This window comes from Ricinus communis, chromosome 2, assembly GCF_019578655.1.
Source record: "Ricinus communis isolate WT05 ecotype wild-type chromosome 2, ASM1957865v1, whole genome shotgun sequence".
Classification (NCBI taxonomy): Eukaryota; Viridiplantae; Streptophyta; class Magnoliopsida; order Malpighiales; family Euphorbiaceae; genus Ricinus; species Ricinus communis.
The window spans coordinates 22785562-22857650 of NC_063257.1; the positions used below are offsets into that span (position 1 = coordinate 22785562).

General features: G+C 34.7%; 1 protein-coding gene, 1 long non-coding RNA gene and 1 other non-coding gene across 14 annotated transcripts; 1 reads left to right on the forward strand and 2 right to left on the reverse strand.

The window, feature by feature from the left end:
- Nucleotides 1-5783: 5783 nt before the first annotated feature.
- On the reverse strand, nucleotides 5784-5890 carry LOC112535670. The gene has a single exon (XR_003079756.1). It is a non-coding gene; the product is annotated as a small nucleolar RNA R71 (small nucleolar RNA).
- A 2556-nt stretch (nucleotides 5891-8446) lies between these two features.
- Nucleotides 8447-19406, forward strand: LOC8289783. Of its 12 annotated transcripts, XR_007214794.1 has the most exons (7): nucleotides 8447-9034; nucleotides 9395-9444; nucleotides 9647-9734; nucleotides 10922-11038; nucleotides 14498-14821; nucleotides 14903-14991; nucleotides 15059-15819. XR_007214794.1 is itself a non-coding variant. In XM_015722645.3 (6 exons), the coding sequence occupies exons 1-5, from the start codon at nucleotides 8498-8500 to the stop codon at nucleotides 18715-18717; spliced, it is 852 nt and encodes a 283-aa protein (XP_015578131.1). In that variant the 5' UTR covers nucleotides 8447-8497; the 3' UTR covers nucleotides 18718-18737; nucleotides 19199-19406. The 12 variants fall into 12 exon arrangements, 5 of the variants coding, with proteins under 5 accessions (XP_015578131.1, XP_015578132.1, XP_015578130.2 ...); XR_001535592.3 differs by lacking the exons at nucleotides 14498-14821; nucleotides 14903-14991; nucleotides 15059-15819 and adding exons at nucleotides 18658-18790; nucleotides 19199-19406; XR_001535593.3 differs by lacking the exons at nucleotides 14498-14821; nucleotides 14903-14991; nucleotides 15059-15819 and adding exons at nucleotides 18658-18790; nucleotides 19222-19406.
- Nucleotides 19407-51138: 31732 nt separating this feature from the next.
- LOC125369134 lies at nucleotides 51139-52385 on the reverse strand. Its single transcript, XR_007214642.1, has 2 exons — nucleotides 52011-52385; nucleotides 51139-51590 (listed from the first exon to the last, which is right to left on the reverse strand). It is a non-coding gene; the product is annotated as an uncharacterized LOC125369134 (long non-coding RNA).
- Between the last annotated feature and the right edge of the window lie 19704 nt (nucleotides 52386-72089).

The window sequence follows — 72089 nt, forward strand, 5'->3', positions numbered from 1 at the left end:
CACTAGGGTTTCAACGACTACATCAGCAATCGTAACAATCTGTTCTTCCACCTCAGTCTCCTCAGACTCAAGAGAAAAAGCTTAACTTAGAGGAGCTGATGATGAAGTTGCGTCCACTTTAGAGACCAGATTCCAACAAACAGACGCAGCTGTTAGAAATCAACAGGCCTCTATTCAGAACTTGGACAATCAAATAGGCTAGATTTCTTAAATGATGGCTGAGAGGCAGCCAGGGACTTTGCCTAGCAATACAGAGTCCAACCCTAGAGAGCATGTGAACGCAATCACTTTACGGTCAGGTAAGTATATTCCTGGTTCTTCTCCTGTTTCTAATAATGATATTGATGCGCATGGAGATTCAAGCAGAAAGGTTACAGATAACAAGATGAAGGAACCAGAGAAAGAAGAGGCAAAGAAGATTCTACTGAGGGAATACCAGCCCAAAATTTCGTACCCTGCTAGGTTGAAGAAGCAGGCACAAGTCGAGCAACAGTTTGGTAAATTTCTTGATATATTTAAACAACTGCACATAAACTTATCTTTTGTTGAAGCTATTTTGCAGATGCCTAGGTATGCGAAGTTCTTAAAAGAGATCCTTAGCAACAAAAGAAATTTTGAGGACTTGGCATTCGTGATGCTAAACGAGGGATGTTCAACGATTTTTTAAAACAAGTTACCGGAAAAGAAACATGATCCAGGGAGTTTTACTATCCTTTGTATTATAGGTGACTTAACTATTAGTGATGCTTTAGCTGAATTAGGAGCTAGAATTAATGTAATGTTGTACAACTTATTTGCTAAGTTAGGGCTGGCACAGAAAGAACCTACTAGGATGAGTATACAATTAGCTGATAGGCCAGTTAAGTATCCTAGGGGTATTGTAGAGAATATACTTGTTAAGGTAATAAATTCATATTTTCTGTTGACTTTGTGATCTTAGATATGGATGGTGAGACTAGTGTACCTTTAATTCTAGGTAGACCTTTCTTTGCAACATCTAGGGCAATTATAGATGGTTGCGATGGAAAGCTTGAACTTAGGATATGGGATGAGACTGTCACATTTGACTTGAATAATTTTATGAAACAGTCTTTAGATCATGATGATGTTGTGTATTCTATTAATGTACTTGATGATGTTGTTCAGATATAGTTGCAGAAAATGTTGGTTGAAGACCCTCTACAAGTTACTTTGCCAATGGAAGATAAGCATGAGCTGTTAAATGATAAAGTTTTGGAGTAGCTTGAATTTTTATTAGCAAATGAGCCAAGCGAAGAGGACAATAAGTTTGTTGTAATTGACAAGGTAGGTGTGCAGAAGTTGAGGCCATCAATTGAGGAACCACCAGTTCTTAAGTTAAAAGAGATCCCAAAGCATATTGACTATGCATATTTAGATAAAGACAACAGTTTGCCTGGTATTTCAGCAGCAGACTTGACACCTGAGGTGAGGGAGATGGCATTGCCTCTCTAAGGAAGTACCAAAAGGCGTTTGCTTGGAAGAATGCTGACATTTCAGGGGTTAGCCACAGTTGTTGCTCATTTAAGATTCTTATGGACGATATCTATAACTTGGCAGTTCAACCGTAACGCAAGTTAAACCTGCACATGAAAGGAGTGGTCAATGAGTCCAACTAAATGACTCGGGGAAAAAGAATTATATTTTTGACATTTTGATCATTGGCTTTGGAATATTTTCATAGTTTTAGTCTTTATTTTCATTTAATTTTTGAGTTTTATATGCCATTTGAATGTTTTGTTCATATTTTTTCTTTTTTCTTTTCTGCCTTTGAATTACCTTATTGCTGCTTTTTGTATGTTTGAACTTGCTGGTTTGGTGAATTAGTCATTATGCTGCTGAATTGGAAATTGACTAGTAAGCCGATGATGCACCTCCTCCAGTACAACCACCACCACCAGCCCAGCAGGATGAGTGGGGCAGTATTTTTTCATATTTTTCTCTTTTCCTTTTTGTACTTATTATGTTGCTTCCCAACTCTTTTGTACACTGCGGACAATGTGTCCTTCAAGTGTGGGGTGGGTAAGTTGTTGTTTTGGCTTTTCTTTTTTTATGTTTTTCGATTATTATTTATTATATTACTGATGTATATATTTAGGATACTTAGGATGTTTATTAGCCTTTTATTTATCTTCGAAAGATTGATAGTTGTGATTATGAGCAGAAGATTTTTCCTCAACTTGTTCTTTGTTGTTTGTGGAATATTATTGAGCAATTTTTAGTTTATCATAGTGGCTGGGTTAAACTAGTGTAGTTGACCATTCTTTAAGTTAGTTAATCTGAATTCGATTAATTGTTATGTTTTACGTATGAATTGATTAAATGATGATTTGATTGATGGTATTTGGACACCTTATGCAAATGTACACACTTAAATTGTGAGTTTTTGAACCTAATTGAGCGTACATCATAAATGCTTTTTTTTTCTTGTTTGAGTGTGCATTGTATTCTTCTTATTTTTAGAACTTGCTCGGTAATGCTTGTGGAGGTCACATGAACATTCAAATATTATGAAATGATAAGGGCACTTAGGATTCACCATTTTAGCCAACAAGCAACCTGTGAATATTTTTCATTAGTTAGCCAAGTTTGAACCTATCCACTTTTTTCATTTTTACCATTTTGCTTTATTATATTATGAAATGATAAGGGCACTTAGGATTCACCATTTTAGCCAACAACCAACCTGTGAATATTTTTCAATAGTTAGCCAAGTTTGAACCTATCCACTTCTTTCATTTTTACCATTTTGCTTTATTATTACACTTTGTTAAGCCTTCGTTTGTTGATCCTTACCCTATTTTTGGAGTTCCTTGAGTTGTTGGATAAAATGCCGGTTTTATTTGTAATTTGAATTCATTAAGTCTTTTAAAAATTTGGTTGAGATGCTCCCTTCAATCCAAAGTAATTCTATTCTATTGTTTCTTCTTCAAAAAAAAAAAAAAAATAAACAGTTCTTTATTGAGTATTCATTCATTTTTTTTCCCACTTTTTGAGCATCTTGCTTTAGAGACTTGGGAGCTATAGTGAATTTAATTATCTTTATTTGGCATTTAGTCCTTTTTGAGCTAAATTTTGGGTAAAGCATTGCAAAAGTCTAGAAATTATTTACACCTCACTTCCAAATTTCCATACCTAAACCTAAGCCCCATTACAACCCTTGTGAAGACCCTTTGATTGTGATATTTGATTGTTTGCAGTAGCAAAAATGGGATTTATGAGCAAGCCTATGGTAAGTAAGTTGAATACAATTGCTTTGAGGGATTGATGACTATCTTTTAAACACTGAGTGCGTAGAGTGATCCCTTATGAGGCATATGGTTTCTTGAATATTTAATGTTGAATGTATTATTTAATTTTTTTCATACACTGACATGATAATTACTCTTGTTTAGATTGCTAGTTTAGTTTTTGGTTGAGTTTAATTTAGGATAGATTGAATGTTGCTTAGTTGTAACTCAATGCATGAATTTTAAGAAGGGTTGATTATATGTTTATGATCTAAACTTTTGATTGCTTGAGGATAAGCAAAATTTTAAATGTGGGGTGATTTGATATTCTTGATATTACACATGTTTGCATGCTTGATTTTGAGTTATTTTTAGGGCAAATTATGTGTGTTTATATTAGAACCACCCTGTTTTAGTTTTCTTTGTGTCTTAGGTGTTTTTCTAGGTACATAATCAAAGTTAGAGAAAAATCAGAGCAAATTCTGGAAGAAATGGATGAATCAGGCGCATTAAGCTATTCAACACGCTCGGCCAACATGCCTGTGCTGAGGAGCACGGTTAGGGTCACAAGGCGTGCTGAAATGCCTTATCTATGGCGAGAAGAAGCGATTTGCAATACGGTTTTCGAGAGTGACACAACCTAGGAGTATGCCCGTGCTGAGGAGCATGACCCAAATCCAAGTTGTGCTGAAGAAGGCCAGATGTGCAATTTTAGATCAACACGGCATGGATCTAGGCTGTGCTGGTCAGCACGGGCGAAATCCAAGCTGTGTTGGATCCCAAAACCTAATTTAAAAGAAAAGAAAAAGAAAGGTATTCAAAAAGGCTAAGGATTCTAGACAGATAATTTTGGGGTATTCAAGACAGACTTTGAGAGCAACCTTCCAAACGATCAAGAAGAGGAAAACGGAAATGAATTCCACTTCAAAAATCATCCAGATAGCTGTTCTTGAGGATTGGATTGAAGATCCAAAGGAAAGAAGAAGGAGATCTTGAGCTGTAGAGATTGGATCCAGAGTTATTCAAGAAGGGATATCATTTCCACCATTTGAGAAAAGGGTGTTCATGTTCTTTTCGATTCTTGTTTACTTTGTATTTGATTCTTATATTAGTTTAATCATGAACATGTGTAACTAATCTTATTAAACCCATTTGGGAGTGATCTTTAGCCATACTAGGCTTGATTTATGCTTCACTAATTGGATTGATGATTTAAGATTGTAGTTTTCATTCAAGTATAATAAAATCTATTATTTCTTCTTCATTGTTGAATCAATTTGAGAACTCCTTTGTAATTGAGAAATTCAATTGAGTTTGAACAACTGCTTGTGTGATTAAGTGATTTGCATCTTAGAGATAAGTGTAATAACTTATTGGAATAAGAACTAGACATTCTTATTAGCAGTAATTTAGAGATTAATGCTATTCTATTATCAATTGTTAGGAAGAGATTCTAACTTTAGATCTTTAGGATTAGGAATTGGTTAACTCGAGGCAAAGGCCAATTCATCTAAGAAATTATCCACAGATCATAATTCTTAATCAATCAATTCATAATTTATTATTTTTAAGTCGGCTAGCTAAAAGGATCACCGATTGGGTTAACTCATCTCATTATCTTTTTCAAACTTTCATTCTCTTTGTTAAAATTTAGTTTTTATTTGCATTCTCAATCATTTTTAGTTAATAATCTTCACCACTTTTTGATCGATTAGATAATAGGAATAGCATAGTAGTAGTAGCTTCTCAGTTTCCATGGGATACGACATTGACACTTGTCGTAGCTAGATTACATTCGATAGGTGTACTTGCCTATAGATTGCTAGTCGTATTTAGTGAAGCATCAAGTTTTTGGCACCGTTACTAGGGACCTTATATTAAAAAATATTGTGAATTATGTGTTCTTGTTAATTTAGCAATTTATTCTTTGTTCTTTATTTATTTTTGTTTGATTTTACTCTTTTATTCATTTGTGTTGTTGGTTATTTGTTGTTTTAGGTAGTACATGACCAGGAGATCCAATCCTGATCTAGTAGACCCTTTGCCGGAACCAGAGCGATCCCTCAGGCAGTTGAGAAAACGATTGAACGTAGATGAGGAAGAGATTCAGGTTGGGAAAGCCGTAGATGAGAGTGAATCAGAAGACACTACAGTAGAGATGGCAAACGCTAACGACAACAATGAGAATAACCAGACGATGTATGATTTGCGAGACCATCGCTAGAGAGGACGCGAACATGCATTACGAGATCAGTTGTCGCTACTAATAATGTGATTCAAATGGTGCAACAAACAGTTCAGTTTAGAGGCTTGCCAAATGAGGATCCTAACGCGCATATAACAAGTTCCTTGGAGATTTGTGATACCTTCAAGATTAATAGGAAAACAGACGATGAAATTCGTCTCCACTTGTTTCCATTTTTTGAGGGATAGAGCAAAGCGGTGGCTACAGTCGCTACCTCCAAACACTATAACTACTAGGATTTTTTGGCAGAGAAATTTCTGTTTAAGTACTTTCTTCCTTCTAAAACTGCTAAACTTAGAAATGACATATCTTCTTTTGTGCAGTTTGACGATGAGTCGATGTACGACACTTGGGAGAGGTACAAGGACCTATTTAGATGCTACCCACACCATGGACTACCAATATGGTTACAGGTACAAAATTTTTATAATGGTTTGAATTTGGCTATTAAGCAGATGGTAGATGCAACTGCAGGTGGTTCTTTAGGCAGCAAGACACTAGAGGAAGCCCAAAGCTTGATAGATGAGATGGCCATAAACAATTACCAGTGGCACACTACTAGAAACAAGACGAGACGTCAAGGGAGGTACACCAGTTGGATGCCACTGCAGCTTTAGCGCTCAAGTGGAGTTATTATCCAAGAAACTTGATCAACTCTAGATACCTGTCCAAGCAGCTCAAGCAAGTTGTGAGTTTTATGGTGGCCCGCATTTTAGTAGTAACTGTATGTCGGAAGGTCTGTTTGCTTCTTTTTCATCTAACCATGAACAGGTGGACTATATAGGGAGCCAGTCTAGGCAGCAGAACAACTCGTATAGCAAGACTTATAATTCGGGATGGAGAAATCATCCGAACTTTAGATGGAGGAACAACAACAACTAAGGGCCACTAGGATTTCATCGACTACATCAGCAGCCGTAACAATCTGTTCTTCCACCTCAGTCTCCTCAGGCTCAAGAGAAAAAGCCTAACTTAGAGGAGCTGATGATAAAGTTGTATCCACTTTAGAGACCAGATTCCGGCAGACAGACGCAGCTCTTAGAAATCAATAGGCCTCCTTTCAAAACTTGGAGAATTAGATAGGCTATATTTCTAAGATAATGGCTAAGAGGCAGCCAGGGACTTTGCCTAGCAATACAGAGTCCAACTCTAGAGAGTATGTGAACGTAATCACTTTACAGTCAGGTAAGTATATTCCTAGTTCTTTTCTTGTTTCTAATAATGAATGTAGAGGAGGAAGAGATTCAGGTTGGGAAAGCATAGATGAGAGTGAACCGGAAGACCCTACAATAGAGATGGCAGACACTACAGTATCTTGCCAAGTAAATGATACATGCAAACTATTTAGAAGTTCAACTTAAAATAGATATTAGAATTATTAAACAATGGGGCGTGGAAAAAGCAAAGAGTAATATAGAGGAGATTAGCGAGGCAGTTGGGGAAATGCTCTTACATGGTGGGGACTACATAAAAAGTATGGATAAATCTTTAAAATTTTGGCCAAATTATAATTAAACAGAACTTTAAATTTTAAAAAATAAAATAATTTTATCCTTCAAGCTAATCTCTTTTTTATTATTAGATTTTTCTCCATTAAAGTATAAATAATTATTTTTTTATAATTTTTATCCATTAAAATGCAGATTTAATACTTTATATGTAAAAAATATGAGTTGGAAGTGATTTCTAAAACTAATAGACTCTTGTTCTATACAGTGAAATAAATAAAATTAACTTTGAGAATATATTTTATTATTCTGGTCACTTTAAGAAGCACATAAATATAGAGTAATTTCAAAATTGAGACAATTGAATGGAAAAAGAAATTAAATATCAAAACAACAAAAATTAAAAGATTGAGATACAATTTTTTTTTACTTTTACCATGTCAAAATGGGAGAGTTTAATTGTTGCAAAATATAAAAAAATGCAAGGACCCAAGTATGCCAAGGTGAAGTTGAAGACAAAATTTTAAAAAAGAATAATAACAAAAATAATGTGTAAACTTGTTAAGATTTGACATTCAAGTGTTTAAACTTTTAAAAGTTACAATTTAATGTGAAACCATTAACATTTAAGTGTATAAAACCAGTAGCATATATAAAAGAAGCTGGATAATTACAAAAAATAATATGTGAACTTATTAAAATTTGACAATCAAGTATTTAAACTCTTAAAAGCTATAATTTTGTATGTGAACTTAATAAATATTTACAATTGAGTGTATTTAGCAAGTTAACAGCTGTTACAAACTCGTAACCTTAAAATACATATTATCAGTTTAAGTAGATTAAAAAGAATAATATAACGAGAAATTTTTTAAAAAGTATCTGTTCTTATTAGATTAATACACCAATCTTATTATCACTATCATTACATTATTATATTTTTATTAATTTTTTTAAAGAAATCTTTATCTAATTTTGAGTAATACATTATCTTTTTCAATACATCACTATAAACATCTAAAATAAAATTGATTATTATTAAAAACAATAATATTGACTATAATATTAACTATTAATATATCTTCTTATAAAAGATATAATATTTATTTATATATTTTTATCTATTTTTATAATTTATATTGTTTACATTAAAATTTTTTTCCTTTAAATAAATTATTATTTTTTATTATAAAAATATAATAATTTAATTTGTCTATTTTTAATTTTTCTTTATATATAATAACTAGTTTTACATATTTCAATGTTAATAGTCTTTAACTTTACACATTAAATTATTACTTTTAACATTTTAAATACTTAATTATTAAATTTTAATAAATTGGCATGCTATTTTATAAAAATTTGATATAAATAATCTGTTGACAGCTATTGACCTACTACACATTCAATTATAAATATCTATTAAATTTATATATTAATTTATAACTTTAAAAAATGTAAATATTTAATGGTTAAATATTAACAACCAAAAACACTATTTTTGTCACTGTCCCTTCCAAAAATAATGAAAAGTTTCGGGCTCGAAGACGGGGCTTATGCCAGTACTACTACTCACTTTCCCGTTCTGCTCTGAAATAAAAAAGGATAGGAAGAAAGAGAAACACATGGTGATGAGCAATTCTGTTCATTATGCGGTTTGGTTTCCATTATCATCATCTAGAAACAACAAGAAGATCAAGAGAAAAGGCAATCCTCGTTTTCCTACTGTATCAAAAATGGACGATGAGATCAGAGTATGCACAAATCGGACATGCAGAAGGCAAGGTTCAATGCAGACACTTGAAATTATGAGAGATCTTTCCCCTCCGAATGTCTCTGTCAATTCATGTGGCTGCTTAGGGCGATGCGGTGCTGGCCCTAACCTCGCCTTTCTTCCTCAAGGCGTTATAATCGGCCATTGCGCCACCGCTACTTCTGCCGCTAGCGTTATTGCTCGGCATTATAATAATGGTGCTGCCGTTAATGATGATTCTTCAATACGCAGCGTTTTAATTGCTCTTGCTCTTAGAAAGCGAGCTGAAGCTGAAATTGATCAGGCTAATTTCTCTCAGGCTGACCTCCTTCTTTCACAGGTTATTTATTTATTTTTATTAGTACATGACTAGATGTTAGTACTAAAGGTAAGACATACTTCAGGTGTAGGGATTTTTTTGCCTAAACCATGGTCCAGTGATCGATCACAAGACACCGTTCATTGGGTTCCATCATATATTTTGGTGTAAATAGTGGTCATTGGACCTTAATCTAATTGGTCATTGGACCTTAGTCTAAGGCAAGAAATTTCCGTAGTCTATACACTGTGCATGATACATATTCTTATTTAATATTTAATACCAATAAAATATGCCAGTCTTTAGGTAGGGACGTACCTCTGGAGTAGCTAAATATTGTTCTAGTATTAATTGGTGATGCAATGTTTCTTAATGCTGCAGGCTATACAGCTTAAACCATTTGGCGGCCTCCATATTATTTATAAATTGAGGTATTTGTTTATTTTTCATATAACTTATGTAAATTTATAGTTGGGATTAAATTGTTTATCATAAAGTTTGTTCAGTTCTTTATATTATATATTATTTTAGTTTGGATACAATTTAAAGTAGCTTACTTAATTTAGTCATATCCACAAAATACTAGAACACACTACTCTGCCTTTAACTAGGTTCTACTTAGTGTAAATTCAGGTCTCGGGTAAGATTGGCAATGGGAAATTATTTAGGGGCTCTCGAAGATGCTCGAGAAACTCTGAATCTAGCTCCTCAATATCCTGAGGTGAGCTCAATTATTTTATAGAATCTCAGATGTTATGGTTTTTTTAACAAAGATCCTAATATCTCAAGGACTTAATTTATGGGCCTCATTTCTGCTGTTAAAATAAAGATATTTTAAATTCCGTATTTTTAACAACTTTCGCCAATTCTTTTAATTTTGTCAATTAGATTTAGGGGCTTAAACGTATTTGTTGGTAACAATTATGGATTACTGACAATGTTATCATTATGTCCAAATCACAGTTAGATCAATGATGTGGGAGTGACGTTACAACTTTAAAGACAATGTCCCAAGTTCTATCATGCCTCCTTGTTGCCTGAGGCACTCCTCTCACACCTCCTCAAAGTTGCATCTAGTGCAATGTTGGTAGGCATTGAGGAGGCATGATGAGAGATAAAGGGGAGCATGAGACATTGATGAGGCATAATGGAGCTTGGAACATTGTTGATGGTGCCGAAATGTCACAACATTGATCTACTGTAATTTGTAAGAAATGATATGGGGGTTCATGTTATCCAAAATAAAAAAAAAAGTAAGTCTAGACACCTAATTGATATCTTAAAAAATGGGCCAAAATTGGTAGAAGTGTACAAGTACATGTTATTTTTCAACATTCAGCCATTATTTTTTTTCATAAGAAATTTGATATCATTAAGGTATAGCACAAGAATTACAATTTAAAGGATAAGTATCCTCCTAAGCTATGCAACATAAAAAAGGACAAATGATTGATGCTTTTCAATCATACTGGAGTATACCCCATAAATTTGCTTTCTGGAAATAACTGCAGAAGAAATTATTGTCCACAAAATGTTTAATTTTGTCTTGCACGCTATAATTCAGGTTATTAAATGGATAATTGGTTTCATTTTACAGTCTTTGATGGAGTATACGTTCCTCATTTAATTTTAGTCAAATGTATATGCTACAATTTTTCTCTTTATGTTGCATGTAGGAAGAGCTCTCTCTGTCTTTGTTACTATTTGTACATGTGTGTGTATGACGCGCGCGCATGTGTGTGTGTGTGAGAGAGAGAGAGAGAGATCAAACACACACTTATGGCTCCATGGATGTCAGAATAAGAATATGAGTAGTTCTTAAGAGTAGAAATGTTGTTAATGTGTACGTCAATTATTGGTATGATATTTTAGTTATGAAGATATGCTCAAGGATTCCTATTTTAGCAGGCATATATGTGTGAAGGTGATGTTTTCATGGAAATGGAACAATATGATGCAGCTGAGAAGTCATATTCAATGTGTTTACAGATAAATCCAACCATTTGTCGTTCCAAACCATTCAAGGTAACATCCATTCCCTATTTTATCTCTTATTAAAAAGAAATAAAATTGCTTTTCCTATTGCAATGGAAATAAAAATACATACGGAAATAAGTTTTTAGTTTCCCTTTCATATGGTGTTCCTTTTCATTTTTTCCATTTATTTATATTAGTTTGGCTTGTCTTTGGGTAGTGGACTAAAATTTAATAGCTCTAGGTTAGGTTGTGACCATAGTTGTTAAAGACGAAAAGCGCACAAAGGCGATAAAAGGCTCTTGGTGGTGCCTGAGGCGAGGTGTGCACCTGACTGAAGTGAGACATAAAAAATAAAATAAAATAAAATACAATAAACACAACAAATGCATAAGGTAAAAAATTTAACACAACCAAAGAAAAGAAATGAAAAAATCATGAGAATAATGTTCAAGAGGCATTTAACAAACAATAAATGGATATGTTCAAAAGAGATAATAAAAATAAAAGATAGTCTTATAAATAACTAGAATCCTAAAGCATCTTCCATTACTAAATTACTATAAGTCTATAATTATGGTCTTAGTCCTACTCCTACATGCCCAATCAAAATTTTAGTATTATAATAACACTATTTTAGCATAGATGAAACTTGAAAGAGAGTAGGAGGAAAAGAAGATGAGAAGAAGGAAAGAAAAGAAAAGGAAAAAGCAAATTCCATCGGTACAATACAACCTACATGTACAACAAAAAGAGAAGAGGAGAGAAGAAGAAAGGAAAAAATAAGTTGAGATAAACAATCCTTAATTCAAGATGAAGCCGAGTTGTAGATCCTAGCCTCTTGGAAACTAATTTCTTGAAGGGATAGAGCTGTTAAGGTGGCTGTTAAAGAAGTTGTGCAACAAGTCTTCTCTTCTTTTTCTTGATCAATTTTTTGCCCTAATCTTCTTTCCTTTTTTTTATAATTTTTTTAGAGATAATCGGGTGTGGGTAAGCCTACATAACTTACATTAAGCTTATGATGAAGAGCTGAGATTATTTCGTGTTTTAGAAGAAAAAATAATTAAAGTCAAAATATTACAAAGGCGTGCCTCGCCTGTGCCTTGCCTCAAGTCTAAGGCGCACCAAAGCGTGCGCCTTAGTGAAGTTTTCTGCCTTTCTTGGCTTGAGGCCCTAAGGCTTGTGCTTCTCGCCTCAGTATCAACGACAAAGATTGTGGACTATCAATTGGTAAGATTATGGCAGAAATTATGGATGATATTACAATATCTAATTGACTACAATCTGTGTATTAGCTGTATACTAATCTAAGTATTAGCTATATATAGATATTCTTTCCCAGAGTAGATTAGCAGTAATTAGTGTAATAGCTGTATATATATTCTTGCCTAAAATAGGTTGTACAACAACTCTTATTTAATGGAAAGATCCTTAAAGAGCCATTTTACTCAAACTTTGTTATGGTATCAGAGCCTGCCTCTGGAATTCGTAGTTGAATCTTTGAATTTCTGTCAGTTTTCTTTTGCTTCTGCCTTTCAAAGTTTCTAGGTTGATTAATTTCTAATCAATAATTTTGGCTTTGGGATTTTTTCATCCTGGAAGAATGTCTATGGAGAATTCTTTTAGAAGGGTGTCTATAGAGACTTTGGCCATCAAATTTACAAGAAAGAATTATGTAGCATGGGAGTTTCAATTCCGAATGTTTATGAAAGATACGACACTTAGTTAATGGGAGGCAAAAGATGCTTGAATTATATTTTGGATTTTGGGTTCGATTGAAGCACATATGGCGAACAATTTACGCCCCTTTAGTATAACTAAGGAGATGTAAAATTATCTGTAGCGCATATACCATCAAGATAATACCACGAGACAATTTCAATTGGAACTTGAGATTGGTAACTTTAGTCAAGGTAATCTCTCCATCGAGCAGTATTATTCTGGATTTATTAATCTATAGATCGAATATTCTGGTATTATCTATTCGAAGGTACCTAAAGAGGCCTTAGCCAGCTTTCAGCCTGTTCATGAAGATAGTAGGTGTGATCAGTTTTTGATGAAATTGAGACCAAAATTTGAAGTTGTTCGGGCTGGATTACTGAATAGAAATCCTGTTCCTTCTTTGGATATATGTCTTGGTGAATTGTTGCGTGAAGAACAAAGAATGACTACACAAACTGTTCTAGGTTTGTCCAAGGAGGCATCTGAGGTTGTTAATGTTGCTTATGCTGCTCAAGGGAAGAACTGAGGAAAAGGATAAATGTAGTGCTATAGTTGCAAGGAGTTTGGGCATATTGCTTGCAATTGGTAAGAAATTCTCAATTACTGTAAACAAAATGGACACATTATCAAGGACTGTCCTACACTCCTATAAAACCTGCGAGCCCAAACTTTTCAAGCTGCTATCTCAGACCCTACTATTATTAGTCCTACAACCACAACTGCTGGAACCAATCAGTCTATTATTACTCCAGAAATGGTCCAACAGATGATTATCACAACATTCTCTACCCTTAGACTTCATGATCAAGGTAAGACTGTTCCTTCTTGGTTTCTTGATTCTGGAGCATCAAATCATATGACTTTTCGAAAGTATACTGGTAAATAAAACATTCAGATTGCTAATGGAAGTAATCTTCCTATTACAAACATTGGTGATATTGGACCTTTTTGTCATGTATTTGTCTCTCCTAGGTTGTCTCTAGTATAATTTCTGTTGGTTAGTAGGTGGATAATAATTGTGATGTCCATTTCTCTCGTGGTGGTTGTCTTGTGCAACATCAGGTGTCGTGAAAGGTGATTATTTCCATTGCAATTTACTATTCCTAGAACTTTGTCTATGGCTTCTACTGTTGTTCAAAATAAGGCTGACGTTTGGCATAGACGATTGGGCCAACAATGAAGCATGGTTTTCTTGGAAACAAAGATCAATGTTCTCCTAATTTTGTCTCTTGATTGCTCTACTTGTAAACTAGGAAAAAGTAAAACTTTTATCTTTTCTTACTTATGGTGGTCATGCTAATACATGTTTTGAGATTATACATAGTGATGTTTGGGGTATTGCTCCTATAACTTCAGATGCACAATATAAATATTTTTGTGATGGTCATTGATGACTATAGTCGTTTCACATGGATATATTTTATGCGTACCAAAGCTGAGGTGTTCACTGTTTTCAGAAGTTATGTGGCTTATATTGAGACTCAATTTTCGACTTGCATTAAGGTTTTACGGTCTGATAATGTTGGCGAGTTCACATGACTTCCAAGCCTTTTTACAACAGAAAGGTATTGTATCTCAACAATCATGTCCTTATACACCTCAACAGGATGGGGTGGCTGAACGTAAAAACCGTCACTTGTTGGATATGGCTCACACTTTACTCTTGGAGGCTTTAGTTTTCCTAGATTTTGGGTGGAAGCCCTGTCCAGTGTAGTCTATCAAATTAATCGTCTACCTTCTCAACAATTGCATTTTGATTCTCCTTATTTTCGTCTTTTTGGTATGCAGCCTGATTATCTTATGCTACACATTTGGATGTGTTTGTTTTGTTCACTTGTCTTCTTATGAACGTCACAAGCTTACAGCTCAATCAGTACGGTGTGATTTTATAGGATATAACACTACTTACAAAGGGTTTTTGTGTTATGATGGTGCAACTGATCGACTGCATATTTCTAGAAATGTGGCTTTCTTTGAACACGAGTACTATTTTCAGCAGCATGTTTCCCTTTTGAATGGTGTTCTTCTTCCTAGCTTTGATGAATGGTGTTCTCCATCCATTGCGCGTTTAAAACTTGGTTTTTTCTATCAGCGATGACAACCCCTATCAGCGTAAATCCTTCCCGCCCTTGATCCAATACCCGCTTTAGTGGCTCTTTAGACATCTAATTGTATTAGTCATCCTCCTGACAGGTATGGTTTCTCTGCCATTTTTGCTATGCAAGAAGAACTTCAAGCTCTTCAACAGAATCATACTTGGGATATTGTTCCCTGTCCTACTGGTATTAAAGCCATTGGTTGTAAATAGGTATATTCCATTATGCTGCGGTCTGATGGCTCACTTGACAGATATAAAGCAAGGTTGGTGGCACTCAGTAATCGACAAGAGTATGGAGTTGGTTATGAGGAGACATTTGCATCTATAACAAAGATGACAACAATGCGACTTGTCTTAGCTATTGTTGCTTCTAAAGGTTGGTCATTGTGACAGATGGATGTTAAGAATGCATTTTTGCATGGGGATCTTAAGGAAGAGATTTATATGACTGCACCACCAGGGTTATTTTCTACACCTTCTTTCGATGTTTGTAAGCTAAAACGATCACTCTATGGTTTGAAACAGGCCCCGCGTGCTTGTTTTGATAAGTTCCGATCCACACTTATTCGCTTCTCTTTTGTCTAGAGTCAGTATGATTCCTCTTTGTTTCTTTGCAAGACTGCTAAGGGAATTGTTTTGCTTCTCTTATATGTTCATGATATTATTATTACAGGGAGTGACTCTGAATTGATTTCTCCGCTTCAACAGCACCTTCAAAGTTCTTTTCATATGAAGGACCTAGGTCCTTTATACTATTTTTTAGGCCTTGAAGTAGACTCTACCTCTGCTGGTATTTTTTTACATAACCACATTTAGGAGATCATTACTCTGGCTGGTCTTCAAGATGGTTGTTCTGTTGATACTCCCTTAGAAGTGAATGTTAAATTATCGTCCTGATGAGGGTAATCTCTTGCATGATCCCTCCTTATATAGACATTTAGTGGGGAGCTTGAATTATCTAACTATTACTCGACCTGACATTTTCTTTGCTGTCCAATAAGTTAGTCAATTTATGCAGGCACCTCGGCACCTCCACTTGACTGCGGTTCGACGCATTATTTGCTATTTGAAAGGCACTTCTACCCGAGGTCTTCTCTTTCATGTGGATTCTCCTATTAACTTTGTTGCCTATAGTAATGCTGATTGGGTTGGTTGTTCTGATACTTGACGTTCAATTACTGGTTGGTGCATGTTCATTGGCACCTCTCTCATCTCTTGGAAAAGCAAGAAGCAAGATTGGGTGTCTAAGTCCTCCACTGAGTCTGAGTATCGCGCTATGTCCTCTGCATGTTTTGAGATTGTTTGGCTTCAAGGACTGTTGGGTGAGCTTGGGTTTCCCCAAATTGAGCCTACTTCGCTTCATGCGGATAACATTAGTGCTATCCAAATTACTGCTAACCCAGTATTTCATGAACGCACCAAGCATATAGAAGTAGATTGTCACTCTAAGCATATGATGCCCACGCCCATTTCTCTGCCTCACATCACCACCGATCTACAAACTGCTGATGTATTTACTAAGGCTCTTTCACGGCAATGACACCACTTATTACCAAATTGATGCTTTTTGATCATCCAACATCAATTTGAAGGGGGATATCAGTGGCAAAGATTGTAGACTATCAATTACAAAGATTATGGCAGAAGTTATGGACGAGATTACAGGATCTAATTGACCACAATCTGTGTATTAGCTGTATATATATATATACATATGAGTATTAGATATATACATATTCTTGCCTAAAATAGGTGGTACAATAACTCTTATTTAATTAGAAGATCCTCAAAGAGAGGGGTATTCAGCCATTTACTCGAACTTTGTTACTCAGGCGCGCCTTTGACAGCTATGGCTGTGACTCATGCTACTAGACCTTTATGCATGGCATCAAGGAGATATCCAGTCTTTTCATATGTTTATAAGAATTTGTATAGGTCCATTACAAATATAGGGGGGATCCGCATAGCAAAATCAAAGTGCGAAGAAAAAACTGAAGTTCAGAAAATGAGAAAATTTGGTGGCCATTAGAATACTCTTAGCAGTAATTTGGATAACTGTAGCAGGCAGTGTTTGAACGAGAAAGTAGACAGATGACAAGAAAATTCTTAATAAACACCAAGTGCACATCAATCAACTTTTTCAAATTGACGACAATTAACAAGTTCCTAATGAAATAAGTTACGTAATTCTGTTTAAGTGACCTGTGGGAAATATCAAGATGCTCTCTTTGTTTGAATTAATTTTGCAAAAACTTGTGCATGTAGAAACAATTTGTAATACCGGTTTTGGTTTTCTATTTCATCAAATGTTTTACGTGGAAATTTCCACCTTTTGAAAACAGCAGTGCAAGTTTTATTCTTTAAACCTTAGTCTGATCCCTCTCGGACTAGTAGTCTCAAATTCAGCTCAAGATTGAACAAGCTCTAGTCTCTTGCTCCAGCCATAGTTGAGTGAGAACTTGATTAGGTGACAAAACAAGCAACAACAGATAAAATAAACTAAAATTAAAAGATTTAGTGCTTCTACCAGGCAGACCCTGCATTAAGGCCAAAGATGCCTTTTTTCTTTTTTCTGTTTTTTCCTCTTTTAGTTAAATACTGCAAGAGGACTAATGCTGTCATTAGTTCATCAGTTGCATAGTGTTTCTCTATCTACTTATTTCTAGTTGTGTTGATTTACGTCCTCTAATTGTAAGATCTTGCAATCATATATTTAAATGGCAGTTCTAGATCTAATCACAGTCATATGCAGAAACAGACCTGCTGTGGCCTTAATGCAACAGAAATGAACAATTGCTAATCATATTTTTTGAAAACATTGCAAAATTCATTATTAGTAGATATAAAAGGTTTCACCAAAATTAAGAAATGCAACTAACTAATAAATTTAAATACATAAAATAAGGACATTAAATTTATGAGTTACAGTCATTATTATTCAACTCAAGGAACGAACACTAAAGATAGTAAAGGTCTAGAGGATTATACATCTAATCTTATAGTTATGCTATACTTAAGAAATAGTTATCCAAAAATTACATGAAGTAGTTATGCTATTGTAAAGAAACTTTATGAAAGAGCTCCTTGAATTTCTTTTGTAAATCACATATATGTTTAAAATCTCACAGTAAATTTTATCTTTATCATGGATTAGAAGTTGTATTTGATTATTGTTTTATACTAGTTGCTTTAATTGATTAATAATGATGACTTTAAAGTTGTACTTCTTAATTCTACTGAACCACTTTGTTATCTATTACTCTATTTTGCAATTTTCTTTTCCCAAAGGACCTGCAAAGAAATAGTTTGTTACCTTATGTTACTATCCTCATAGTTCCATTTAGTTGACACACAACTTTGACCATAATGGCGTTCGCACCATTGTTTGTATCTATGTTAAGACCTGATAAACAAGAAGAAATGGTATATAGAGGATCATGTTTATGAACATAAATGCCTCATCTCTCTCTTTTTCATTTTTCAGTTCATCTTTTCTTAAATAAGCTTGAAAGTTGTGTTTAGAAAGGTTCTTCATCTCAACAAAACATTACAAATGATCTTCTCGTGAGCTGTGCATGGCTGTTTCCTGAGAATATTAGTTTAGTTTAGCCTATATGAGAGTCTATCCAATACTCATCTTGCTCTAACAGTATGTCCAATACTAGCTCAAATGAATTTGTTGAGTAACAAAGTCACGAAAAAAGAAACCTCTAAATCTATCTTTCACGTACTTTTAATTTAGTTAATTTAGGCTGGAAAGTTCCTTATGCATCTGAATTGCCTAAACTGTGTGTTTTCTTTTTGCTTTCTTCTCTCCCTTTTGTTCTAATTTGACCCTACCTGTATGCAGACTCGTGTTGCAAAACTTCAGGAGAAACTAATTGCTGCAGATATGCCTCACAACCAATAATAACAACGAAATTGCCAAATGTATGTATATCTATAAATATCGCAAAGGTTAAACCTTAACATCTCTTTTCCAGGTTTGACTTTCTAATCCAAGTATTTGTCATTTAATAAGAATTTCTTATGCATCAAAGATTTTATAGGTTAATTCACATTGATTAATTTTGAGGTATCCGTGGGCTTTATAAGGAATTACACAGAAAATGGAGAATGAAAAAATTGCATTAATATCTTATTTAGTTGATGTTGTTCACCAGTGCATGATGTGAATTCCTGTCCAGGTCAACCGTTGTTCCCTAGTCTAGTATTCTATGATACGCCATTTGCAGTTTTTGTCTACAGACTTGGAGTATACTAATCTCTGTTTCTTAGATCAGTTAATTACTTTATTAGTGCAAGCTGCATATTTTTTTGGCAAGTCTGTTTGCAAGTCTAGATACTGGGTTTTACTTTTGCTGATAAATTTCATCCTTCAATTCACACAGTTTTTGGGAAAATTATTCCCCAGGTCATAGTCCACGGGTGGGCCATGGACCAAGCTGGTAGGTGATTGCAACATTGAAAGCTCTTTAGCTTATAACTTTGAGGAATTATACTAGTTGTCTTTTTCTGAAAAAATATTTCTTTTATACCCCCGATTGTATCACTCTTACATTTTATGCTCATGTCTTTCATTTATGTTTTTAACTCCTACTTTCTCTCCATTTTCTTTTCTCTTCCGTTTATTGTAGATTTTGTCTCTTTTTCTCCATTTTTTCCTATTTTTCAGTTGAGTACCTGTACTTTTTCAATTTTTAATGGTTTCTACTCGTAGCTCTATGCCTCCAAAACTTGGGCATAATTCTCAAATTCTTAGAAAATTGAAGAAATCTGCTCATAAGGATGTTCATAAATTATTGAAAACAAAGGGATCTGTTACTGCGATTTGGTAAAATTTAGGGATGTTAAGATTCCTCTATTTATATGGGTATAGTTCCTCTATTTATAAGGGTATAATTGGTATTCTGGATATAAATAATGGCGGACTAATGGAAAAATTTGATGGAAGTAATAGTTAATTTCATCAAATGAGAAAGACATTATAATCAATTATTAAAAACAGAGGGATCTACTAGTATAATATGACAAAACTCAGGGACATTAAAATAATTAACCCTATTTTTTATGCAATTGAATGATTTTTTGTTATAATTTTGTCATATTAACTTTGTATATATTTTTATATAATTTTGTTTTTTTTTTTATGTTTTTTTTACTGATGTGTTAATTTTCTATTACTTTAGCTTAAGTTTATGTTTTTGTTTGAAATTTTGTCTTATGTTTTATTTAGAGATAATTATAAAAATAATATTTAAACTTGTTAAGATTTAACAATTAAGTGTTTAAACTTTTAAAAGTTACAATTTGGTGTATGAACCTAGTAAATATTTACGATTGAGTGTATATAACAGGTTAACAATAAGTTACAATTTCTCTATTTACAGAGGTTTTAAATCTTCAACTTGAATAATTTGTTTTTTGGATGCTTTTGATAATGGGGTAGGAGATTTTTTTCTTTTTTTGAGATGGAGCAGAAGTTGTCTACCATGCTTTAAAATAATGGAGTTCTTTTCTTTTTCACTCTTATCTTGAGATGGAGCAGAAGTTGTCTGCCATGCTTTAAAATAATAGAGTTCTTTTCTTTTTCACTCTTATCTTGCACCATTATTTCAAAGAAGAAAAAGAAAAAGACTCTATTATTTTAAAGTATGGTAGACAACTTCTGCTCTATCTCAGAAAAAGAAAGAAGCCTCCTGCCCCATTATCAAAAGCATCCAAAAAATGAATTATTGAAGCTGAAGGCTCAAGACCTCTGTAAATAGAGAAGGTTTCAAAGAAGAAAAAGAAAATGACTCTATTATTTCAAAGCATGACAAACAACTTCTGCTCCATCTCAGAAAAAGAAAGAAGCTTTCTGTCCCATTATCAAAAGTATCCAAAGAACGAATTATTGAAGCTGAAGGCTCAAGATCTTTGTAAATAGAGAATGTTTCAAAGAAGAAAACAAAAAGGAAAAATAGAAGAAAATATTGTATGTTTCAAGTTCTCTGCAATTAGTAGAAATATAGAAAGATAAGAGTGTTGAGAGTAAGAGAGATCACTTTCCTTTTGTATTTTACAACTCTACTTTTATGAGTTATATGTCTTTCAAAAGCTTTTATTTAAAGACTGTATATTTGTTTAATAAATAAATACTCGCTTTCTTTTCTTTACTCTTTGTGCATAATTAAATAACAAGTGTATGCTCTGTGCTTGCCTCATTTGAGGATCCTGCACATTAGAAACTTTGTTATTTATCTGTTTTCTTCATTATTGTTATATATATAGATAATCTAATATACTCTATTATATTTTCATAGTGAAAAATAATATCTAATATGAAAGAGGATAAATTTTTTATGTAAACAATAAAAATTACAAATATAGATAAAAATATATAAATAAATACTATACATGTCCACAATGAAGTGTATTAGTAATTATTACTATAGTTAAAATCATCATCCTCAATAATGATCGATTTTATTTTAGATATTTGTACTGATAGCTTGAAGAAGAAAATATGTTGTTCAAAATTAAATAGAGGTTTTTTTTTTTAAAAATTGATGAAAATATAATGAGAACAATGTAATGATGGTGGTAGTAAGAGCGGTGTATTAATCTATTAAAGTAAATACATTTTAAAAATTTTCTCGTCATTTTATTCCTCTTAATCTATTAACCTGATAATATGTGTTTTAAGGTTATAAGTTCATAATTGCTATTGACCCCTATATATATTCAATTGTAAGTATTTACTAAATTCACACATCAAATTATAATTTTTAAAAGTTTAAATACTTGATTTTTAAATTTTAATAAATCCACATATAATATTTTTGTAATTGTAAAAGTAGAAAATAAATTTGAAATTGTTGTGTTGTCTATTGAACATGGAAGTATATATATATATATACAATTGGAGAAGTTTTTATTCTAGAATATTCTAATCTCTAGAATTATCTCTAATTAATTATACTCTATCTTCTATTAATTACTCCATATTCTATAATATTCTAGATTATTCTACAACACTCCCCCTCAAGCTGGAGCATAGATATCAATCATGCCCAGCTTGTTACAAAAGTAGTCCACTCTAACTCCATTCAAAGCTTTCGTAAATATATTCCCTATCTGTTCTCCTGTCTTCACATAACTAGTAGTGATTAGACCCTGTTGTAGTTTTTCACGAACAAAGTGACAATCAATCTCGATGTGTTTTGTTCATTCATGAAACACTGGATTATCAGCAATGGGAAGTGCAGCTTTATTATCACACCAAAGTCCTGCCGGCAAAGACATTTTTATACCAATTTCCATTAGAAGTTGGTATATCTATATAATTTCAGATGTTGCTTTTGCCATAGCTCTGTATTCTGACTCCGTGCTTGATCGGGATACAACATTTTGCTTCTTGCTTTTCCATGAGACTAGATTCCCTCCAAGAAAAACACAATGGCACATTAGTGGATCTTACATCCATTTTAGAACTACCTTGATCTCGCATCCGAGAAGCATTCGATTTGAGTGTGCCCATGATTTTGATAGAGAATTCCTCGTCCTGGAGCTCCTTTTAGATAACACAATATTTGTTCTAAAGGTGATGATGGTATTGGGTCGCCATAAATTGACTAATAACACTAACTGAATATGCAATATCAGGTCGAGTTATTGTAAGGTAATTCAACTTCCCAACTAGCCGTCTATATCTCTTAGGATGCATTGGTGCATTGCACGGTCTTGCCCCCAGTTTTCCCATTTCTTGCAGTAAATCAAGGACATATTTTCGCTGGGACAGACAAATACCTTTCTTGCTTCTCATTACCTCAACACCCAAAAAATATTTCAGATTTCCTATATCCTTCATGTGAAACTGGGAATGAAAGGACTTAAGTGATGAAATGCCTGTAGAATCACTCCAGTGATTACAATATCATCTACATATACCACTAATAGAATAATGTCAGATTCCGAGTGTTTATAGAAAACTGAGTGATCAGATTTGCATTTTCTCATCCCAAATGTCTCAACAGCTTCACTGAATTTTCCAAACCAAGCTCGCGGGCTTTGTTTCAACCCATATAATGATTTGTGAAGATGACATACTTTTCCAGAGTTCCTCTGAGTAACAAATCCAGGTGGTTGCTCCATGTAAACTTCTTCCTTAAAATCACCATGAAGAAAGGAATTTTTAATGTCTAGTTGATGTAATGGCCAGTAATGTGTAGCGGCTAGAGAGATGAAAATCCGAACAGATGCCATTTTAGCAACAGGAGAGAAAGTATCAGAATAATCCACTCCATAAGTCTGAGTATAGCCTTTTGCTACTAAGCAGGCTTTGAGGCGAGCCACTGACCCATCTGGATTAACTTTGATGGTAAATACCCATTTACATCTGATCGCCTTTTTGCCTGCAGGTAAATCAACCAATTGCTAAGTACCATTTGCATCTAATGCATTCATCTCTTCTATCATGGCGTGGCGCCAACCAGAGTGAGATAAAGCTTCATGTACTGTTTTAGGAATAGTGATGGAATCGATAGAGGCAATAAAAGAATAGGAAGAAGGTGACAAATGATCATAAGATACAAATGAAGAAATGGGGTAAGTGCACTGACGCTTACCTTTCCGAATGGCAATAGGAAGGTCCAAGTCGGGAGAAGGATCTGATGATGAAGAAGCCATAGGTACAGGACATGAATCGCTGGAAACCGGCCTTCTGGAATAGACATGGCGAATAGGTGGTTGCTGAATTTTTGGTGGATTAGAGTCTGCAGCTACTATGCTGGTAGTCGTATAAACCAACCAATCATCATCCTCGGCTTGTTTTAAAAAAGGAAATACAAAGAAAAACCGAGTGCTTTCGAAAAAGGTAACATCAGTAGATACCAAGTATCGATTAAGATCAGGATAATAACAACGATATCCCTTCTGAAGACGAGAATAACCAAGAAAGACACACTTAAGAGACTTAGGATCGAATTTTGTAACATGAGGACGGACATCTCTGACAAAACATATACACCCAAAGATTCGTGTTTCGATAGGAAATAAAGGTTTATTAGGAAATAGAATACTATAAGGAGACTTACCATGAAGGACAAAAGATGGCATACGATTGATTAAGAAACAAGCAGTTGAAACCGCATCAGCCCAGAATGATTTAGGAACTTGCATTTGAAATAGAAGAGCTCTAGCTGTTTCAAGGAGGTGCCTATTTTTCCTTTCAGCTATACCATTCTGAGAAGGTGTATCAACACAAGAAGTTTGATGAAGAATACCATTTTGAGTCATGTAAGTTTGAAAAGAGTGGGATAAGTATTCTTTTACATGTCACTTCTTAAGTTAAGCACAAAAAGATTAAATTGTGTTTTAATTTCAGCACAAAAATTAGAAAAATGTGAAAATAACTCAGAACGATTTTTCATTAAATAAAGCCAAGTAACACGAGAATAATCATCTACAAAAGTGACAAAATAACGAAATCCAGTTTTAGACACTACAGAACAAGGACCCCAAATGTCAGAATGAACTAACTCAAAAGGACTACTAGCCCGTTTATTGACTCTTGGACCTGAAAACACACGATGATGTTTGGCAAACTGACAAGACTCACAATTTAAAGTAGATATACTAGAAAAACCGAGGATATAAACTGTTTAAGTAGCGGAAGTGATGGATGACCCAATCGATCGGCGGTGAATATCGAATGCGAGGGCACTTTGGAACTGCAATGGGTTTAGGCACCTGAGTATCCAATATGTATAGTCCTTCTGACTCATGTCCTCTACCAATAGTCTTCTTCGTCATAAGATCCTCAAAAAGACAGTAGTCAGGAAAAAATGAGATACAACAATTTAATGCTCGAGTAAGTTTGCTAATAGAGATTAAGTTGATGGAAAATTGTGGAGGATGTAAGATAAATGATAAAGAAAAGGATGAAGTTGCATTAATAGTGCCTGAGCCAATAACACGTGAGGGCGATCCATCTGCTAAACTAACAGTGCTAGAAGAGGAATGTGGTTGAAAAAAGGAAAATAGATTGGGGTTACCTGTCATATGATCTGTAGCACCAGAATCAATGACCCATTTTGATGAAGAGGAAAGAAGGCATCGACTTAGATTACCTGAGTCGGCAATAGCAGTGATAGGCTGCGAGGGAGACCTTAATGTCTCTTGATATTGAGAGAATTTAGCATATTCATATGCAGAAACCATGATTGTCTTATCAGTTGATTGAGGAGAAGGAGTTGTAGTAGCTGCAATATGCGCAGACAGATTCCTTTGAAGCCTATTTTGCAATTTCTTGCAAGTTCGTTTTGTGTGTCCGGGCTCATGACAATAGTAGCAGACAACTCCCCCTTGTTCTGGAACCCGATTACTTGAACTTCCCCCTTTATTAATGTTCCTGCTGAATCGCTCAGAATCAGTATTTCATCTGATGAGGGCATTAGTCGGCTGAGATGGAGCAACTAATGGGGTTGATTCATTGCGGACAACCCTACTAAAAGTCTTCTGCAACATTGGAATTTGGGGACTGGAAAGAATTTGAGATTTTACCGACTCAAATTCAGGGACGAAGACCAAGAAGAAAACTCATTACGGCCTATTTGTTCTCGTTGAGCTGTTGGGTACATCACGTCGGGACTAAAGGGCAATAAAACATTAAGCTCCTCATAAGTACGCTTAAAGTTCATAAAATAAGCGTTGAGAGATTGACCTTCATTGATGCGATGAAAGCTCCAGCACACATAATAAATACGAGAGATATTGCCTTTACCTGAATACATAAAATCCAGATAATCCATTAATTCCTTAACATACTCACAGTGATCAATGAGAGGAAGTATTTCACCGTCAATTGAGTTCCTCAGCTGTAAGAATATGCGGGCATCACCTGTTAACCAAGCTTCCTTGGTATTGTCATCCAGAGGATTATTTGTTAGGTGATAAGCCTTGTTGATGCTTCGTAAATACACACGTACAGTCTTGCTCTATCCATGAAAACTGAACCAATTTAATTTTTGATCCGTAATTTTTGTCATTGATGGAATGATATCAGTAGTGATAGAAACTGATTTGGTACCACTCATGATTACAACAGTAGGCAGCAGAGAACAAAATGGATAATAGCAGTGTCCAAATAACAAAGACACAGGCAACAAAGAAAGAAACACCACAAGAATCTCACAGTGCTGCTCACTAGGACAGAAAATTATTTTTAACAAATGATTGCTCACTTGGGCAATCTGAAGCAAAGAAGGATCAGATAATCAGATCATGCTCTGATAAATATGAAATTGTTGTGTTGTCTATTGATCATGGAAGTATATATATATATATACAATTGGAGAAGTTTTTATTCTAGAATATTCTAATCTCTAGAATTATCTCTAATTAATTATACTCTATTTTCTATTAATTACTCCATATTCTATAATATTCTAGATTATTCTACAACAGTAATCATCTAACTTTTTTATATAGGTTACCGGTTCCATACACTTAAATGTTAATAATTTCCAGTTTCACATACTAAATTGTAACTTTTAAAAGTTTAAACACTTAATTATCAAATTTTAACAAGTTTATACACTATTTTTTATAATTATTCCTTTTATTTACATTTAATTTGGTTTTAATTGTTTCTGTTGAATCTTTTTCATTTTGGAACTGTCTTGGTTTTGATTTTTCTTTTGGTAATCTTAAGAAACAACTGTCTTGGTTTTGATTTTTCTGTTATATAGATTTCTTTATATTCACTTTATTATTTTCTTTTTTATATATTAAGAATCTGTGTTTATATTTGAATTTAGTAGTGAGCGTTTAAAGTTAAACACGAAGATCGTCTCACATTAAAAATTGGTTTCATTTGGATGATGATATGATGAAAAATATTAAAGAAAAGTTGAATGAGAATCAGTTTGTGATTTTTCGGCAATGCCTGTTTCAAACATTTTCTTGATATGCCCCTTTTAAGTTACAGTTTTAACTTATTCATATATGGAGGTTAAGCTACTTAACAAATCCAAAAGATTTAAAATGTTATGGTATGTTGAATAAATTTAGTTTGAAGTCGTAAGTATTTTAAGGATGTGAAAAGAATAAATAAGCAGACTGTTTAAAAAGTTTTTTTGTTGAAAAGATGGATATGTAAGAAGGATATAGTTAAGCTTGCTTATTTATCCTTTTATGTTGACATGTATAAAAGCAAGCTTAATTGTATTATCATCGCATAACTATCTTTTCAATAGTAAAGCTTCCACATTAATCTACTTATTTATCCTTAAATACTTAAAACATGTATGGCTGCTTGTACTTAACAACTTTAGTCATTTAATCCCCTTATATTTCAAAAGAACCACTTATACACCTCAACTTGTCTAAACTCTAACTTATAAACACCTTTTTACATTGTTGGCAAAACGTGTTGTAACACGCTGTCACGGGCTTGGTCTTTCTACCAACGAACCGTGCGGCACTAGCTACTTTCTCCCCTCAGACAAGTAAGCTAGTTAGCCTTACTCTTCGAATGCTAAGCAAAATGCCGGCTAGAATGGCAAAAAGAATAAAAGAGAGCTTAAGAAAGCTTAGAGAGCTTTTAAAGAGAGAAATTGCTTGATTTCTACTTGATTTGCTTACAAATGAAATCTCTAAGCTATATATAGGCCTCCACCTCTTCAATGGACGGTGATGATACATTTGATCTAATGGCTAAGATTAAGTATCTAGAATGTTCTACGCACTTCTATACTTATCTACACATTATACATGCTTCTAGATGCTTTCAGATTCTTCCAGATGATTCTAGAATGTTCTAGAATCCTCCCTTGCTTTGTAGCGAACTCTGGAGGCTTTTTGGGCCTCTGAACCTTCGTGCGAGAAGGGGAAATCTGCAAGTTGTGACATTCTCCCCCATTCATTATGGCGACGCCCTCGTCGCGTCCCCATTGTATGCTTCGATTAAGTCCTTGAAGTTCCTTGTCAAATCTTCGGCTTTGATGGGGAAGGAGCTTTACCATCACTAAGCCTCCCCCCTCAAACTCTGAGTGCCTCTTCTTTCCATTCGCCCACTTCTTCATTCTCTTGGGGGCCTTGGTTAGATGAGCACATGCCCTGTCGGCTTTCTCATGCCATCTTTTGGACTTCGGTAATGGCTTTAACAAATCAGCGGGCTTGTTTTGTTCAACCTTATCTTGATCTAACGAAGGAAATTTAGCGCTAGTGATGGAAGCTAACTCTGCATTCTTACTTAGCACATTGGCCACTAAGTTTGCCTTTCCCGACTTGTACTCATTTGCAAAATTGGACTCTGCAAGGGATGCTTGCCATCTTACTTGCTTTGGAAGTTAGTTTCTTTTGCTTGAGTACCGGTGGTTCACATGGAGCCTTGGATGGCCTATTGTGGTTAGCATCCAACAACTCTTTTGATTGCCTTCGCAACTCTTCGAACTCAAGGGATGCCATGCTATAAGGGACTGCTGCAGGCGGCCTCGTACCTTCTACCAGCTCCATTTTCTGATCCACCTCTCTCTTCGGTGGGAGCTTTTTCGGTAACTCTGCAGGCATCACATCCCTGAACTCTTGTAGGACCCTTGTTATCTCCTTTGGCACTTCATCTTGCGGCAAGATTGTCACTTCTTCCTTTAGTGCTGCAAGGAATGTGGGTTGAGCCTTCTCTACCCCTTTGGATAGTTGCATGGCCAAGATCTTCATGGCTTTTACCTTGGCTTCTCGTTTCAACGGTACCATGCAAGTATTTCCTTACTCCAAGATGCACATGGTGTTGGCAAATAGAAGTGGGAATGCATTCACTTTGCCTAGGAACTCTATGCCAAGCACCATTTCATAATCATCCATTGTAATAATAGAAAAATCCAAGAGGCCAGACCACTCACCGAGGCTTACTTTGACGTCTCGCGCAAATCAACATGTTGCACTCGGTGCCGAATTGATAGCCTTGAGCCACCCTTGCTCCTTCGCATACTTGATGCCAAGTCTATCTGCTTTTTTTGCCTCGAGAAAGTTGTTGTTAGCCTCGGTATCCAACAATGCTTCAACCGTGTGGCCTCCAACCTTCGCCTTGACGAACAATCGATCCTTCTTTTCGGACTTAGGCATCCCGAATTTGGTTTTGATGGCACTGAGGAGTTGTAGTGATCCCATCTTAGACTCCTCTTGTTTTTGTTGGTGTTCTTCACTTTCTTCGATCAACGCAGAGAGCTTACTCTTCGTAGGGCATTCTCTTGCCTTATGCAGTCCATCGCAGAAGAAACACTTGATACGTGGCTTATCTCCACCTTTGTCATCCTTCGTAGGGCATCCTTGTTGCCATGGCTTGTCAAACCTGTAGGAGCCTTCCTTTTTGTGGTGGCGGTCTCCCCCACTCTTTCCGTTGCCGTTCCTATCTTGGTCGGGCTTGTGCTTGTCTTGCCTCCTGATCTCTATCAAGGATTCGGCCACAGCAATAGTAGTGTTGAGATCTTGGACACCACGACGCTCCAACTCCAACCTTGCCCAAATTTGTAACCCATCTGTGAATGCAAACAAGGCTTCTTCATCGGTATAGTTGGGAATCTCAAGGAGTGTGTAGGTGAATTCTTTAACATACTCCTTGATGCTTCCCGTATGTGAGAGTTGCCGCAACTTGGCCCTGACATCTCGAATAGCATTCTCGGGGTAGAATTGTTTCTTCAGATCTTCCTTGAATTCTCCCTACGAGTTGATGGTGCATATCCCTTTTTCTATATCGCCGCTCCTCCTTCTCCACCACAGCATTGCGGTATCTTCAAGGAAGAGTGCGGCAGCGTCAACCTTCTTGGCTTGTTCTGCTAAGCCAAGTGCCTTGAAGTATTGCTCCAAGCTCCATAGGAAGTCATCAATTTCCTTCGCGTTCCTTGAGCCTCTATAAGCTTTAGGCTTCAGAACATCTATCTTTGATGGAGTAGAGACTACCATAGGCACGCTTCCGCCTCCCTGGATAGCTGCCTTCTTGCAGAGGATAAGCTCTTCCTCGGTTGCTAACAACCTAGCAACCATACCATCGAGCATCTCCCTCAACGTCACAACCTCGGCAAAGAGAGTTTTCTCCATGATCTTGGCTTGTTCTTGACACTTGGACATCCCCTCGTTCAAGGCAGCTTGTATCTCCTCTTGAAGCTCTTCTTTCCCATTCTCGAGCTCCTCGATGCGCTGCTCTAAATCCCCGAACGTGTCCTGTCCCTCGGCCACAGTTAGCTCTATCTTGGCTAGCCTGGCATCCATGTCAGACACAACATCCCTCGACCTTTCTCTCTCCTTCCTGGGTGGCTTGGACGCTTCCGGTTGGTCCTTCACAGGCTCATTGTGAGTTGGCCTTACCTCCTCGGTAACTCTGGTAGCCTCACTTGCTCCCGATGTCTTTGCCATTTCAAGGATAGTGCTAAACTTGCTGTGATACCAACTTTCACGGGCTTCGTCTTTCTACCACCGAACCGTGCGGTACTAGCTACTTTCTCCCCTCAGACAAGTAAGCTATTTAGCCTTACTCTTCGAATGCTAGGCAAAATGCCAGCTAGAATGGCAAAAAGAATAAAAGAGAGCTTAAGAAAGCTTAGAGAGCTTTTAAAGAGAGAAATTGCTTGATTTCTACTTGATTTACTTACAAATGAAATCTCTAAGCTATATATAGGCCTCCACCTCAATGAACGGTGGGGATATATTTGATCTAATGGCTAAGATTAAGTATCTAGAATGTTCTACACACTTTCATACTTATCTACACATTATACATGCTTCTAGATTCTTCCAGATTCTTCTAGATGATTCTAGAATGTTCTAGAATCCTCCCTTGCTTTGAAGCGAACTCTGGAGGCTTTTTGGGCCTTTGAACCTTCGTGCGAGAAGGAGAAATCTGCAGGCTGTGACATTCTCCCCCATTCATTCTGGCGACGCCCTTGTCGCGTCCCCGTTGTATGCCTTGATTAAGTCCTTGAAGTTCCTTGGCAAATCTTCGTCTTTGATGGGGAAGGAGCTTTACCATCACTAAGCCTCCCCCCTCAAACTCTTAGCTTTGATGGGCAAGGAGAGTTTTCTCCATGATCTTGGCTTGTTCTTGACACTTGGACATCCCCTCATTCAAGGCAGCTTGCATCCCCTCTTGAAGCTCTTCTTTCCCATTCTCGAGCTCCTCGATGCGTTACTCTAAATCCCCGAACGTGTCCTGTCCTTTGGCCACAGTTAGCTCTATCTTGGCTAGCCTGGCATCCATGTCAGACACAACATCCCTCGACCTTCCTCTCTCCTTCCTGGGTGGCCTGGACGCTTCCGGTTGGTCCTTTACAGACTCATTGTGAGTTGGCCTTACCTCCTCGGTAACTCAGGCTGTGACGCTCGTGCAAGCAACAGCTTGAAAAGAAAAGAAAAAGACCAAAAATTCAAAAAGCGTTCCTTACTTTATTTTTTTCATTTTCTTCCTTTCTTCTTCATTTACTTCTCTACCAACCACTTGAGGTTTCTTTTCATCCAAAGATAATGACCACCTCACAAGACATCTTTCATTCGTCAAGTTATAAAATATATACCCATGAAACTAATAAACCAAAAATAGTATATTGAACTCAAAATCAATTTCTAGTGACAAAAATTACAGAAAAAATCAGATTGGAATTTTGGGTTTCCTTTTGTTATTGGAAGTCAAGGCAATTAGGAAAACTTGATGGAATTCAAGAGGATTAACTTTAAAAGGAAAAGGCGGAAAAGAGAGAGATAATGGCAGAAATATTAGAAGTTCTTCCCTTCCAGCTGATCCACCACTCAGTCTTCGTATACCAAATAGATTCTTTACTTTTATTAGATACGCATTAACTCTATTGCCATTATCCTATAAACTGAGCTTATGGAAGTGTAAGGAAAATTTTATTGTTATTCTATAAATTTGCGAAAATTGTTTGGGGTTATACAATAAACTAATATTGTTGTTACTAGTTTGTTTTTCTTTTTTGTTTAATACGTTATTATAAGGGAATGGTGGAACCAAACTCAAAGCAATTTGTGCATGTGATGATTTCAGTTTAGAAAATCACTTTGAATGGGTAAATCACAAGTTATTAATATTGAGAATAAGAGAAGGAGACGAGAAGGAAATTAGAGAAACTGAGAAATTTTGTTTTCTTTTTTAATAAGATTTGAAAGTCAAATTTTTATTCAATATTTTAAAGTTATTATTTTTTAATTGATTATATTAATATAAGAAAGTGGGCCATTTGTTCACGTTACATGAGTCAAATACACGCGCTGGCAAAATAGACTAACAATAAAAAAAAGGTACTTATAGATTAGAGTTTAGATAAATTAAGGTGTGTAAGTGGTTCTTTTAAAAGAAGAGGGGGTAAAATAACTAAAGCTATTAAGTACAAGGGGCCAGAAATGTATTAAGTCTAATCAAAGCATTAGAATCTTTATAGGTAAAAAATATAAATAGTACCTTAACTATGATTATTATATTCATTTGGTATTTTGACTTAATAATATCAATAATAAAAAAAAGAAATGGCACCCCAAGTCACCATTAATGAATCAGGATACACTTTTCGGTCATTATATGATAATGTGGTAGCTGGATTCTCTCACTAACTGCCACATTACCTCTTACTGAGACACAACAAATCCTAGTAAAATGTTGAATCCTAATTTCCCATATTCTTGTCAATTAAACCTAATTCCCCTCCCTTAAATTTACCTAATTTTAACATTCAAAGCTTGGGGAATTACACTACTTGTCCTTTTTCTAAAAACATTTCTTTTATACCCTCACGCCTATCATTCTTAAATTTTAAGCTCATGTTTTTCATTTACATTTTTAAAGGTAAAATGCATTTTTAAGCTTTTAAACTTTTCAATTTTATTTTATTGAGTCCTTTAATTTTTATTTTATTTTATTGAGCCATTTTACTTTTATTTTTGCTTATATTGAGGACTTAAAGGTTCTTACTCAAAGCAAGAATAAAAGTACAAGAGCTCAATAGAACAAACAAAAGTCTCAATAAAATAAACCAAAAATAAAAGTGCAAGGGCTCAATAAAATAAATTAAAATTTTAAGGGCGCAATAAAATAAAACATATGTTCATAACTTATTAAAAATAGAGGAATATGTTAGTGCGATTTAATAAAATTAAGGGATGTGAAGGTTCCTCTATTTACAAGGGTTTAATTGGTATTTTAGATAAAAATAACAGCAGACTGACAGAAAAATATGATGAATATAATAGTTAATTTCATCAAATGAGAATGATATTATAATTAATTATTAAAAACAAAGGGATCTACTAGTGTCATATGACAAAACTCAAGGAATTTAAAATAATTAATCATATCTTTTATGCAATTGAATGATTTTGTTATAAATTTTTCATTTTAATTTTGTATATTTTCATTAATTTTATGTTTTGTTTACTGATTTTTATGTTTTTAGGTCTCTATTAGTTTTCTATTATTTTAGCTTAAGTTTATGTTTTTGTTTGAATTTTTGTCATATGTTTTATTTACATTTAATTTGGTTTTGGTTGTTTTTGTTGATTGTTTTTCAATTTGGAATTGTTTTGGTTTTTATTTTTTCAGTAATCTTTAGATTTTTTTTTTATATTCGCTTCGTTGTTTTCTTTTTCTTTTAAGAAAACTTTGTTATTTTCTTTTTCATATATTAAGAATCTGTATTTATTAGTTGTCAGCGTTTAAAGTTAAACGTGAAGATTGTCTCACATCAAAAACTGGTTTCATTTGGATGATGATATGATGAAAAAAATGAAAAAAAAAACATTGAATGAGATGAGTTGGTGATGTTTTGACAGATCTATTTCATACATTTTCTTGATATGCCTATTTTAAGTTACAGTCTTAGCTTATTCATTATTTACTTCTTAGGGAGGTTAAGCAACTTAACAAATCCAAAAAGGTTTAAAATGTTATGGTGATAGGTTTAAAATGCTATGGTGTGTTGAATAAACTTGGTTCGATTCGTAAGTATTTTAAGGATGTGAAAAGGATCAATAACCAGATTGTTCAAGAAGCTTGTGCAAGCTTAATTGCATTCCCATTACATGACTATCTCCTCAATAGTAAAGCTTCCACAATAGTTTACTTATTTATTGTTGAAATTCTATGAGTCCTAGAATCTAGGATCTCTATCTAGAATAAAGGAATTCGGTTAGTTTTAGTTCTTTTATGGTTCCTAGTTTAGTGGGATAATTATCTAAATTAGTTAGATAATTATATCTCTTAGTTATCACAGATATAAAACTGTTGTCTCTTGTATATATATGTACCTTTCTGCTCATTAGAGGAATAAGACGTGAAATTATTTTGTTTCTTCTTAAATCACTTCATGGTATCAGATGGTTAATAAAAGAATGAAAAAAGCTTTTATTGTGTCGCTTAAATTATATAGGAATTCTTGAACCCAAGAATTAAGAATAATAAGTTCTTCATTACTTAAAATAGAATAACTACTTAGAATAACGAAACTCTTTGAACTAAATATTGCAAATGACTAAATATGGGATGGCTACTGAGAGTTCAGTTACCTCAGACTCAGAACAGTCTCTCCATGGTAATAATGGAGGAGCTGATTGTCCTAATAATAGTCATCTTCCCATTATTGGTCATAAATTGAATGGGCACAATTACCTTCCATGGTCACAATCTATGATGTTGTTTATTTGTGGAAAAGGAAAGGACGACTACCTTACTAGAGCTATTGTAATACCTAAGAAGGAGGATCCTACATACAAAGGTTGGAAGGTTGAAAACAATATGGTAATGTCTTGGCTCATTAATTCCATGAATAATTACATTGGAGAAAATTAGGAAAAGAAATATGGGATGCAACTAACGAAATCTACTTAAGTAATGATAACACATCTTGAATTGTTTGCTATAGAAAGCAGTCTGCATGATCTGCGAAAAGAGGAGTCTACAATCACCCAGTACTTTAATACTCTTACAAAGTTTTGACAACAACTAGACTTGTTCGAAGAGTATAAATGGAAATATGCTGAAGATGGAATCAAGTTTAAAAAGGTTATAGAGCAAAAAAGAATTTTCAAATTCTTACTAGGATTGAATCAGAATCTTGATGAAGTAAGATGGAGAATATTGGGAACCAAACCTCTTCCAAATATTCAAGAGGTTTTTTTTGAAGTCCGTAGAGAAGAAAGCAGAAAGAAAGTAATGATGGTTTCATCTACAACCACATCACCAGTAGAAAATTTTGGTTCAGCCCTTGTAACCCATAGCACTAGTGAACTGCAGTAAAAGAAAAGTGGCAAACCATAGTGTAACTATTGTCACAAACCTGGTCATACCAAAGAAATATGCTGGAAACTTCATGGGAAGCCAACAGACTGGAAGCCCTCTCGTAAAGTAAGTGATAAGGATAGGCATGGAAATGTAGCTGCTAGTAGGGAAACATGTCATGCAATTGAATCCTGTCCATTCAATAGAGAACAAATGGAGATATTATGAAAGCTTTTCAGTCAGCCACAATAAAGTCCTGTAATTGGAACTAGTACATGGCTCAAAAAGGTAATTTTCAAAGTGCCTTAATTGTAAATAAGGAAAGATAGTTTCCTGGATTATAGATTCTGGAGCTTCTGATTATATGACAGGAGACCCAAGTACCTTTAGTCATTACAGCTCATGTGATGGTAATTTCTCAGTTCGTATAGCTGATGGGTCTATTTCAAAGGTAGTCGATACAGGTTCAATTATTGTATCAAGCAGCTTGATTCTCCATTCAGTTTTATTGGTTCCCAACTTGGACTGTAACTTGCTTTTAGTTAGCAAACTTGCACATGAATTAAATTATGTTTCTAAATTCTTTCCTAAATATTGTGAATTTTATTCGGGGAGGATGATTGGCAGTGCTGAGATGAGCTTGGGACTCTACATTTTCAAGGTTTCTACCTATCATGCAAAACAACTTGATAAGACAACCTATGTTTCTTAAAATAGTCAGTCTAGTTTCTATCCTAAGTCTATTATTGAATCCGATAATGAAAATGCTATTATGTTATGGCACTGTAGGTTAGGACATCCAAATTTCATGTACCTTGAATTTTTTTTCCTTTATTGTTCAATTATAAAAGTTCAAATTTTTTTCAATGTGATGTATGTCAGCTGTCCAAACATACCCGTACCTCCTATCCTACTCAACTATATAATTCATCTTATCCATTTTCAATGATCTATAGTGATGTTTGGGGACCTACTAAGGTGAATAACGTTACAGGTGCTAGATGGTTTGTGTTGTTTATTGATGACCACACTAGAGTTTGTTGGGCTTTTCTCATTAAAGAAAAGTCAGGAGTCAACCAAATTGTTAGAGATTTTCACAAAATGGTTCAAACTCAATTCCATGCAAAAATACAAATCTTGAGAACTGACAATGGGAAAGAGTATTTTAACTCTATTCCTGGAGACTACTTACTAAGTGAAGGTATAACTCACCCAAGCTCATGTGTTGATACACCACAACAGATTAGAGTATCTGAGAGAAATAATAGACACCTTCTTGAAGTTGCTAGGTCTTTGATGTTTTCAACTAATATCCCAAAAATATTTTGGGGGGAGGCTGTTCTCACAGCAGCATATCTCATTAATAGAATGCCCTCACGTGTTCTTAAGTTCCAAATCCCATGTCAAACCCTTTTACATCATTTTCCTAATTCTAGGATTATTTCTACTATTCCTATAAAGATTTTTGGGTGCACAATTTTTGTTCATTAGGAGTAAGCTTGATCCAAGATCCATCAAATGTAATTTTTGTGGGATATTCTCCTACAAAAAAGGGGTACAAGTGTTTCTCACCAGTCATAAAAAATGTTATTGTTCCTTGGATGTCACATTCATTGAACATCAGTCATATTTTGCTAAAACTGATATTCAAAGGGGGCAGTGATAAAGAATGTCAATTTTGGGATGTGAGAATTCCTATTTCAACTGAAATTCCTTCTACTTCAGTTGAACCTCCTATTCTAAGAAAGTCTCCGTCTTTATCTGAAACACAGCCTTATCAACCTGCACCTGATCCAATAAGTCAGCCTTCAGATAATGATAACTCTTCCATACCTGAGCCATTATCACCTCAGTGTCCTATTTCTTCTCAACTAGTCGATCAATACAAACCAAGAACTACCAAAGACCTGATTATATAATCAAGAAAACAGAAACCTCAAAGAGAAGTAGTGGAACAAGCTCCTCTTAAACGAGCCCAAGAAGCTGACCTGAATTCTCAAGTCTTAGAAATCAAACAAAATTCAGATACTGTTGAATCCGATTCAAATTGGGAACGAAAAAACTGATGCTGATTTGCTTATTGCACTAAGGAAAGGAACTAGGGAATGAACGAAACATCCTCTATATCCTATTGCAAACTATATTTCTTATGCAGGGCTATCACCAAGTTTTTGAGCTTATGTCATAATTCTGAATAAAATTCAGATTCCAAACAGCATACAAGAAGCTCTTGGTATATACCAGAATGGAAGTCAGCAGTATATGAAGAGATATGAGCTTTATAAAAGAATGGGACTTAGGAATTTTCTGAACTACCAAAAGAGAAACATCTAGTTGGCTGCAAGTGGATTTTCACAGTCAAGCATATGATGGATGGAAGTGTGGAAAGGTACAAAGCCCGTTTAGTAGCAAAGGGGTTCACTCAATCATATGGGATAGACTACCTAGAAACTTTTGCTCCAATTGCCAAACTTAATACAATTCAAATTTTATTGTCATTGGCAGTAAATAGTGACTGGCCACTCTATCAACTAGATGTCAAGAATGCTTTTTTGGATGGGGACTTGGAAGAAGTCTACATGGAGATCCCTCCAGGATTTGAAACTCAAATTAATGGCAACAAACTCTGCAAGCTTAGAAAATTATTGTATGGTCTCAAGCAATCTCCACGAGCATGGTTCGAGATATTTACAAGAGTAGTTAAGAAGAATGGATATATTCAGTATCAAACTGATCACATACTGTTTATTAAACATTCTTTTGAAGGAAAAATTTCCATCTTTATCGTATATGTGGATGATATTATTCTAACAGGAGATGACATTATATAAATGGGTAGATTGAAAGAAGTTTTTAAGAAAGAGTTTGAACCCAAGGGCTTAGGAAGTCTCAAGTATTTTTTGGGCATGGAAGTGGCTCGATCTAAAGGAGGTATCTCAGTCTCTTAACATAAATGTGTTAGACTTGTTAAAGGAAAATGGAATGATAAATTCCAAACCAGCTGACACCCCATGGATTTTACTTGTAAGCTAGGTACAATAAAGGATAGTGCAGCTCTAGACAAAGGAAGATACCAAAGGCTTGTAGGAATGTTGATTTACCTTTCTCATACTAGACCAAATATAGGATTCCCAGTAAGTGCAGTTAGTCAATTTATGAATAATCCTATTGAGGAGCATATGAATGTTGTTTATAGGATCTTGAGGTACTTAAAAATGACACCTGGTAAGGGACTTCACTTTAGAAAAACAGTAGATAGAGGGGTTAAAGTTTTCAGAGATGCCGATTGGGTTGGTTCAACTATAGATAGGCGCTCAACATCCATGTACTGCACATTTGTATGGTGAAACTTGGTAACTTAGAGAAGTAAAAAATAACAGGTCATTGCTGCGGAGCAGCGCTGAGGCAGAGTTTAGAGCAATATCTCAAGGAGTGTGTAAAGGAATCTGATTAAAAAGGGTGTTAAGAGGAACTAAAAAGAATTCCATTTGAGAAACCTATAATGATGCATTGTGATAACCAGACTGCTATTAGTATTGCTAGGAATCCAGTACATCATGATCGAACCAAACATGTTGAAATTGATCGACATTTTATCAAAGAGAAGATTGAAGAAAGAACTGTCAACTTGTTACACACTCCAATAGCCCATCAAACTACTGATATTTTAACTAAAGCTTTATCTAGGACTCATTTTGATGACCTGATTTGCAAGCTGGGTATGATCAACATCTACTACCCAACTTGAGGGAGGGTGTTGATATTCTATGAGTCCTATCCTCTATCTAGAATAAAGGAATTTGGTTAGTTTTAATTCTTATCTTTTATGGTTCCTAGTTTAGTGGGATAATTATCTAAATTAGTTAGATAATCATATCTCTTAGTTATCATAGACCTAGAACTGTTATCTCTTGTATATATATGTACCTTTCTGCTCATTAAAGGAATAAGAAGTGAAATTATTTATTTTCTTCTTAAATCACTTCATTTATTCTTTTTTATATCCTTAAAATACTTAATAATCAAAACATTAGAATCTCCATGGGTAAAATATATAAATGGTATTTTAACTATGACTATTATATTCACTTAGTACCTTAACTCAATAATAAGAAAAGAAATGGCACCTTAAGTCACCATTAGTTAATCAGGGTACACTTTCTAGTCATTATGTAATGATGTGGCAGCCGAATTCTCTCACTGACTGCTACATTACCTCCTAGGGTAACACACGCATGGCGTGATAGAAAGTGCTTGATGTTATCATAAAACTACGTTTCCTCTTTGACGATGGCTACTTTAGGCTTTTCCTCTTCGACGACGGTTGCTTCAAGCCTTTCCTCTTTGATGCTGCTTCAGGGAAAGTGAAGAAGTTGTAGAGATTAGCAGTGATTGTTTCTTTTTTATCTTTTTGGAGGCTTTTGAGTTAAAGGAGTAGTTGGCTTATCAAAAGATATAGGTACACAAAGGGCTTGTTTAGCCAAACAGATATCTGTTTGAAGCCATCTTTCCCACTGACCTTTTAGTTGTGAAACTGATAATATGTAGAGATCTTAGCCATCTTGAAGCTTTGTAAGCTTCTTTTTCAAATGGGTGTTCCAATATTTTTTTATATCATTATATGTTTTGTGAGGAAGATAATATGCTATTGCTACCCATCTCCATGTAACCCACAAAAACAAATATGTTTTATTAGAACATCCATCAAGAAATTTATATAATGGATACTATATAGATAGAAAAGAAAGAGAGAACTTGCCTATTTCCAAGAAGAGCTTGGAGATGTATGATCATCTTTTCTTCGTGATCCTTGAAGTTCCACGCTTAATATCTCGTTAGAGGTAATTTGTCCATTTGAGCCTGCAACTCTTAATGCAGCTACCATTGTCATTAATGAATGGTGTGGTGGTACAAAGAGTGACACTGTTTTGGGTCAGTTTTGTTATAATCTTATGATTGATTGATTAGGATAAAGGAATTATAGAAGAACTGGGTTTCTAGGCTAATTAGGATTAATTTGGTATAGGTCAGAGGTGGTGTGGAAATTAGTGAGAGAATTCGATTGTCACATCAGTAGAAAATAACAAAAAATATAAAAGTACGATCGTCTGACTTATTAATGGTGACTTGAGGAACTTTTTTTAATTATTGAGTTAAGATAGCAAATGGATATAATAGCTATAATTAAGGTACCATGTATGCTTATTACCCGAATCTTTACCAAAAACAAGTTTATTGAACTCATTACGACATTTTAAACCTGTCACCAAAGAAAACTCTTCAGCTCCAAATCTCAACCGAACACCAGAAAAATTAAATTACATTTTAAGCTTGTGCACTTTCTCAATCTCTGTAAGAAGCAAATAATGATAAGCTCAGACTACAACTTAATTGAAGATATCAAGAAAATGTCCGAAAGAATTGAAATATCACCAACTGATTTGAATTTAAATTTCTTTTAATGTTTTTAATCACATCATCAGCCAAATGAAAACCAATTTCCCGATGTGATGAAACGGTTTTCATGATTAACTTTAAACACCTACAACTGAATGCGAAAACAAATATAGAAAATAATTTAACGAAAATAACGAGCATTTATACAATACCAAAAGAATGAAAACCAACACCGTTCCAAACTGAAAAAATCAACCAAAACCAAATTAAATGCAAGAAAAACATATGACAATTTTCAAACAGAAATAAAAAGCTTAAAAGAAGGCCTAATGACATTAAAAATACAAACATTTGTGTTTTTTTGCAAATTTGGCCCTTCAATAAATCTTTTAATTAAATAGCCCGATTTAGCTACTTGATTGCAATTATAGCTAAATTAAATCTCGGTCAAAATCGGATACTATTCTCTTAACCTTAGGTGCTAATATCTTTTTGCTTTACAAATGTCGTTTGCCTCTTAAAAAAATGCACAAAATCACGAAGAAAGTGAGAAGAAATAAGTTCACCCTTCATTCTTCTTCTTAATTCATGACTTTCACTTGTTCATTTGTAACCGAACCTTGGCAACTCGTGTGTGATGTGTAAATACATATGCAGTGACGTGTAAGTTGTTTATAATAAATAATGACACATCATCTGCCATGTCACCCTATTTTGACTAAAACTTTTAATTTCATTGAAGTAAAAATTAAAAGGATGAATCAATTTACAATAGGACATAAAGGTTTGATTTTTAGTGTCATTAGGCCTAAAAAGAAACATAGGACTTGAAAACATAAAAACTACTAAAGACACAACGTCAAATAAATAAAAATTATATTGATGTGCGTAAAATACACACATCTAAATGGGGTTTTTAAGATTGATTTTATGGACATTTGGATGTGAATTGATCCCAACACTCACCCTATGCGTCTGTTTGTGTGCATTAGGTCCAAAAGAAGTCAAAGGATGATAAAGGGAAGAATTTGAGCATAATTAGACGCCGAAGCTGCCGAAACAAGCTAAGTACGAGCATGAGGAAGCTGAACATGGCCGTGTTGGTTTCAACACTGGCCGTGTTCCCAACACAGGCACCAACACGGCCGTGTTGGATGTCATCAAACATAAAAGAAAAATAAGTTCTTAGGGAGCACGGCTAGGAACACCAAACCGTGTTCCCAACACAGCCAGGAACACGGCCGTGTTGGCGGTGACAGGGGGAATTAATTAAAAGAACGAAGAGAGGAAAGAAAGAGAGGAGAGCGGGGGAGAATGTCCCAAACCCTAATTTTTCTCTCCCTAAGCGTTGTCTAAGCTGGAACCAAGGGAAAAGGAGACTTACATCAAGGTTTCAATCGGATTCCCTTCAAAGATTGAATATTGGGCGAGGTTTGTTGATTGGTTTTCAAATCGAGCAAGAGGAACAAGAATCGATTCAAGATTGAGCAAGAGGAATTGAGGCTGTTTACTCTTATCCAAGGGTGTAATCGGGTTTTCTCTATCTTTACTCATTGTTGTAATTGAATTCTTGTTTATTTTGATAATGAACATGATTAGCTAGATTGATTAAATCCATTGGGATTTCTTTACTATGTTGGCTTAGTATTATATTGTTGGATTGTTTGGGTTAGTTTTGTATTCTTCTTGCTTTTAGTATTAATAAGATAATGCATCATTCATGAGACGCTGTGAATTGTGTGTTTAGATTGCTTTGTGTGATTGAGAAGTCCATTTGGCAATTAGAATTTTGAATAGCAAGAACTGGTTAATAATCGCTTAGAGATAAGGATAATTAACTAGCCGGATTAGGAATTAACAAAGCTTAATAGAGGTGGATTAAAGCTTAATGCTAATTTAAGAATCAATTGTTAGGAAGAGAAACCGAATTCGGTTAAGAATTCGTCAACGGGTAGCATAATTAGACTCACCAATTCTTTATCTTTTGTTTGATTGTCAACTAGTTTAGGTTCCCTTTGGGTTTGCTCTCTTGCCTTGGTTATTTTAGTTATCAATTACTCTTGCATCTCCCTTAGAACTTAGCTTGTAGCTATTAGTTAGTTTAGAAATTATTCATCACTCATTTTAGGTTAATATAACAAAGAACAAAGGAGTAACTCTGGGCTTTCACTTTCCCGAGGAATACGACCTTGATACTCACCATTAGTGCTAGACTACATCGATAGGTACACTGCCTTAGATTGTAGCTGCACAGATAGCACACATCATATATACAAAATTAAAATGATAATTTATAACAAAATTGTTCAAATATATAAAAGAACTAAAAATTTAATCAAAATCAGGCAAAATTAGTTAGAATGAACACTACAATAAACCCTAAATAAACTAAAAGTTACAAATACCAAGTAACTTTGCTCGACTTTCATTAGGCTCTATCACAATCTTTCTGTTCACACTGCTATCAGGACCCACTATGTTTCTATTTGGAGAACAATGTGCTAACTATATGCATTATTTTAAAGCAATGCCAAAAACTCATCACTCATGGCTGCCTTCCATTCTTCAAAATGATTTGCTTAGGTAAACATGTAAGGTTTTATTTGAAGATGGTTTGGAGTATTGGGTTTGATTTGGTTTTGGATATGTGATTAGCTTGTCTTCTGGTCATGGTAGTAGGGCGTGGTATCATTAGATGTGTATGATTTATGTTTGAAGTATTTGGTTGATCGATAACTAAAATATTAAGAGGATTAGGATTGATTGGTTAGGATGTTGCTGAGGTTAAATTGGATGGTCATAGTATTTCTAGTTGGTGAGGATCAAATGTGAAACTCAAATTGAAGAGAGAATTCTCATTATTATTATTGATAGATCACACGTATGTATATACACAAACTTTAATCCTAATTTTCCTAGGAATCAATTAATGATTCCTAATCGAATTTATTTAACTAATCTTCTATAATTACTCTATATATGTATATACATTCCTATTTTATACAACAACTATAACACTTTCCCTCAAGCTGGAGCATAGATATTAATTTTGTCCAGCTTGTTACAGAAATAATCAACCCAACCTATATTAAGAGCTTTCGTGAAGATATCTCCCAGTTGGTCTCCTGTCTTCACGTCCGTGCTGAATTTTATTCATGAATGAAATGGTAGTCAATCTCAATATACTTAATTCATTAATGAAATATATAACTAGATACAATGTGAAGAACAGTTTGGTTATCACATCACAACTTGACTAGTACGGCTTCTGACTTGAAGGTGATATATCCACATTATTTTACCTACAGACTTCACCATAGCTCTATATTTTGATTTTGCACTTGAATTCGAGACAAGATTCTACTTCTTGCTTTTCTATGACACCAGATTCCTTCCAACAAAAACAGAATAACTTGACACAAACCTTTGATCATCCTTGGATCCCACCCAGTCAGCATGTGAAAAACATTCAATTGTGGTATGACCATGATTACCATACAGTATTCCTCGCAAGGTGCTCCTTTTAAGTAGCATACAACTTGTTTGACAATTGTCCAATGATTAGCTTTTGGAAGGATATATGCTAACTCACCATACTGACTGAATACGTAATACCTGGATGAGCTATAATTAGATAATTCAACTTTCCAATTAATTTTCTATATCTTTCAGGATCTTCAAATAATTCACCTTCTTTTATGAGCTGCAAGTTTGGAACCATTAGAGTGTTGCATGGCTTAGCTCCCAACATTCCCATCTCAGATAACAAGTCAAGTATGTATTTTTTTTAGACAAGAATATTCCCTTACTTCTTGTTACCTCAACACCCAAGAAATATTTCAACATTCCTAGATCTTTAATATGAAACTGAGCGTGGAGAAAAGGTTTAAGCGATAAAATTCTTGTAGTATCATTCCCAATAATGACAATGTCATCCACATACATTACTAATAAAATGATACCAGTAGCAGAATGATTGAAGAAAACAAAATGATTTGACTTACTTTTCTTCATACCAAATTCTTGACGGCTTGACTAGAGTTTCCAAACTAGGCACGAGGACTTTGCTTCAACCCGTACAGAGACTTATAAAGATAACAAACTTTCTCATACTCTTCTTGAGCAACAAAAACAGATGGTTGCTTCATATAAACTTTCTTCTAAAGAACCCTATAAAGAAAAACATTTTTGATGTCTAATTGATGAAAATACTAATTATAAGTAGTTGTCATAGAAATAAATAATATGACAGAAGTAAGTTTAGCAATAGGAGAGAAGGTATTAAAATAATCCACTCCATAAGTCTAAGCATATCCTTTAGCAAGAAGATGGGCTTTCAGTTTCGCAATGGATCCATCAGGATTATAAACACTCATTTACACCCAATAGCCTTCTTACCTGTAGGTAAATTTTCCAAGGTCCAAGTGCCATTGTCCTTTATGGCTCTCATACCATGAAACTCAAATTGAAAAGAGAATTGTTATTATTCATTGATAGATCACACACACACACACACACACACATATATATATATAAACAAACTTTAGTCCTAATTTAGGTAGGAATCAATTTATGATTCCTAATCATATTAATCTTCCTACCAATCTCCTATAATTACTCTATATATATTGACATTCCTATTTTATACAACTATAACAAGATGTATCAGGTATAGGTGATAAAGATAATATTTATAGATTAATAAAAGAGGAAGTATTTGAGTTAGTGTCGGATAGCTTTGTGTTCAAGGTAGAAAAGGGAGAAGATATACGTGAAGAAGGAACATGATCCATACACATTATTGCCAGCCAATTAGAGTTTTGGTTGGACATGGATGTTTCTTCCAACATGAAAGTCATGTTAGAAAAAGGAAAGGAATGCTCTTTAAAATTTTGTTGGATGGATTAAGACAACGATAATCAAAGCAAGAAGGAGAAATACCAAGGTTGATAGTAGTAGTACATAAAGAAAACTTGTTTCGATTATATACTCTTAGCAATGAAAAAACACTTGAATCAAAAATTATAAAAGTGTCATATTCCTTCTTGAATAGACAAAAATATGGTGATTTATTTTTCGAAACTAAAGTAGGCAAAGCATTAATAATTAAAATTGCATTGTCAAATGCACGACTCCAAAATTTAAAAGATACCTTACTATGAGCTAATGTAGACAACACAATCCTGTATTAACCATATGACAAATCTTTCTCTTAGCAACTTTGTTTTGCTCATGTGTGTGGACAAGCGAGTTTGTGCAATACCATTTTCTCTTAAAAATCTGTTTAATGTGCAATACTCCCTTTCCCAATCAGATTAGAAAGCTTTAATTCTTGTATCAGTGATTTTCAACAAACTTTAAACATTATAAAGACTACTTTTTAGTTTTAATGGATAAAACCATGTGCAACGAGTGAAATCATCCACAAAAATTACAAAATGTCGCTGCCTTGATTATGAGGATATGGTGAAATAGGTGTCAAAGAAAATTTAGTGAGCTATCCTTGATAACAATATGAGCTATGGAAAACTTTATTTTTATTTTTTTGAAATACATGGTGGACTGAATTGAGAAATAATATGACTGATGGTTTGCAAATTTGAATTCCTTAAATGAGCATGTCAGTCCTCCAAGGAAATCTAATAAACTATTTGGCTTGAAAAGTGGATGAGGGCAATAATTTGTATAGACCATCTTCACTTACTCCTCGCAGTAGTACCTCATGTGTAACTTGTTTCTTAATGATAAAAAGGGGGGTGAAATTTAAAGAAACGATTGTCTTTTGTAAATTAATTGACAGAAGTAATTGCTTAGTTACTTGAGGTACCTGTAAGACATTATCAAATTGTAATTTGTTTTGAGGAATTAAAAGAAGAGCCAACATGATGAATTTTCAAACCTTTACGATTACAATATGAAGTTGTTGACTGATGCCCCTACAATTATTATTTATAAAGAGATTAGACAAGTGGGAACCACATGATGTGAAGCTCCTGTGTCAAGAAATTAAGGAAGAACCAAACTTGAATAGGAATTTGAATATTGTTGCCTTGGAGAATAAGCTATACTAGCTTGACTAGAGTATTGGGGACCTGTAGAGAAAGATTGATTAGAGTAATTGTTGAATGAAGGCCTTAAATTGTATCTTTCTCTGCATATATAGGCAATGTGATTCCGAAGCCCACATATCTGATATGGATTTCGATATCAATTGTTGCGTCTATTGAAGGACTAATTATTATTTGCGCCTTTGAGAAAAATAATAGAATGAAACTCAAGTCCAATATTCCTATATATTATAGCATTAAGTTTAGCTGAAGAAAGAGATCTCCCTATTGCGCTTAATTCATTAGCTAGTGCTTTTGCTTTTTAAAAATATTCTTAAAGTTCTATATTCAATTGAAGTTTTCTGTTTGGGAAATAGTTCTAAAAGCATTTGCCAATGCACTTCATACTTGTGTTGTGAATGTTAAACTAATAACATGTATAAATACTTCAGACAAAGAGGGAAGAACCCATAAATTAACATTTGATCTTTTCTTGAACCATTTGGTAGAGGTGGGATTTGGTATAAATATGGCTAGATTTGTGTTAGTATGAATTTCTTTAGGAAGAGATGCTCCATTAACAAATGCATAAAGTTCTGATAATTGAGAAGAGGAATAAATTGGGTTTTCCATGCTAGATAGTCAGTGAACTTGAGTTTTATATAGCAAAGGTATGAGCAGTTGTTAGTGTTTTGAGAGACTATAGTAGAAGAAGATGAAGAAGAGGAAGATGATACAAAGGAGGTTGATTCGAGGGCCATGAGGTTCTGATATCATAAAAGACTTTGGGGAAAATATTTTGTATGTTGCGGTAATTTGTGTTTATAGGCTACATGTATATATAGTTATATAAGCTACAACAATATTACAAAGTGATACAAGATAAAGATAAGTTAAGGATAATAACTGATGTTATTTATCTCCTTATAATTATGATACAACAATATGACTCATAATTATGTCTAGTATAATTCTTTTCTAAAGAGCTATTCAATTGGAAATCTTTAAAAATACAATGGACTTGATATTTAACACGAATAGTAAACATTGACAGAACACCAAATCTAGCAGCTAATTTGTGAGAATATTTGACCTAGAAAAGCATTAAGAAACTATCTAATAAGTTCGTGTAACTTATATATAAGTTGAGTGTAATATACTGTGATCAGAGTATAAGACAAAGAGAGAAATGAATATCTTATTATATCTTCTATTCACTAATTGTTTAAGTATATATACAAGTTGAGAAATCCTATTTTAGGAAGGAGAATTAATCACAGTCAATCTACAATAACTTAGTCTATAATCACTTCCTATAAACCAGCCTATAATTACTCCATATTCTATACTATAAGATTTGTAGCACTCTCCCTCAAGCTGGAGCATAGATGTTAATCATGCTCAACTTGTTACAAAGATAATCAACCCTAACTCTATTGCCTTTGTGAAAATATCTCCTAATTGTTCTCCAGCTTTCACATACTCTGTAGAGATCAAACCTTGCTAAATTTATTCAAAAATGAAGTGACAATCAATCTCAATATGGTGGGCTCGCTCATGAAAGACAGGATTAGAAGCATTATGAAGCGCATCTTGGTTGTAATACCACAACTTAACGGGCATTGAGACCTTAAAACCCACTTCATTGAGAAGCTGATATATTCACATTATCTCACACATAGTACTTGGCCATACCCCTGTATTCAAATTTTGCACTTGATCGTGAAACTATATTTTGTTTCTTGCTTTTCCATGCAACCAAATTACCTTTTATAAAAACACAATATCCTAAAGTGAACCTTCGATCTTCTACAGACTTTGCCTAATCAACATCTAGAAAACATTTCATTTCTAGTGTGACCATGATTACTATACAAAATTCCATGTCCACGTGCCCTTTTTAAATAGCACAAGATGTGCTCCACTGCCTTCGAGTGATCAACAGTTGGAGATGACATATACTGACTTACCACACTAATTGAATAGGCAATATATGGACGAGTCATAGTAAGATAATTCAACTTCCCAACCAATCTTATATAACTCTCAGGATCTTCAAACAATTCACCATCTTTTATAAGTTGCAAATTAGGAACCATTGGAGCATTACATAGTTTAGCCCCTAATTTTCTTATTTCAGATAGTGAGTCAAGCACATACTTCCTTTAAGATAAGAAGATTCCCTCCTTACTCCTGGTCACTTCAACTCCTAAGAAATATTTTAGTATTCCCAAACCTTTAGTATGAAACTAAGTGTGGAGAAAGGATTTAAGAGATAAAATCCATGTAGACTCGCTACCAGTGATGACAAATATCATCCACATAGACAACTAATAGAATGATGCCACTATCAGATTGTTTGTAGAAAACAGAATGATCATACTTACTTTTTTTTCATGCCAAACTTCTCAATAGCGTTTCTAAACTTATCGAACCAGGCACAAGGACTTTGTTTCAAGCCATACAAGAATTTATGAAGACGACATAATTTCTCATACTCCACCTAAGCCACAAAACCAAGTGTTCTTCCTCCTAAAGGTATCATGAAGAAATGCATTTTTGATGTCTAACTGATGTAGAGGCCAATGATGAGTAGCTCCATAGAAATAAATAGCCTCACGGAGGTAAGTTTAGCAACAGGAGAAAATGTGTCAAAATAATTCATTCCATATGTCTAAGCATATCCTTTAGCAACAAGGCGGGCTTTCAATCTAGCAATGGAGCCATTAGAATTAACTTTAGCTATAAATACCCATTTATATTCAATAGTCTTTTTTTCTACAGGTAAATCTACCAAGGCCCAAATACCATTGGCATCCAAAGCATTCATCTTCTCAATCATAACATTACGCCATTTAGAATAGGCTAAAGCTTCAAGGATTAGTTTTAGGAACAGAAACAGAATCAAGAAATGCAACAGAAGAATAAGAAGATGACAAATGTTCATAGGAAATAAAAGAAGATACTGGATAGGTGCATATACGTTTACCTTTGTGAAGAGTAATAGGAAGATCATCACTAGGAATCAGATATGATGACAAAGAAACTAGTTCTTCAAGACATAGAGTAGGAGGATCAGGATCAAGTGCAACAACAGGCTCAAAAATAGGATCAAGAGGTTATGTCCGATGGGAATATGTTTATTTTATAGGAGGCTTAACCAGAGCTGAGGGAGGAGGATTAAAAGATAGTGTACTAGTATAGATTAGCAAAGTGTTATCCTCCCCCATACTAGTATGACCTGGAGATGAAGAAAATGGTGTATGTTCCAAAAAGGTAATATCAACTGACACATGGTACTTGCTAAGAGTAGGACAATAGCACCTATATACCTTTTACACATGAGAATACCCAAGAAAGATACACTTTAAAGGTTTAGGATCAAGTTTCGTAAGCTAAGGGCGGACATCTCGTACAAAGCAAGTACAACCAAATATCCTCAGTTTAATGGCAAACCGTGTCTTTTTAGGAAAGAGAACATGAATGGGAGTCTTACTAGATAAGACCGAGGAGGGCATTTGATTGATTAAAGAACAAGTTGTAGAAACAAAATCAGACCAGAAATGTTTGGGAAGTTGCATATGGAGTAATAAAGTTCTAGCAGTTTTAAGATGTCTATTCTTTCTCTTAGCAACACCATTATGAAAAGGTGTGTCCACAAGATGTTTGATAAAGAATACCTATGTTGGATCATATAAAGTTTTTGATAAATTTTCCTTAGCATTATCCCTTCTCAAAATTTGCACAGGCACAGTAAATTGAGTTTGAATCTCAGCATAAAAAGTAGAAAAATAAAGAACAATTCTAAATTATTTTTCATTAAATATAACCATGTCATTCGAGAATTATCATCAACAAAAGTAACAAAATATCTAAACCTAGTTTTAGATATGACCGGGCAAGGACCCCAAACATTATAATGCACTAACTTAAAAGGAGCATTGGTTATTTATTGACTTGGACTAGAACTGAGATGATGGTGTTTGGCAAATTGACAAGACTTAAAATCTAAAGAGGATATGCTAGAAAACCGAGGATAAAGTTTCTTTAACATAGGAAGAGAAAGATGACCCAAACCGGTAATGTGCTTCAAAAGGAGTGAAAACTTTGATACATGCTATAGACTTTGGTATTTGTGTATTAAGGATGCACAGACCTCTAGACTCATGTCTCTTACCAATGATCTTCTTCATCATAAGATCTTGAAATGAATAATAACTAAGAAAAAATGAGACACAACAATCGAGAGTATGAGTGAGTTTACTGACAAAACTTAAATTAAAGAATAACCGAGGTAGACTAAGAACAGATGACGAAGAGAGATGGTCTGAGATTAATTGTTCTAGATCCAATAACACAAAATGTTGAACCATCAACTAAAGTAACAGGAGATGTAGATTTATGTGACTGAAAGGTAGAGAGTAAACTAGAATTATATGTCATGTGATCTGTAGCACTAGAATCAATGACCCATTTTGAAGAGGTGGAAACAAGACATGTATTAGATTTACCTGACTTAGCAATGGCAGTAACAAGAGTGGATTAAGGTTTCATTGCTTCTTAGCTGAATTAATCTAGCATACTTATCTGTAAATATCATAAAAAACTTTTTAGAGGTCTCAAAAGTAGATGCAACATGGACAAACTAAGCTTTCTTATATTGCAACTTTCGACAATCTCGCTTGATATGACCTGGCTTATGACAATAGTGACAAACTATTTCCCTCGACTCCTATCCACGAGCACTAGTATTATTCTTGTTCGATCCCATGCACTTATTACCACCACTACTCCTGTATTATTGTTTCCTTGACTCAAATGTGTTATTACGACTGATAAGAACATTGTTAAGCTGAGCAGGCTGAACATGTGATGAACTTTTTGTATGAAGAACCCTACTGGAAGCATCTTGTAGGGAAGAAATCTCTGAACCAGACTAAAAAGCTCATGACACCCATCTTCTCCCGTTGAGTTTGCTGTACAGTCACATCATTACTGAAAGGAAGTATCATTTTGAGTTCTTCATATATTTTTTTGAAATCCATGAAATAGTTGGTGAGAGAGCTATCACCTTTGTTCGCCCTGTAAAATGCTTTATACACATCATAAATACAATATCCCTTTCTAAAGTATTAAGAATTCTAAATATTTTATTAATTCTTTGATTATCCTACAGTGAGTAGCCATACCAACTACCTCTCTGTCGATAGATTTACGTATCTGTAAAAATAAGCGAGCATTCTCTCTTATCCAAGGCAGTCTAGAATCATATTTAGGAGGATCATCAGTCAAATGGCTATCCACAAAAATATTTAGCAAATATAATTCAATAGTTTGACTCCAATCAAGATAATTTGTAGCATTATATGTTCCGTAATTTTCGACATCACCATACCATATCAGAAACACAACAACTTTTTTCTCTACCATATTTCATCAAGAACAAACCCACAAATATAGAAATCAAATTTTACCCTAGAAAATTCAGAAGAAAAATCAAACCTGTAGCAAAAGAGGTTGCACACCACCCTAATGCTGAACTAAACAAGTACATGAAGCGCAAGTTGATCGCAACAAACTGGAGTGGCTTCCGGCAAAGGACACGGCGATGCGTGGAATCTGGACACAAACTTTTGGCAGCGCATATGACTCACGCGTGTAGATTTAGGCCGATCGATCTTTGGGTATTGACTGATCGGGACAAGGCGCACCTTTTTGCACTGTCGGTGTCAACCAAGGAACCTCTGAAGGTGGCGAACTAGAACTGGCAGTCTCTCCCTCACACACCCAATAACCTAGAGTTTTATGTCAACAGAATTGAAAGAAAAAACCCAAAGATTGCTCTGATACTATGTAATCAGAGTATAAGACAGAGAAGAATGGATATCTTGTTATGTCTTTTATTCACCAATTGTATAAATATATATACAAGTTGATAAATCATATTTTAGGAAGGAGAATCATTTACAATCAATCTACAATAAATCAGCCTATCATTACTTTATTCTATACTATACAACCTGTAACATATAAGAAACAATTTCTTGGCAGTTTAATTTTACTGGAAAGTGATTCTAGATAGAAATCCTTTTGTTTTTTGGTAACCAAAAGCACCTAATACAGTTTTCCAATATCGTAGTCCATAAATATCACATTTCTTATAAAATCTAAGATTCACCATAAAATCACATGTTAACGTAACATTGTTTATTTTTTTTCTTTTTCCTTTTATCTCTTGTGATCACACTTGAATTTATATTAATAAAAAATTTTATTTTTATTTAGATTTTTCAGCCCAGGACATTACATAGTTTGACATATAAATTTGATGTGGCTTGATTGGTGCGGAGTTGATGAGTGTGAATGATGAGTCAGTAGTGAAGGTCGAACAAGCTATGCAAAGTAGGGAGAGAATGATGTAAAGGGAGAATGACTTGTTTTTGACTGGACCTGTTTGTTTCTGCGTATATAATGGTATATGCAATCATGGGACTTCCACCAAGTGAATTTGGCCATATTGTAGTTTGACAAGCTAGATAAAAGGCCTTGTATCTGTTGTATGTTTTGTTTCCATTGTTTCAGATTTTCTTTCTTTCATTGAATAATTTGGCTATTTAAGTTCTATGTAGCTATATTTAATGTTAATGTCTTTGTTATTTATGTGGTTAAACCATTCTCTAAAAACTACATATTGATTATTGATAACACCAAAGAGCATAAAGTGTAAATGAGCATGAGAACATGTTCATGCATCTTTAACTATTTGTTACTGCACTTAATCATTTTTATTTATTTATTTATTATTATTTTTTCCTCTCTTTTCTTTTTTTTATTTCTTTTTTTATTCCCTTCCGTCATTCCTGTCTTAGTTTATATTCTTTATGTTTCTTACTTGATTAATGATGGATCATCTTTTGTTTTTTCCGTTTTCAATTTAAAATTTATAAAAATATATTTTTCAATCTGTTTATTTGATTTATACATGCTGCAATAAATTAAAAGCTTATAAAAAATATCAACGAGTTCCCGCACAATAGATACAAGGAAGCTGTTAGTTAATTAATTACGTCAACAATCAGCGTAATTTAATCTCTGTCTCATGTGCGGCCATTTGATTGTTCTTATTCTTCTTAGCAAATCATGTCACATGATTGTACAACACTTGGAACACATATATATTTAAGCCTTTTAGGGTGTGACCTTGACATCTGTATTGTTTGGGCTATTTATAGGCACTGATATCACATTACAGTATGCGTTTATTTGGGGTCTGCAGATGATTTTGAGAACACATCACAGAACAATTGTAGGTGAAATCATGATAGTGGATATAATTTGAAGATTTTAGTGTAATGACTGGGGAGCTGCTGTTACTGAATTGAGAGTAAGTAACTTTTAAGGGTCTGTTTGGCAAGAGGGGTAAATAAGGTGGAAAGTCATTCATTGTTGGGAGAAAGAAAGGGAAGAGAGTGGGAGGGTAAATTATATTATATTTTCTCTTTGGTCCATAAATAGTCATTTTGAACTTTATATTCTCTCTTTTTCTTTTATTCTCTTCTCAAACAGATCCTATAGGGTAAGTTAGGTTTACATCAAATGGGAAGGATATGATTCGTGGCATATACCCGTTAAAAATGGCGAATGCTTTCTGAGCTGTTGGTCAAGGTTTTGAATCCTTGCTAATTACCTAGGATGAGAATTCAAAGCGACTTTAATTCCCAGGTTACTTGTGTCAAGACCCAACAGAATTTCCAACCTGGGTTTCCTCATTATCTGTTCTTCTTTTTATTTTTCTTTTTTCTTTTTTTGATAAGGGAGTTATGACTTATGGGTGCTTGTCAGTATCCCCATGCATGCACGTATTTCTTCATGTGCTTATGTGAGAGAGAGAGGGAGAGGTGCCTTTAATAATTAGTAGTGACAAACATGTCTGATCACTGCAAGATATTTTGTAACAGAAGTCTGAACTTCACTTCTGTGGTTTTAACATAATCTGTGCACTGTCAAAACAGTTTTTGATCTATTAAAGAATTAGGAAAACTAATATGGGTCCAGATCTTCCTCCTTATCTACAGATTCACATTGATGGTCAAACTTCTGGCCATTTTCACATTCACAGTGATCACTTACCCCACATATGGACCAAATTTGGCTTGCCTCTGCTAAAACTAGCGAGTCACTGCCGCTAGTGAACAGCCCCATATACGTGTCCTTGATGCATTCTTCATACATTCACTTGCACTATATTAAGCCTTTTCATAATTGAACTCTGATGAAAATGTAACCCGTAATTGTAGTTCAGAAATGTAGTTTTTCTTAGACATGTTAGCTTAGAAACCATGTGCATGATTCTTCATTTTTTGTTATCTGTGTGTGCTTATCCTCTTTTTTTGTTGGTAACATATGCGTGTATCTTTTTAAACTTTCCAATGACATCATCCACAAGAAATTCTTTTCCTTGGACCCAGTTGAGGCAATTGGTGAAGGGTGTCCAGCTGTTGAAATATCCAACCGTGTAAATTGTTCCTCTTGCATGAAGCACATTAAAGTATGCAGAAAGAAGGCGCAACACAACCAAACCAGGGAATGTGCGCACTTGGAAAGGCATTCTTTTTCCTGCAATTTTAGTACGGATGGTAGGTCATTTCGCGACCACTATATTGATTGAGAAAAGTGTTGTCACTAGTAAGGTTTGGAGGATCACAACATCAGTGCTTTTTTATTAGGTTGACATGTAAGTTGCATCACTTCTCTGCTATGACTGATGCATTCGGCTTATGAATTGCTGTACCGACAAACAGCTCTGTTTTGCACGTTAGAATTAAGTATTTGGCCAGCTGAGTTAGTCTGTTTGCCCATAATTGTAACTTCAGCATTGCATTTGCATTTTGTTTATATGAAATTGATTCTGTAAGCTCGTGAGCAGGTGCTCACGAAGTGTGCGCACGAGCTTACAACTGCCTTAGATTAGTCATTCTTTACATATTATGGATGTAAGTTGTATGCATTGTATACGTGAGCTTACAATAACCATCACTCTGATTAGATATGCTATTAAGCTTATGAATATGATACATATAATCTTATCAATTCAACTGGCACCATTCTAAGGGCTTAAAAGTGCATCTTGCCTAGATTTATTGGCATCTGGTTTTAGTTATTCATTTCCTTTCCTTTCAGTCAATTGTCTATCACATATATACCTGAACCAAGTTTGATGGACAGTTGTTTGAATAATATGACATTTTCATTCTTATGCTATTTTTGGTTTCAAATGTGGCAGGGAACTGCTTTGCCTTTTATGTTATTTTTTTTTTCCGCCTATGCCCTTGACATAAATATTGAAAACAGCCCATATGGTTATACCATGCAAGAAAATTCTTGCCTAGAGCATGATCCATGTGGACTATCTCATAAATTGTGGGAGTTACCTTTTCAAATTTGGCATATTGGACTAATGTCTCCTTTACGTTCTAAAAATGTATTAAAGCCTTCTCTATTTGAATTAAGATGCTCAAATTTTAAATAAAATTTTAACCCTTTGATTTCAAATTAAAGCATAACCTATTATGTTCGACTTGAACGTGAGAAGATTTCAATATTTTCTATTTTACTATATTAATATTAACACCCTCTTCTCTTAGACTTTTGAATAGTGAAATGTTAATTTTAAATAAAATGACAGAATTATCCTTCATCTCCACCACCATCTAGTGCAATTTTTTTTTCACCTTTTTTTCTTGGATCACCTAAAACTCATTCGAATATTGCTAATCATAACAGGCCAGAAATTTCAAAAAAGAAAAAACAATCAAAGAAAGATAAAAACTTTAAAAATCCTAAAAATCAAAACAAACAATTTGAATGAAAATATAACATAAATAGAAGAGAAAGCACATGCTTCCTGTATCACTTGCCACCAAGCATCACAATTAATTTTTTGGATGGCTTTTGTGAGGAAACGCCCGATCAATGCAAGCAAAATTTTCAAATGCATGCCGTAAAATTACAAATTTAGTGTTTTAGATTTTCTGTTTTTCTATTTTAGTATTTAAATCATTTTTTTATTTAATTAAATATTGAATCCTCTTGAAGGAAAGGATATTCCTACTTAATTATGTAATTATCTCTAAGTTATTCACTCCTAGAATAGTATTGGTATATCACCTTAATTAGGAGTCCTATCTTGATTAGAATAGTTACTTACCTTGTACGTAGAATTGAATATATATATAGGTTGTAACATTAAACAGAATAGATATATTTTTCTTCTACAATTTCTTGATGGTATCAGAGCAAAGAGCTCTGGAGACCTAAATCAAAACGAAAATTCGATACCAACACCTTATGGCTGGAGAAAATGATAATAAGCAGCAGGTGGTGGCTTCGCCACATCCTCGTATTCCTCAACCATAGGAGAACAACCCATCCCACCCTTTGTACCTTCATCACTCGGATCAGACAGGTGGTGCCTTGATCCCCATATCCCTTGAAGAAGACAATTACCAAACATGGCAGGAGGCCATCATCGATGCCCTAGATGTAAAGAACAAGGCTGGTTTTCTAGATGGAACTCAGAAGAAACCTGAAGAAGACAGAGAAGAGCAACAATAGTGGAGGCGTTGTAACACGATGGTCGAACACTGGTTGCTCGGATCTATGAGCAAAGAGATGCACAAAAGTGTTTCTCGGCTGAAGGACGCCAAGGCCATCTGGGACGAGTTGAATGAGCGATTTACTCAGACAAGTTGCTTGTCAGCGTTCCAGGTTGAGGAGGCGTTGCATAAGGTGGAGCAAGGACCTCTTTCGGTGACGGCGTACTACACTAGATTGAAGAGTCTCTGGGACGAGAGAGAATCCCTCATCGTAGTTCCTCCCTGTAAGTGCAACCTTACTGTAGCTTGTACTTGCGAGAATTCTAGGGTTCTCTACAGTTTCCTTGAGACACAAAAGACTATGAAGTTCTTGGTTGGTTTGAATGAGAATTTTTCACAAACACGGAACAACATAACAGCAGTGGAACCTATGATGCCTCTGAATAAGGTCTATGCTATTGTACTCAAACAAGAGAAATAAACCATGATCGTTGCCGAGAAGTAAGCACCAACAGTGGTGGAAGCCTCGGCTTTTGCTGCTAAAATGGTGAGCAAGAAAAGGAGTAGAGATAATCCTTCACGGCAAACCAGATCAAATGAATCGACTAGGAGATATTGTGAAAAGTGTAACCAAACTACTCATTCTACAAAATATTATCGTGCACATATTGTTTGTAGTTACTGCAATGGCAAAGGACATTCTGTCGACTATTGCTGCACCAAGAGGAGACACCAGGGGCAAGGGAACAACAACATGGCAACTCGAGCTAATGCCGTAGCCAAGAGCGGCCCATTTGATCTCTTTGGATTGGGACTTTCAACTAAGGACTGTGACAACATGTTAGGTTTCATATCAAAGGTAAAGGAGGCAAGTTGTGACGCATATGATGATAACCACTTGCTTGACATGATGAGCAGCCCGTCCACAAACTTTATTGGCCCAAACCTCGAGTTGATTATATGTCAGGTATGGTATGCGCTTTGCTTAAAAAATCTAGAGATGTGCCTTGGGTCATCGATAGTGGTGCATCTGATCACATTGTGCATGATCCTAGTCTCTTCACCACGTGACGACCAGTGGAGCATAAAACGGTTCGATTGCCTAATGGTGTTACTTTACTAGTGACGCACATTGGTATCGTGCGTTTTACAAAGGATTTCGAGTTGCTAAATGTGCTATGTGTGCCTGGATTCTACTTGAACTTGATCTCAGTTATGAAACTTGCCTTGGATACACTCTATGTTACGATATTTATCAAGACTGTTTGTCTTATACAGGACCTACAAACGGGGAAGATGATTGGGACGGGAGCTAGGAACGAAGGGCTTTACTGTCTCAATGTGCCGACGTCTAGAGCTTGCAGTGCGGTCCAAGTGTCACAAGTTCTGCCATGGCATGAGAGACTCGGTCACCCTTCAGCCAAAGTAACATCCTTTTTCCCATTTTTGCACAATAAGCCTTGTGTTGCAAGATAATGTCCCATTTGTCCATTAGCTAAGCAAACAAGAAACACATTTTCCTTGAGTCAATCTTCAAGTGGCATTTTTTATTTAATTCATGTAGACATTTGGGGTGGTTATCGCACTCCCACAGTTTCTAGTGCTAAGTATTTTTTTACTATTGTGGACAATTATTCTCGTATTACTTGGATTTTTCTCATGCATTCAAAATTAGAAGCACGTTCACTTCTTCAAAACATTATTACTTTCGTTGAAACACAATTTGATACACGAGTTAAAACAGTAAGAAGTGATAATGGTCCTGAATTTAAATGCACTGAATTTTACTCCCAAAAAGGCATTTTGCACCAAACAAGCTGTGTTAATACTCCAGAACAAAATGGAATTGCAGAAAGAAAACATCGTCATTTACAAAATGTTGCTCGAGCTCTTTTATCTCAGTCTCGTTTACCAGCCGAGTATTGGGGTGACGCCATTCTCACGGCTGCTTATCTCATTAACCAGACACCCACACCTTTACTCGATGGGAAGACACCTTTTGAAAAATTGTTTAACAAAACTCCAAAAATATGATCACCTTTGTGTTTTTGGATGTAAATGCTTTGTGTCAACCCATCCTTCAAAACCAAGCAAGTTTGAGCCTAGGTCTAAGGTGTGCATTTTCTTGGGTTATCCACAAGGGCAAAAAGGGTATAAGGTCATGGATTTAAAGTCACATTGCATTTTTGTCTCTCGAGACGTTATCTTTCATGAATATATTTTCCTGACCCAACAAAACCCTACCCTGCCGATCAGAACACTCCTCCAACCATTTCTCCAAGTCTATCACCAGAAAATTTCCATGTGTCATCCACTCCTATTTCTTTTGAACAAAATCCACCTTTCAGCACTCATCCCAATTCCGATCAATCACCTTTATTACTTGAAAGTCCACTTAATCCCAGCATGTTCTCTCATCACACGGAAAACGGAGCTGATTTGCTCCCCATAGGATCACATGATGATTCCTTTCTCTCTCGGACTCCATCACATCCCCATAATTTTAGACAGCCTCATAATTCCAATTCTGATTTTTCCATGCCCACATCATCTACTTCAATTTCCCCTAGCTCACATGAATATCCACCATCTGAAAACTCTTCCTCATCACCACTTCATCCAAATATCTCGCCAACTACCACCGAGTCTCCATTTCTGCCAGCGGCCGCTGCCTCAGCTGGGCCGATCCTCCAAGATCACCCGTCCGCCACTGGCTCTCGACCAGCTCCACGTTGAGACACTCTTGCCTTCGCTCCCGTCCAAGCCATCTTCTTCGAATATGTTGGTCTCTGTCGAAGCTCCTCATCCCTTATCCAAAGCAATCGGTTATGATCATCTTCGACCTAAGTATTGTGCATTTATCAATAATATTTCTACAGTAAAGGAGCCTCAATCTTTCTCTCAAGCTCGCATGGATCCATCTTGGGTCTCTGCCATGAACGATGAAATCAAGGCTCTTCAAGCTAACAACACCTGGACTCTTGCTTTTCTTCCGCGAGGCAAGCAGGCGATCAGATGTAAATGGGTGTACAAGGTGAAGAGAAAGGCCGACAGATTAGTAGAGAGGTTGAAAGCCCAGCTTGTCGCCAAGGGCTATAGCCAAGTGGAGGGTCTCGACTACTGAGAAACGTTTGCTCCTGTTGCCAAATTGACGACGATTTGACTTCTCCTTGGTTTGGCAGCTCTCCATGGATGTCATCTCCATCAGCTCGACGTCAACAATGCCTTCCTCAACGATGATTTGTACGAGGACGTCTACATGCAACTTCCACCGGGTTTTGGCCGTAAGGGGGAGACAAGGGTCTGTAAGCTACAAAAATCATTGTACGACATAAAACATGCTTCTCGGTAATGGTTTTTAAAACTCTCAGCAGCATTGAAGAAAGGGGGTTTCAAGCAATCGTGGTCAGATTACTCAAGAAATTATAGAAGAAAAATATATCTATTCTGTTTAATGTTACAACCTATATATATATATATATATTCGATTCTACGTAAAAGGTAAGTAGCTATTCTAATCAAGGTAAGACTCCTAATTAAGGTGATATACCAATACTATTCTAGGAGTAAATAACTTAGAGATAATTACATAATTAAGTAGGAATGTCCTTTTCTTCAAGACTTCCCCTCAAGTTGGAGTGTATGTTTACTACACCTAACTTGGATAGAAGAAATAGAAACTATTTTGCTGGTAATGGCTTTGTGAATAAATCGGCCAGCTGTTGATCAGTTCGAACATGATATGTCGTCACTAGTCCTCGTGCCACCTTTTCCCACACAACATGGCAATCAATCTCTATGTGTTTGGTCCGCTCATGAAAGACCGGATTCAACGCTATATGGATTGCTGCCTTGTTGTCACAGAACATCCTTATTGGAGACCTCTGATGCACATGAAGGTCTCGCAGAAGGCTTGTCAACCACGTAACTTCGCAACATGCAGCCGCCATGGACCTAGACTCGGCCTCGGCACTGCTCCTTGAAACCGTGTGTTGTTTCTTCATCCGCCAAGAGATTGGTGCTTCTCCCATGAACACACAGAACCCTGTTATTGACCGACGCGTGTCCGGATAGCGAGCCCAGTCGGTGTCACAATAGACCGCAAGCTTCAATTCTCCAATAGCCGGTAACAAGACTCCTTTACCAGGAGTTCCTTTTAGATACTTCAGAACCCGATGTGCTGCTTCTAGATGTGGTGTGCGTGGCTTGTCCATATATTGACTTAGGACATGTACCGCGTACGTCAAGTCGGGTCTTGTGATGGTTAGATATATCAAGCGTCCAATAAGTCTCCTATATTGTGTTGGATCTGACAACTGCTCCCCCTCACCCTTGGTAAATTGCACGTTCGATTCGAAGGGCACTCATGCCGGTTTCGAACCGAGAAAACCAGCATCCTCCAGCACCTCCAACACATATTTTCTCTGTGAGAACAATCCCCTTTTTTGAGCGAGCTACTTCTATGCCAAGAAACAATTTGAGTAAACCCAAATCCTTAAGCTTGAAATGGCTTGCAAGAAACTCCTTAGTTGCGTTAATAGCAAGTAGTATAGTGAGAGTACCTCTGCGACTTACATCATCAACATAAACAAGTAGTATAGTGAGTGTACCTCTGCGACTTCTGACAAACAACAAGTAATCCGACCACAATTGCTTGAAACCCCTTTTCTTCAATACTGTTGAGAGTTTTAAAAACCATTGCCGGGAAGTTTATTTTATGCCGTACAATAATTTTTGTAGCTTACAGACCCTTGTCTCCCCCTTACGGCTAAAACCCGGTGGAACTTGCATGTAGACGTCCTCGTACAAATCACTGTTGAGGAAGGCATTATTGACATCAAGTTGATGGAGATGCCATCCACGGAAAGCTACCAAACCAAGGAGAAGTCGAACCGTCGTCAATTTGGCAACAAGAGCGAACGTTTCTCAGTAGTCGAGACCTTCCACTTGGCTATAGCCCTTGGCGACAAGCTGGGTTTCAACCTCTCTACTAATCTGTCGGCCTTTCTCTTCACCTTGTACACCCATGTACATTCAATCGCCTGCTTGCCTCGCGAAAGAAAAGCAAGAGTCTAGGTGTTGTTAGCTTGAAGAGCCTTGATTTCATCGTTCATGGCAGAGACCCAAGATAGATCCATGCGAGCTTGAGAGAAAGATTGAGGCTCCTTTACTACAGAAATATTATTGATAAATGCACAATACTTAAGTCGAAGATGATCATAACCGATTGCTTTGGATAAGGGATGAGGAGCTCCGGCAGAGACCGACATATTCGAAGAAGATGGCTTGGACGGGAGCGAAGGCAAGCGTGTCTCAACGTGGAACTGATCGAGGGCTGGTGGCGGACAAGTGATCCTGGAGGATCAGTGCAGCTGAGGCAGCAGCAGGGCGGCAGCGGCCGCTGGCGGAAGTGGAGACTCGGTGGTAGTTGGCGAGATATTTGGATGAAGTGGTAATGAGGAAGAGTTTTCAGGTGGTGGATATTCATGTGAGCTAGGGGAAATTGAAGTAGATGATGTTGGCCTAGAAAAATCATAATTGGAATTATGAGGATGTCCAAAATTATGGGGATGTGATGGAGTCCGAGAGAGAAGGGAATCATCACGTGATCTTGTGGGGAGCAAATCAGCTCCGTTTTCCGTGTGATGAGAGAACATGCTGGGATTAAGTGGACTTTCAAGCAATAAAGGTGATGGATCAGAATTAGGATGAGTGTTGAATGGTGGATTTTGTTCAAAAGAAATAGGAGTGGTTGACATATGGAATTTTTCTAGTGATAGACTTGGAGAATGGTTGGAGGAATGTTCTGATCTGCAGGGTAGGGTTTTGTTGGGTCAGGAAAAATATTTTCATGAAAGATAACATCTCGAGAGACAAAAATGCAATGTGACTTTAAATCCATGACCTTATTTATACCCTTTTTGCCCTTGTGGATAACCCAAGAAAATGCACACCTTAGATTTAGGCTCAAACTTGCTTGGTTTTGAAGGATGGGTTGACACAAAGCATTTACATCCAAAAATACGAAGGTGATCATATTTTGGAGTTCTATTAAACAATTTTTCAAAAGGTGTCTTCCCATCGAGTAAAGTTGTGGGTGTCCAATTAATGAGATAAGCAGCCGTGAGAATGGCGTCACCCCAATACTCGAGTGGTAAACGAGACTGAAATAAAAGAGCTCAAGCAACATTTTGTAAATGACGATGTTTTCTTTCTGCAATTCCATTTTGTTATGGAGTATTAACACAGCTTGTTTGGTGCAAAATGCCTTTTTGGGAGTAAAATTCAGTGCATTTAAATTCAGGACCATTATCACTTCTTACTGTTTTAACTCGTGTATCAAATTGTGTTTCAATGAAAGTAATAAAGTTTTGAAGAAGTGAACGTGCTTCTGATTTTGAATGCATGAGAAAAATCCAAGTAACACGAGAATAATCATCCACAATAGTCAAAAAATACTTAGCACCAGAAACTGTGGGAGTCCGATAACCACCTCAAATGTCTACATGAATTAAATAAAAAATGGACACACTTGAAGACTGACTCAAGGAAAAGGTGTTTCTTGTTTGCTTAGCTAATCGACAAATGGGACATTGTCTTGCAACACAAGGCTTATTGTGCAAAAATAGGAAAAAGGATGTTACTTTGGCTGAAGAGTGACCGAGTCTCTCATGCCATGGTAGAACTTGTGACACTTGGACTGCACTGCAAGCTCTAGACGTTGGCACGTTGAGACAGTAAAGCCATTCGTTCCTAGCTCCCATCCCAATCATCTTCCCCATTTGTAGGTACTGTATAAGACAAATAGTCTTGATAAATATCGTAACATATAGTGTATCTAAGGCAAGTTTCATAACTGAGATCATGTTCAAGTAGAATCCAGGCACACATAGCACATTTATCAACTCAAAATCCTTTGTAAAACGCACGGTACCAATGTGCGTCACTGGTAAAGTAACACCATTAGGCAATCAAACCGTTTTATGCTCCACTGGTCGTGATGTGGTGAAGAGACCCGGATCATGCACAATGTGATTAGATGCACCACTGTTGATGACCCAAGGCACATCTCCAGATTTTTTAAGCAAAACGCACACCATACCTGACATATAATTAACTCGAGGTCTGTGGCCAACAAAGTTTGCGGACGGGCTGCTCATCATGTCAAGTAAGTGGTTATCATCAGATGCATCACGGCTTGCCTCCTTTACCTTTGATATGAAACCTAACATGTTGTCACAGTCCTTAGTTGAAAGTCCCAATCTAAAGAGATCAAATGGGCTGCTCTTGGTTACGGCTTTAGCTCGAGTTGCCGTGTTATTGTTCCCTTGCCCCTGGTGTCTCATCTTGGTGCGGCAATAGTCGATAGAATGTCCTTTGCCATTGTAGTAACTACAAACAATATGTGCACGACAATATTTCATAGAATGAGTAGTTTGGTTACACTTTTCACAATATCTCCCAGTCGATTCATTTGATTCGATTTGCCGTGAGGGATTATCTCTACTCTCTTTCTTGCTCACCGTTTTAGCAGCAAAAGCCGAGGCTTCCACCACTGTTGGTGCTTGCTTCTCGGCAACGATCATGGTTTGTTTCTCTTGTTCGAGTACCATAGCATACACCTTATTTAGAGGCATCATAGGTTCCACTGCTGTTATGTTGTTCTGTATTTATGCAAAATTCTCATTCAAACTAACCAAAAACTTCATAGTCTTTTTTGTCTTAAGGAAACTGTAGAGAACCCTAGAATTCTCGCAAGTACAAGCTACAGTAAGGTTGCACTTACAGGGAGGAACTACGATGAGGGATTCTCTCTCGTCCCAGAGACTCTTCAATCTGGTGTAGTACGCCGTCACCGAAAGAGGTCCTTGCTCCACCTTATACAACGCCTCCTCAACCTGGAACGCTGACAAGCAACTTGTCTAAGTAAATCGTTCCTTCAAAAGATTAAAAAGAAGTAAAATTATTTTGTTTCTCCTATTTATTCAAACAAAAATTGAAAAAAATTAAATTTCATTACTTATTTTTTATTTTCATGCATTTACCTGAAAAATAAAATACAATATATTCTTTCACTTCAAGACAATAAGAAGAGAAAGAGAACGGTATTAAATATTTTTTTAAAAATAATTTTTAGAAACAAAAAGATAATGAGTAAATTTCTTTTTTAAAAAATAAATAAAAATTAAGAAAATTTAATTCAACATTTTCTTTAGTGCTAAAAGAAGATTTAATAGAAAATAGAGAAAAGATCAAAAAAGAGGAAAGAAGAAACAAAAAAAAAAAGTATAAGTAAGGATGAATAAAAATATTTAGGTAATTTTATGTGTAAAATGTATTAAATTATTATTTTAACCTGTTAAACCTATAAGAGACACTATATATATATATTATTTAGCAGGTTTAGACACTTGATTAAATAAAAAAATAATTTAAATACTAAAATATAAAAAAATTAAAACACTAAATTTATAATTATCTCAGAGCAATGCCTATCTCTGCCTAAATTTGAATCTTTTACCAACAACAAACTCCCATTTTAGTCTCTTTCATTTATTCTAGTCCTCGACTAATTCCATGGCTTTCACACAATCTTGTTAATGTCCTTCACCACCAAGAGTAGTAGTCTAGTGGTTGGACGCACTTTTACTAAATCATAGAAGAGATTTTTGAGATATATAGCTCCTATAAGAATATTCAAGTGCTGCTTTAATTAGGTTTTTTCCATTTAATTTCAAGATTGATGTTACAGTATGAGTTTAGATTCCATCTAAATGACTCTACAGACATTCTGCAATGGAGTATATTGCTTCAAAGCAATTGACTTTTTATATCAATTTAATATTTAAGCTCTAATATTTTAGAAGCATAAATGCTTATTTTATTATTTACTTTTAATCTTTTAAAAATAAATATCTTTTAGGCTTAATTGCCAAAGAAAATTTGTACTTTACATTTATTATTAAATTTAGTATATAGTTTTTAAATTTCAGTATCATACTTTAACATTAATTTTAATTTTAGTCTTCAGTAAAATTATCTATCAAATTTGAGTGGCATGAATTTTAGCAACAATAAAAGAGTTAGTCAATATTAGAGTTACTGACTCATCCCATTCCTAAAAAATTATTGTTTAAGCACATATTTCTTTTTTAATTTTAAAGTTTTATTGATTTTATATGCTTAAATAACAACATTTAATAATAGGAGTGCTAATTTAGTTTTTCTTTTTTTCTTTTTTGTCGCAAAAAATTTACAGTACATCAACAAATTTAATTGATAATTTTATAGAACGATGAAATTAATATTAATATTAATATATAATACTGAAATTGAGAAGCTAAAAACTACGGATTACATTTGATAATAAATATTTTTTAACAATTAGACCATCTTTTTTTTAAAATGAACTACACCATCTTCTTATGTAAAACATCGCATATTTAATTTATTTAATGCGTAATCAATAGCTAAAAAAAAAAAAGAAATAATAGTAGTATCACAATAATATAATACTCGTCCCATGATTTTCTTACACATCATTTTTTTTTCATCTGATATTCAATTTTAGACAACTTTACTCTTAAACTAGATTAGTACATGTGCAATGCGCGGTTCATTTTATATTTTGATTCTTTTAAATTATTTAATTAAATTTTCAAAATATTATTTTTTTAATCATAAATAATATAAACATATAATACTAAATAAATATAAATAATAATCTATAAACCATTTGAGCTCTCTAACAACTTATTAATTTTAATAATGATTGAATCATTCACTAAATAAAAATTTATTCAATTTTTTGTTTATTTATTTATAATATTTATATAAATTTAAATAGTTAGGAGTATTTCATAAAATTGAAAAAAAGGACTAAATATATTAAATAAATCAAATCAAATTAAATTATTTCAATATAATTTGGTTTAATATTTGATTGTTGAATTAATCTTTGAAAAGTTTTTGGTTAATTTAGTATTTTCTATTTTTAAGTATATAATTCAATAATATTAATTTACTTTACATTATGAAAATACAAATATCTTATTTTATTTTTTATTTTATTGAATTGCATAAAAATCTAATTTAGAAATTATTTTTTAATAAATTCATTGGGAATAATTTATTTATTAATATAAAATTGAATTTTATAACAAAGCTTTTTTTATTTGAAACTGAAACATGTTGAAATAATTTCGATGGAATAAATGTAAGATAGAATGAACAAAGAGATGAATGATGTAAATGAGTATAAATATGATGATAAAAAATTTAAAAAATTATTTTAATTAATAATATAATTATTCCATTATGAAAATTAAAAAAATTAAAAAAATCGAAAGTTAAAATTATAAACAAGAATTTAAAGAAAAAAGGATTATAAGATAATTTAAATTTATAATTAACTTATTTTATGTAGTAATACATTTTTTTAAAAATTATCTAAAATGAAAGTTATGAAAAAATTCAGAAAATGAGAAATATGACATAACCAAGTATCATAACTAAGGTGATAAAATTGTAATGAAATAGCCTCTAAAATAGTAAAAATATGTTAGAATTGATTAATTCTCTAAGAATTAAGAAAATTAGTTTAAGAGTCATACATTATGCCATGTAGGAAACATTAATTTTATATATATAGATATAAGTATTAAATACTAGAATTTGTTATAGAATATTATTGTAAATAGGAAAGTATTAGAATATGAATAGTAAATAGTATAGTCATGATGATAATAGGAAAAGTATTATAATAATTGTATATGAAGTTATTGCATAATAGTAAATGAATATTGTTGTGTAATTATACCCATAAATGTGAAAGAACACCCTATAAAATTTGAGGATATCAAAATACATCATGTGATTTTGCTGAAGATCTGCAGGCCTACCACTATGACAACCATCATTATATAGTGTGTGAGGAGGATAAATTGATTGCTCATTCTTTTTATGTGCTTCATACTACTTCTCGATTTGATAATGATCACGATCATTACTCTGTTGAGGAACATCTTTAAGAACTTCTAAGGACTGCCTTCTAAGTTCTTCTAGAATTTTCATTAAAAGCCTAGGGATGACTTTCCCGGGCTTGATCGTTGAAGCTCTATTCTTTTGACTTTCCAACAACAGGTCCTATTGGAATTTGCTAGACTCTCTCATCATGAGCGTGAATTTCGTGAGGAGGTGGATTCCATTTCTACTTTGATGCATGATCATGCTTCATCTTCTAGACTTGAATCATCATTTTCTTGGGCATCCATCTTTTGTAAAGCATCTTTCTTGATTCAAAAGCAGTAATGAAATCAAGGGCACATGAGGGAATGAATCATCATCTATCAACATGTTTTCTTTCTTCTCATGGAACTTAAGAATTTATTTATCAATCTTTTCCTCAATAGGATATGGCTTCTAAAATTGATACGATCTATTTGGTGAAGGCCAAGTCCATACAACTCATATATCGCTTCTTTCACTGTATCTGCATCAATGTTAGTTTGAGAAATTTTCATTTGAGGAATTTATACTTGAGGAATATTTTTCCTTTATTAATTCCAACATATGGAATTCCTTGAGGAATAGTCTCTGCCATATGTAAGTAAGGCTGAGTGTTAGGATTGGTTGCTCCATAAGATTATTGAGGAACCATAGGCCTTTCCGATTGGTGGCATGTTTGAGGTGGAATCCCAGTAGGTTCTAGATTTTCTTCTCTATAGTGAGGAGGTTGATACCGATCCTCAGCTTGCCTTTCTGGAGTCTGGTTTACAGTAAGAGAATCCCCTAAGGATTGCCCCCTAAGCTCTTCAACATGGTCTCCAATAGGTCTGAGAACAAGAACTTTCTCAATCCTCTATGGAGTTGGGGATGGAAGATGATGATGTCTCTAGATAAACTTAATTGATGAATTCATATGATGAATTGGTGCTACCAAATCCTAGCCATGTTTTTTGCGCAACCGTGCAAAATCTTCGTTTAGGCGCTTGGTGTGTTCTCCTATTGTCTTGATTACTTTGTCACTCGGCTTCCTTAGACCCTCTAGGATTTTAAAATAAGCAGTAGGATTAGCAACACTAAGGTGTGAAAGAAAACTTTTACTTGGATTTGCAGCATTAGGTCATGATGGATTTTAGTGAAGGAGAGGAATTTTAGGAATTGGGCTCATCTCGTTTAATTTGTTCCATTAGTTGAGAAACATGAATACTACACCCTGATATTATAGGCACACCCTCCATATCATGAGACCTGTAATATTTTCCAAAACTCTATTGGTCTTTGGAACCATTAGTTTAGGAATTCTTCACCGAGACAAAATAAACATTGTATGGATGCATTGTGTGTGATGCATCCTACTAGGTGTGCTGAAATTACTGTTTGGTCAGTATCTGGCCTTTTCATGTGTGATGGATTGTTGAGCGGGCCAAAGGATAATTACCTCAAATAATTTTTATGTATGCAATAAATGTAAAATGTGCGACTGTTTAACTTCTAATTTATATGATTGTGTAGGTAATAAAGGAACCCTGATTACCTTGGATTCTTAGCTAATTTGATGTCATTTTACCAAATTACTATGTAGAGGTTATTAATGAGTTAAAGGTTAAGCTAATAAGGAACTAAGAATGTAAAATTAAGTTTTGAGCATGCAATTATAAGCTCATGATGTGAAAATGAGCTTAAGGAATAAAACTAAGAGCAATGATGAAGAATGTATGCTAAGAAACTTAATTGTAATAAATAAATGCTGAAACAGTAACTGGAAAACTTCAAGAATTTGATTGCATAAAGTAATTGACTTACATATGTATTATAAATTAAAGCTAAGGATTACTTTTCTAATCTAAGGATAGCTTTTCTAATCTAAGGATAGATATTCTAATCTAAGGATAAATGTAAAGATAAAGCTTATAGACTATAGGTTTGGTTTTATATTTGATTGGTTGGTTGGTTGGTGGAATTTGCTCAATCGGGGCCCTTATCTATTTATAGAGTTCCATGGCATATTCTTTATCCTTGGGTTGGTCCTTAACACCTTGAGATCATGTACTGTTGCTTTTTATATTTTACACATATCGATAACGTAACTTCCTTGCTCCACTTCCTTACTTTTCTCAATTTCATGTCCTTATTTCTTTCCACTTCCTGCTTTCGCTTAACTTCCTGGCTCACACAATAAAGGTGTTTTTTCTTCCTTGGATATGCTTCATTTCCATAACTTTCCCTCATTGACTAGCACTTGTATTCCTTCCTTTCCACTTCTCAAGAACATGCTTTAAGCTTCTAGAAGATTCTATAACTATTTTTCACATTCATGCTTCCTCATTTATCGCATATAAATAATCTTTAGGGATTATTAAACCAACTCTTGGCCAATAGGCCAAGGATTTATATGTGGGTCAGAAATCTAAATATGGGCCAAAATTCATATGCTTCAGGATTTAGATCAACATCAAATGGGCTTTTTATATGGGCCTAACCAAATTTAACGAGTTTAGTCTAGTGCTAAATTTAAGTGTAAACATATGCGTCAATAATTTTATATCAATTTATACATTATTTTTATTTTAAATGTAATAGTTATTTTATGTTTTATTCTATAATAATAACAAATTTAATCATTACCACATAGAATTAATGAAGAATTAATTATTATTTACTCGTAGTCTTAATCCCTAACTCATTACTTAGGACTTACATTTTATTTAATATATTAAAAACTTGTTTATTTATATTTAACTAATTAAATACCCTTTTCATCAGACATGATAGAAAATTCTAATAAATATTTTTAAAATGATTAGAATACCTGAAAACATAATTAAATATTACACACGACCTAATATCAATCTCGCTCTCTTCTCTCCTAATTTTTTTCCCTTTTCCAAAATTAAAAAAAAAAACTAATTGAACCACTTCCTACTTGTAGGCGGACGGTTTCAAGCATGCACCCAAATATCTATAGCGACTACGACACTGCAAGGCTTTTCAACCTAATTGGGATACGCTAACTAGTCATAGAGATTAACGTAGAGATGGGAGTCGCTACCCTAGTAATTCTCTGGGACAATTTTACTAATTGAGTGGTGTTTCTCGATTCCATAAGGAAGCTTCGCCACATCTAAAGATGGATCCGGAAGCCAACTTCCTTATTTGTGTATTCTCATTTTTAATTTTATTATTTAAAGGGTTATTCCCTATAAATATAACAATGTATTTTTTAACTAACCACTACAGCATGTGAGGTCCACCTAAGTCAAACATATTTTAGTGTAGGCCTAATCCCCATTTAAATTGTTAAACTAATTAACTATTTATTTATGTATAGAGGCCCATCTAATCTAAGCCTAATTACAAGTTATGCCTTCGATTAACAGATCTTTAACCTAAATGAATTACCTTTTCTACACGCCTAGGCCCAATTGAGTGATCTTATTCTAAATGGGTCTATTAATTAATTAAAGACATGGAAAATGTCCACTAAGTCTACATGAACTTAATTTAGGCCCATTTACCATCTTATTAACCTAATGGACTACAGTTTCCATGTTAAAGTCTAATTTTAAAGCCTAATATCTATATGTCCAATTTTTATTAAGCAGTCAGATACTCAGGTATTTAGCATACATCAAAAATAAAAGCAGGAAATTAGATCCAGCTATTACAAACCTTCCTACAACTAATAAACTTAAAGAAAACACCTAATCTAAGTTACAAAGAACAAAAAATTGCCAAAAGGTCAAAGAAATTCCAAAACCAGGGGAAAAGTTGAGGAACAGCTGATTGGTGGGGTCACTGAACCGATCAGCTCGGCTCTAAGCTCTTCCTCAGGCCGATTTCTCATAGTTTTTGGTCCTTTCTCACACAAAAGTCAATTCACATGCATAAAGAACATCAAAATAATTATGGATGTGTAAGAAAAACGAAACAAAGACATAAAAATAAATTTAATTAAGTTATACAGATCCATAACATAATAAAA

Coding starts and splice junctions, on each gene's coding strand:
- LOC8289783 (XM_015722644.3), top strand. CDS start 8,498: ATGCCAGTACTACTACTCACTTTCCCGTTCTGCTCTGAAATAAAAAAG. Junction 9,445..9,646: donor CATATTATTTATAAATTGAG/GTATTTGTTTAT, acceptor GTGTAAATTCAG/GTCTCGGGTAAGATTGGCAA. Junction 9,735..10,921: donor TAGCTCCTCAATATCCTGAG/GTGAGCTCAATT, acceptor CTATTTTAGCAG/GCATATATGTGTGAAGGTGA.